We start from the raw sequence: 72,089 nt of genomic DNA on the forward strand, positions 1-72,089 counted from the left end.
CATTCTGCTCTATTGTACAGAGTGACTAATGTGCTAATTATACAGAAGAGCTATTTTATAAAGTTGAGTAAGATGCTTAGTGCTAAACATCATTACAAAAAATCCCTTGGTATTTGAGATTATGTGGTGGGGTAGGGTGTAAAGAGAGGTTGGTAATATTGTTATAAGGCCTTACCTGGATTTTGTAACCATGGTCAGAAGAAGCTAATACAATCCAGACAGAAGATAACATAAATTATGTAAATAAGCTTAACTGGTTAACTGATAATTAAGAATTTTCTCTTGCAACTATAACTATAAAACTATTGGATATTTGAGAATACTTTGATAGTATTATTTCTAGAGATCGTGTTGGCTATACACTTCATAAATGTAGTTTTAGATAAGTTTTGATGAGATACCTCTGTGTTGAAATTTTCCATTATTTTACTGTGATGCCATTATAATTTATTATGTAGAAATGTTCAGTTCACAGCTTTTAGCCCAGAGGTACAACTTAATTGAGCTGAACTTAATAGAAGCAAATATAAAAATGTGTGCTTCATATTTCAGGAAAGTACGTTTGTTTCCTAGCAACATGATTTGCATTTGGGCAAGAGAAGATTGGTAAGGAACTCCTACTGCATGAGAATAAGAAATCTGCCAGCCCTACATACTAGCTTTTAGTAATATACTGAAATTGTTTTTCTACAACCTCATCAGGTCTGCCTTTGTGCGGCAAAAAATAGGGGGGGGGGGTTTGAAGAAAATCCATCTTACCCTTTCCTTAATATTGCATTTTGATATTTTTCAAGGTCCTCATTTTCCTGATAGAATATAGTTCCAAGAATATTACTAAGACATGCTGGAGAATTTACAAGAATAATATCTTCAACCTTTTGAGATACAGAACCTTTCAATTCAGCCAGCAACATAAATTCCCTTTTAATTTGTTTCCCATGTGCTTGTCTATCTTTTTCAAGCATGTACCATAGGTTTCTTGTCTTGTGTCTTCCTCTTCTGTCAACCTGCAAAAACAGAAATTTAAAATGTGGCATTAGGGGACATCATGGAGATCCAACCATGCTTTAAAATCATGAACTGAATGCTTTCCTGTTCTGGGGAGGTTTTTATGAACATTCAGATTAACATATGTAGCAGCTTCTGCTTAACCTTAAGACTCAATGCATTAAGGTGTTTAAAAGCCTCTAAATGCTTGAGGAAATGAGAGGTAAAGGTTATATGAGTATCCACACATTATTTTTAACTTATATTTTTTGCAATTTAAATGGATGCTAAATGATTCTGCAAAATAAACAGAAGAGTTGCAGGGCAAATATTGTGACCCCCCCCTGAGTTTTAATATAATCTACATCCCTTAAAACAGCGGTGTCAAAGTGGTGGCCCACAACTGGATGGATGTGTTACACCCACGCCACACCCACCTCAGCTCTGCGAAGGGGAAAAATGTCATGCTCCATCATGTGACAGCAACATGACACTGCAAGTTTAACACCCAACCCTTAAAAGGATTATGTTCTTTTAAGGCCATGAATATAAGGTACTTAAAGTCATATATATAGCAAATTATTTTGTTCTGTTTTGTTCTAGTTTACACTCGATTTTGTTCAGCTTCCAGAGAAAATATACAGCATGGCAAAGCTTTAAATATCTGTTCAGAATAAAATCCCATTAAGTTACTGTAGCAACGTGTGTACATGGTTGCAATATGAAACAATTTGTTTCTCTTAGGAGATCAAGTTAATTATGTCAAGCAATTACTCTTAAAATTCAAATAATATAAATGGAAATAAAATGAAACTGTAAAGAGGGAGACAAAATAGCTCAGGACAGAGAATCCTTAACACAGAGTTGCATTTGATTTCCAGGATGTTTTCAAACAATAGCTGTTCCTTTTTACCTTGCATTTCATCTTTGGTAATTATTTTCAATGATTGATAGTAATTAATGAGCTAAACATCAATGAATTAAAATAACAGAGAGAGAATCCCCGCTGGCTTTTGTAGCTGAATATCTAGATCATAGAAAGATTAAAAGTGTGACAAAGGACATAATTTGCAGTGCAATACTTTTAATTCTAAAAGCTGCATCATAGTGGTAGGGATGTAAACAGAGCACTTTTCTTCAGCTCGGGGAACATTGCCTTTCTTCTATAGGAATGCACAAGTGCACAAGTACCCAAAGGTGATTTTTTTTCTAGAGGCACTTGGACTTTCTTTGTTTTTCCTTGAATACATTTTGCTTCTCATCCAAGAAGCTTCTTCAGTTCTGACTGAATGGTGGGGAATGGAAGAATTTATATTTCTTTCAGTATATTCCTAGTCGTTAGCCCTCTTTCTGAGAGTCACTGAGGTCATTTGGCAGTTTATCTTTTCTGTCAGGCTCATCTGAATAGTGCAAATGAGAGTGGAAACTTTATGGAACTGCTGAAAAGGACCAAAAGCTTTCACATCCATTTGAACTATCCAGATGACCCTTCCATTCTCCACCATTCAGTCAGAACTGAGGAAGCTTCTGAGGATGATTAGCACAATGTCTTCAAGGAAAAACAAAGGAAGTCTTGTTGCTTCTTGAAAAAGCACCTTTGAGGCAACTTTGACTTGGATACTTGAGAATCTCCACATACAGTTGCAGGAGTACTATGGGGTTTGGTTTTAAACATAAGGCCACTGTGGCAATGTGAAGCTCCAGCTATTTTCCAAGCACATAAACAACTGACAAACTTTGATCACACCGTAACAGCTGCCATTTTGATTTTTTTTAAAAACCTTTGGATACCTCTGACTGAATATTCTAAAAAGGTGCCTATGTCTGCCACACCCTTTTCCTTGAAGGCCTTGGGCATCTGTGTGAAGCATTGCCATGATCTTCCATATTCACTTTAAGAAAAAAACAATCATGTATAGATACAAATATTGTCATACACAGAATGGTCTGTACTTTTGAGTAAACAATGAGAACTGATTACTAGCCCTAGGTACCTCAGTTAATGAAACAAGTATGTAACCAACTTGGAAATATTCAATAATGAGAAATGCATCTGTCTTGCCATATGAGTTTAATTTACTTCTATACAGGGTTTATGAATGTTTATTCTCAGAGACATAGCTATTGTATACTTTACCTGATAGGTCAACAGGTTTTGTAGATAATTGTATGCATGCATACTCAGGACTAAACAATTTTTAATCAAGTGGGATCTAGTCCAGGTTAGTATGTACATATTACAGACATGATCACTTTTAGCTAAACATTTAATGCCTGGAAACTATAATATGTTTCTCATGTTGATTTACACTGCCTACAAATAATACAATAAAATATTTAAAAAAATTTAAAATGCCATGTGTTTCTGAAGGGAATGTATCAGAGTGTTAATGAGCTGCTTTTAAAGTGTGTTCCTAGCTATATATTTCCCTCACAATAACAAAAACAACAGCCCACATTTCCATATTTGCAATTTCTTTTACATTTACCACACACTAAACATCAAATATGAATATGTAACAGATAAAGAAAAAAAAACATAAGTCCTAATATTATTGTATATTGCAATAAACTGTCTTAAGGGTGCTAAATACATGATACAGATAGTCCTCATTTCGTGATCACAATTAGGACAGTCAACTCAGTTATTAAGCAAAATAGTCACTAAATGAAACTACAACTGTTTTAATGATCTCACTGTAATTCAGTTTTCCTTTGCTTTACATACCTGAAAAAGTTGTAAATGCAGAAATTGGTTGCAAACTTAATTTTTCATCACTGTCATAATTGCAAATTATCATAAAAGACAAAATGAGGACTATACCAAATGAGGAGTATCTCCATATTGATTTTAAACTTGTTTTAATTGGATTGATCAGTTGATCTTATTTATCAATTTTATATAGCTGCCTGTTTTGCAAAAGTGACACAGGGTGGCTTACAAAAAAAAAAAAACAGAATAATAAAATTGTTATCTGTTTTGAACTGCCCAGAGTCACTTAGATGAGATCGGTGGCCATATAAATTGAAATAATAATAATAATAATAAATAAATAAAATGAGGTGGATTTGGTAAATGCTTTTTGAGCTCTGCATAGTATCGGGTGTTAGTTCTTAAGTACAGATGAGGGGGAAACAAAAGTGAGGATGGCAAATTGTCCTTATGTCATTGTTTGCATAATCTAGGCTTGATCTTGCATTCTTATTTAATCACTCCAGAAGCTTCCTAATTATTCTGTTTTCTAACTTGGAGAGCAATGTAAATGTGGATAGGGATTCTTAATAATTGGGTACTATGTGGGAGGATCGTGCTAACAAGAGAGTCATGAAAGAAACTGTGCCTGCCTTTTGGTGGCTATAAAAATAATATTAATTGAACGATACAGCAGTTTTGCAGTAGGTTGGTTGATCTTTGGAGGCTTTGTCTATTTTATGTTGTCTCTTCATAATGATCTACAGCTATAACTGTACTTCTATAAAGTGTTGAAAGAAATACAGCCTGCAGACTCATACTGGAAAATTTTATCATTCAAGCAACCAGACGAATAAGAGAAGTACTGTCTTAAGGTAACATGAAATAATTATCTAGGTAAAATAGGAATGATAGTGGGGAAATCTTTACGGTAACTTTATGGAATTATTTGTTTTGTGAAGAAGAGAACTTATTTATATTATTTAATTCATTCACTCAATCATTTCAGAAGTCAAAGTTAAGCAAACATTGTTAAAATGTGCTTTAGAATAATTTACTAAGGGATATTCAATGGCTTTGTTAATTAATTAGATAACATATGACCAATTGGTTCATTTTTTTTAATATTTAGTCACTTAAAAAGAATGACCACAAGTTGGCCAAATAGCACTGGGAGCAGGAGAAACTTTTCATTTGCTGCCAACTTCCATAATGACTTTGTGGGAAGTTGGTAGAGATTGTGATCATGTGCTCATGGCTGACTATGGTGATACTGCAATGGCCATATGTTTGTGAATAAAACTGGTCTGATAAGCCTTGAAATTTCAATACTACAGGAGTAGGATTTTGTACACATTCTTTAAGTGCACATTCTTTGTACACATTCTTTAAGTTAATGTATTTGAGGTACCAATTGAGGTTGGTTTTTGATTCAAAAATTGTTGCCCTATGATGCAGATAATTGAAGGTTACAAGGAACAAACAGAGTGTTAGTAGTATATAGACAAGGTATTTCATTTTTTAATATATTTTCCATGAACAGAACTGACAGTTAAAGTGTTCTTAATAATTAAAACACTGAATTATACAGAAATATATTTAATGTCTTCTTTGAAATAAAACCATTCAAAACATTGTAGTTTCTTTACAATGTAGTCTATTAAGATAGAACAATGCTTGAAGATTCCACATTGCTAAATGCTAAGTCACACAAAATAAAACAAAAACCATTATTTTAAGCCATTAAAATGAAAAAAGCAATACTATTTCCTCATTCCCAGCTCCAAAACTGTGTGTAGTGGAGAGAAAAGCATGGCAGCTGTTTTTGAATGAGAAAGACTCCATAGGAAAAGTTCTGACTTTTTAAAATTAACGCACAAAGAACTATCTTGCCTGTTTAAGCCAGATCTTAGTTCCGACAATGTCTGTTTTTCTCTTCTAAAATATTCAGTACTGGGATACAAGTACAGATTTCTTCACTTACTCTAGATTAGCCCTGAAGTCTCAAAATTGGAATCACTTTAAATAGATCTCGGTTGATAAGGAATTAAAAATGGGAAGATGACTTTGAGTTTCATGAAGTTCCTCTGGATTTATAATTTAGGGGTTTGGAATCTAGAGAATGGAAAAGATTTCTAGGAAAGATTACTTTGAGCAACTCAAATGGAAAATGTAGAACTTGTGGAAATGGCCAAACTGATAGGTTTGTTTAAACAAAATATATTTCTTTAATATACCCTTACAGAGTTTTTGTATATACAGAAAAAAAATGAAATTATGATATATGATTTGATGATTACAAAAAAATCTTTTCTTTCTTTCTTTCTTTCTTTCTTTCTTTCTTTTCTTTCTTTCTTTCTTTCTTTCTTTTTTCTCTCTTCCTCTTTCTCACTCTCTTTTATCTTTCTTTCATCTTTTCTTTTTCTTCTTTGCTTTAGATAATAGTTCATCTTAGTTTTTAATCTATCTTTCTAAAAACTTTTTTTAAAATTATGAAATAAAGGGTTTCTTAGAAGGTTTTACATAAGTTTCTGGAAATGGTGAGGTGGAAAATTTCCCCCCAACAGAGTAGGGAGTTGCACAGAAACTAGAGCATGTTTGCAGACTAGAGGTTGATACAGTGGAATGATACTTCAGGGCACATTGAAAAGAAAGAGATAAGACTATTCTCATCTTGACTGATTCTCACATAACTCTTGGGCTTTGCTATAAATTGTCAAATAAAACTGTGGCCTACATTCACCAATATGTATGTCCATCTTTATTCTGCATTCATAAAAAAGGCAGTATGCTTCATTACTACAGTCACACAACTCATGGGATGCCTCTTAATTGGTCAATTTCTCAACATATCATATCTTACAGAGAGACTGCAAGAACCCTGGATTATCTTGCTTTGGACATAATAGCTTCCCATAAAGCTTTTCCTATCAATTATACCTCTCAAAAGCTATTTTTCCCAGTGATTTTCTTATGAGATCTTCTTGTGATGGAAGTCTTAAATATGTGTAGATTGTCCTGTTTTCTTACAGTTTCTTTTAGTTCTTTCTACTCTGCTTCCCTGTTTCATTTTATGTTCACTGACAATAGGTCCGCTAAGTGTAATTTATCTAAGAAAGGAAGATTTCCATTTTACAGTTTCTGTCATTCTGAATAAGCCAATGATTTCTGAATGGTGTGGCTCTTTTGTGCTCCTCACATTGCCCTCATCTATTCTTTCCTTCTTTTAGTTTCCATTGGCTATGAATTGGATTGCATTTGTAAAAGGAACTTAATGTTTATCGCGTCAAACAGCTAAAATATGTAGGTGGGATATTTTTGAACAACATATATATAGAATCATAAAGTTGAAAGAGGATTATTGAGTTTAGAGAGTCTAATTTCCTACTTCCCATTCCTCATGTAGGATCCACTAGAACGTCTCTAATAGATGACTATTCAGCCTCTGGAGACCTTTAGTGAAGAAGAAATCTTTACTCTTCATGTGACAGTCCATTTCATTGGGTGACAGTTCATACAGTCAGGAAATTTCTCAGAATCCAGCCTGAAGTTGCTTTCTTGAAATTTAGCCTGTTATTTGTGGTTCTGCCTTCTGGGACAATAGAAATTAAGTTCACTGCCTCTTCTATGAGATAACTCTTCAGATGTTTGAAAAATTGCTATTGTATGTCCCATTGGTCATCTTTTCTGTAGGCTAAATGTAGACATATCTTTTCAAACTGTCTGTCAATGGATTGGTTTTCAGACCTTCACCATCTTGGTAGTTCTTCTCTGAACATGATCTAATTTATCACTCTCCTTTTTTAATTGTGAAGCCTGGAACTACAAACAAATATAGGAGAAACCATTGTATAGGCCAGACTATGTTATATGTAATATACTGCCTCTTCTGCATTTTGCTGTTTAAGTTACAAACAAATTATATGTGAATCAGTGAATATTCCCTGTTGTAGTAACAAATCTTTTATTCTTTGCTGTAGTAATGAACCTTTTATTGCTTGCATTTCATATTCAACAAGTAGGGCAATATAATAGATTCTTGAAAGCCTGCCAAAAATTATTCCCATCAACTCATATCTAATGCAATTAGGACAGAATTGCTCTTCTTATATGTCCTCAGTCTGGAGGAGGGTTATGTAGGGCAATGGAAGAGGTCCTTCTACTTCTATGTACAACTCTCTCCATCATCTATTAAACTGAGAAAAGCTGGAGAGAGTGCTGATCCTGCCTATCGAGCCATTCCTAGAAACTTCTACATTTAGGAATTATTAGAGTGATATTAACTGTGGTGGCACAGTGGTTAGAATGCAGAATTGCCGGCTAATTCTGCCCACAGTCAGGAATTTGATCAAGATTCAGATTGACTCAGCCTTTCATCCTTCTGAAGTCAGTACAATGAAAACCCAGATTGTTAGGGCAATATGATGACATTGTAAAGAGAGAGTGCTGTAAAGCACTGTGGAGTGGTATGCAACTTTCAGTGCTATTGCTCTTATGGATGAGTGATGGTTGAAAACAAAGAAAAAATAATTTAACCATCCTTTTCTTTAATATCCCCAGAAAATAATAAATAAAGCAGTCCTAAATTCTGCACATGTTAATAAGGGTGACAAATGTTATATCGATTTAATTTTCATTTTGCTCAGGGTTTATTGTAAAACATTTTCAATGAAGAAGAGGAAAAGCTTAAGAGGACAACCAATGGATGTACAGCAGATAATGCAAAATAGCCATTGGTACAAAGTTCCTTTTCTTCAGTAATGTACTGACTCGTTTTGCTTAAGCTTCTTTCCTTCAGACTAAATGCCAATGAATTCATTGATCAGATAAGGATAGAATTGTAAATTTCTGATTCACCATAAAATTTCTGATATAAATAAGCAAACAACCTGAAACAATGAAAAGACATTTCAGGAACTTCTCTGCGTCTTTTAAGTAATACTGGAGTATTGGCATTTTTTTTTCCAAATTTATCTTACCATTTCTTCCAAAAAGGAACAAACTGAAATAAACTATTCTTAGATAAGTGCAATAGCTTGCAAACCAGTGGTTCTCAACCTTCCCAATGCCTCATGTTGCAGTGATTTTCGTTGCTACTTCATAACTTTGCTACTGTTATGAATCGTAATGTAAATATCTGATATGCAGGATGTATTTTCATTATTACAAATTGAACATAATTAAAGCATAGTGATTAATTGCAAAAACAATACATAATTATATATTGTGAAATGGTTTGCTAATGAAAATTATATATATAATTATATTATATTATATTATATTATATTATATTATATTATATTATATTATATTATATTATATTATATTATATTATATTATATTATATTATATTATATTATATTATATTATATTATTATATTATATTATATTATATTATATTATATTATATTATATTATATTATTATATTATATTATATTATATTATATTATATTATATTATATTATATTATATTATATTATATTATATTATATTATATTATATTATATTATATTATATTATATTATATTATATTATATTATATTATATTATATTATATTATATTATATTATATTATATTAATTATTGTTAAGAATATAATTTAACAGTTGGTTTGGGAATATATAAATCATGTAACAATGCTGTACCTGTTTCTTTAAATCATGCTGAAAATGTGATTGGGTGCTGTTTTCCTCAATCGGCCATAAGAGGGAGCCAGAATCTCTGTTAGATGCTGATCTGATCCGAGTGTTTGGAAGCTGGCTGTTCGAAGTGCCATATAGTGATCAGCGTGAGCTATTGTAAGTTTTGCAACTGCTAGCAAACTTTGAGTACCAGACTGTTTATATGATACTGGACTATGTTATTTGGATTATCCCTTAACTGAAAAACGCTGATGACTGACTGCTTATCTGTGTATGTCATGGACTGTTTGATGGGCTCTGATACCTCTATTTCCACGAAAGTAAAAGCCTATTTAAACTGCAGTGTCTCTGTATGCTGGTTTGTGTGTTCTCCAACACTACTCTCACAACGCTTCTCTGAATGCACTCACTCTCCCAACGAGGAGCTTACCTAACAATAATAAATATAACATAACATAACATAACATAATATAATATAAATATAACTTCTAACCTTGTTACAAAAAGTCCATGAAATATTTCAGTTGGTAACAAAATAAAAATAAAACAGAGAAGAAAGAAAATGGGTCAAAGAGAAATACAGTACTAGGTTGGATATCCCCTCCTATTTTTCATCTTGTCCTACTGGTTCTTTACGATATATCAATTGTTGTTTGTAACTAATGATTGTAACTATTATTAGGACCGATGACCTATTCTTGCTGTTTATATGTACACCGTGATTGTACATCACATTGGTGCATTTGAGACAAATTCATTGTTTGTCTTATCATACTTCACCAATAAACATTTCTATTTCTATTTATTTCTATTTCTATTTCTATTTCTATTTCTATTTCTATTTCTATTTCTATTTCTATTTCTATTTCTATTTCTATTTCTATTTCTATTTCTATTTCTATTTCTATTTCTATTTCTATTTCTATTCTATTCTATTCTATTCTATTCTATTCCATTCCATTCCATTCCATTCCATTCCTATTTCACTCCTATTCCCATTCCCATTCCATTTTCCTATTCCATTCCATTCTATTCTAAGCATGGAAGCTTAAAACTTAAAACTAAAAAGATGTAGTGCTTTATTTTTTTCCAAAGTGGCTGCTGAAGATGTTTACTGACAGCTACCTTTTTTCCCCTCCGTCCCTAAACTCCTGGAATCCTCCCGCTCCCAAGTTTTCCAACTACTCATTCATTCATAGATATCATGGGAAGGAAATGAAGGTGGGTCTCCTTGTGAATGAAAGGAGGTTTTTACAGAAAAGGGAAAATCCGAATGTCTGGAGCCAGCTGAATCAGAGCACCCGCATGAACTTCCGAGTCTCTGAGGAGAAGGCAGCTGTGGACTGAAGGGACATCATCACCATCTTTTCCACCTAGGTTCTCAGCTCCTTCTTCCCAGTGTCCCCTCCCCTCTCCTTGCAGTTGGACACCGAGCCTGGCCTGGCCACCTCTCAGGGTGTTGCCTCACCGGCGGTCATGTGCTCCCATTCTCCCCCTCCCCTCCCCTCGTCAAGCACAGCCATCTGATCCACCTGCCGGTGCCTCTCATGTCACAATTGGCTGGGAGCTGGCTGTCTTCGCACCGCCACTCCTGTCAGATAGCCCCTCCTTTTGCAAGGCAGCGACCGCCGATCCCCTGGCTCCAAACACTGGCATGTAGGTTTCTCGTTTCCTAAGACCATCGAAAATATGTGTTTTCATATGGTCTTTGGCGACCCCTGTGAAAGAGTTATTTGACCCCCAAAGGGGTTGCGACCCACAGGTTGAGAACTGCTGTTCTAAACAATCATTATATTTGAGCTAGTTCTACTAAAACCTCATTTTTAACATCTCCTCAAATGCAGAGAAATTTAATACACAATTAGATCTTCTCACCCCTCTGAAGGCTTTCACTTCTGCCAAGTAAACAGTGCTTTCCTGTTTAGAAAGAGAAAATAGTTAATACATAATAATTTGGCATCTACATAGTAATCAAGTAATTGAGAATATTATCGTCTGAAAAAAAATAATTTTTGTCACATGATCTCATTTATATAGGCCACTATTTTTCTCAAAACTTATTAAGTACAGATTGTAAAAACATATGTTTTAAGAAAGCATTGTCTTTCTTGAATTTCCAAAAAATGCTGCCCTAGAAAATCCTTTTCTCTATAGGTGTAATAGATTCCCATTAAATTCTAACAAATTCTTGACAATTGGACAATGGACATGGACTATAGCCAAAAGACTGATATTGCAACATTGAAATAAAAAATAAATGTCCCGGTTTAGTAAATGGATTGAAGACTTGATTTTTCTTGCTACTTATGAGTGTATTGCCTACAGATATAAAGTTTGTATGGATAAATATAATGAAATATAGGATTCATATATACAAAACAAAATAGGTTAAACAAGCTTGATAATTATATAAGGGTATTAGAAATGAATACACATACACATGCAGACATACAAATAACAATATTAGATAATTGTACAAAGAATTGAAACTATTTATTGTTTATTGTAGTAACATGCCTTATATTGTTCTTATATTGTTCTAATGAAAGAACAAATGTATGGTTAGATAGTGAAGATTTTCTCTTAGGTGTGAATGTAAACGTATGTAAAAAAATAATTAATTTGATGGGAAAATTTTATAAATTCTATTATCACAGAGTGTCTAGAAAGAACATCAGTAGTGCAAAAGACATTACTAACTTTGTTAAACTTATAATGAAAATGTAATTATTAAAACTCCAGACTATCAATATATATATACATAAACTTATATATAAACTATATAAATATATAAACTTATATATAAATATATAAACATATATATATATATATATATATATATATATATATATATATATATATATATATATATATATATATATATATATATTACTTCTAAATGTCCCCAATAAAATAGTTTTTTTTATGTATGACAGTTACATTTTGAGGATTTTATTTTATTTTCAGTCCTTCGTTAGTATCTTGTAAAACATTGTTTTTTAAAAATGTTAAATTCAATATAATTTCATGAAAAAATATTGTATACATGTAGCACTATTGAAATATGTATAAATCGTAATAAAAAGCCCAGTTGTGTGATCCAAATATAACATTAATACTCAAAGTGAGAATATATGCCATAAACGTTTCCCTTATAAGGTGTAGCAGAATAGGTTCTCATCATTAAAGCTTCATCTCCATATTGATCTGTGTAATATAGAGCATTTATTACAAGCATGTTATATTTACAATAGATTGGGTTACTAAGACATAATGAGATTTGTTTCCTTTTGGCTTAGAACAAAATGCAAACCAGTTACTATGCCTTACATTTCACCTTATATGACTTATTCAATAAATATTTCAGTAATTTTTTTTTAAAAAAAAATCTTGGGTTAGCATTATGTGAACTCAGTTTATGTAATTTGATATACTTGGAGCCACAACCAGCCATTTCGGTTGAGTATGAATGTAGTTGGAGTAATTTGAAGGCATTCCAAAGGCTTTTTTATGAGTATGTTTTGCCACTAAACATTGCTGCTTATCAGGTGAGGTTGCTGCATATTAGGGACCTAGAAAATTCTGTATATTCTAAGGGGTATTAATTAATTAAGGGCTGTTTTATTCTGCTGTGGCATAAAGCTGGAAACAAGGCTTTATCAAACGTCTTTGTTTCAAATAGTTAGGATTAGTGGTTTGCTCTGCATTACAGAAATGCCAGTGACCAAATAATTAGATCATGCCTATTAACCCAGAAGCTCATCATCATTGAACTGATGCTCGCTGTGAAAGCCTGCATTGATATATGTTTACAACTATATGAGTACTCATGCAGTCCTTCCAATAACTAGGAGAGATTGGAAGAGCTGGAAAGGCTTCTGTTTTAGCTTCTGAAGCTGCACTACAATACCTCAAAGTGGTATGAGGTGAAGCAACAAAGTTGTTCTGCATTTAAAGGGAGGGGATATTCCACCACTTTGAAGAGACACTTCACGGTGAACCTTCCTTGAAGTGAAGCTCACTTTCAAAGCTTAGCACAGCCCTATTAAATTCTCACTGAGTGAACTGAATCCTAAAATTTCATTGGGACTCATTTAGATGTTCATTATTTTGAGGCACTGTAGTCAGGAACTATGATCCACTCAAGGAACTGGAGGACTTTCCCCCCTCTTCTTATTTACAGATTTCTGCTTTTCTTCAGTGTCTGATTGATTGTTTTTAGAAACTATGTTTAATCACTTTTGCAATGGAAACTTATTGGATTTTGTCAGGAGGCCTTTCATTTTTGATCCACCTTAATCTCTCTGAGCCACGTATTCCACCCAATTTGTATTGGTGCTCCCTCTCCATAGCATTCTATGGAGCATTGATGATCAAGATCTTGTCTGTTTATCAGCATGCCTTCCGTAGTCCATATACTCCTATTTGATCTTGCACATAAGTACCACAAATTAAAAGAAACATTTCCTTTTCCTTTTGGGTATTTTTAATCAAATTAACCACAGATTGTCCATTTGTTTAAATGCCTAAAAAAAGTCCTCCCTTTTGGAAGTGGTGATAGTAGGGTATGATTGGGTTATATGCTTCAAACTGCAAGAGGGGTTGATATTACAGAATACATGTTTTCTTGCTCATCTTCTTCTTCATCCTCAGGACCTAAAAAGTAACTATCTCAGGATCAGAGAGTCCTTGTGTTACACTCCAATGTTAAATGTATCTCAAAGTTTCAAGGGCTAAGAAGTAGTATTACAGAGTTATTATTATTCTCCGTTAGTGGTAACTTTGGTCAACTTTACTCCCTTTCTGAGCTGCTACAATGATTGTCAAATGTTGTTATTCTGCTCTGAATCTTTCCTGAACACCAAAGAAAAAGCCAACAATAAGTTTATATTTTTAAGTGACTGAAGAAGAAAGCCAGTCAGGTTTGACGTTATCTTCTAGAATTCTTTAATTCATCCTCAGTTATGAAAAAGAATGAAAGAGAGAGAAAAAATAAAGAAGAAGGGGGAAAAGATAATGATGCATCCTACCTAGAAGCATTTTGGAAGAGCAATCATATGTCTACCTCACATTAGTTGTGTTATACTTGCTTACTCTTCTTATTGGCTTGGCTTTAATTGTTCTTCAGTGTATGAAGATGGCATATGTCTGCTTGGATTATGAATTTTACAATGCTGTTAGGATTCTGCATAGTGTCATAAGGCACTCTTCACTGATCTTTTATCACCAAAGGCCCCAGCCATTCACTGAAGACTGAAACAGGCAGACTATTTAGCGTGCCCTAAGTATAACTTTGAGACAGCAGGAGCTGGTGCTTGCTGTAATTATGCTTTCCCAATTGTAGAATCTACTCCCTATCGAGACTGGAAGATCAGCATCTGTTGCAACATTTAGGCTAAAATTAAGGAGGTGCACAAATCTGCTGATTCATTTAACTGTAGGGAATTGTTTTTAATTAAAATGTTTGAATGCTTGGATTCTTTCCAAGCAAAATATAAAATTGGGAAATGAAGTCACATAGTGGAAATTTGTAGAGTAAAAATGAATGACAAATGTCATGAGACAGAAAGACTGGTGTATATATGTATTTGAATATTTGAAATAGATTCACTTTTGGTGGACTCAGAATGAAAGCGGAAAAAAAATGTCAAAAGGTTTGCCATTTATTTGCCAGTTAATATAGTCTTTGAAATGATGGAAATTGGTCCAGCATATCAAAAGGGTATTGGATTAGATAGAGAATATCTGTATTTAATGATAAAGAATTTCTCTATGACTCCCCATTAAAAACAGTACAAATCTTAAATGACTTATCAAAAATTTCAATTATTTATGTATATTTTGCCTTTGTATTCAAGTCAGTTATGGCTAACAATATCAATTATATCATCTTATTTCTAATCTGAGTCTACCATTACCAAAAGAATTGTTATTTTGCTGTTCAAATGGGAGCTAAAAATAAAATGAAGCTAAAGCTCATTTATTTTAATCAAAAGGGACACAAGTCTCTAATATCTAATGGAGCCCTGCCAGTAAGTATTGTGTATACAGCAACTACTAATGATGCTTAACATGATAAATTATAATTTTATAAATAATTAAAAAGAAAAAAAATAGAAGCATCTATCTGACAAAAAGTATTCCTGCCAGCAAAAGCACCCACGTTTGTTATTATCTTGAGCGCATTGTACATTGTATGTCATAAATATGTGTGTTGTGAAAGAAAAGAAAATGTGTACATGTGTGGGTATCAGTCTTTGTATGTATACCCCTATGTTTGTGCATATTATTTGCAGCCCTGCAAATACAAATGATTGTGTCTTACTCAGAATAACATCTATCTAACAGAACAGTCTTGTCAAAAACTGTGCCCTTCAATTGGGGTTGCTACTGATTGAGAATTTAGAATATTGTTATTCCCACATTAGGCTGAAAGGCACCTAGTTTAGAAAGACATCTGGTTCAGGAAAATAATTTTCTTGAATTGTCATCAAGACCTGTTTTGCCAACCTTTTGCTATCTTTGGTAAAATAGAAATTCTGGAATTACATGTGAAATATAATACATAATACAGTCAGGTAGTAATAACATCACACAGTAAGCTTTAATGGTGCTGTGGTGAGAATCCATTGCTACATAAAATAAAAAAGAGATCCCCCCCGCCATTAATTCACTCTATTCTTTCTCATTTAATGAATTACTGACTTTGTCAGGAAAGGAGAAAGATCCTTTCCTCAGTTTAAAGCTTTTGCTCATGTTCATTTTAACTCCAGAACAGTAGCTTAAATATATGCAAAGTTATATTTTCCCCCATCTATCTTTAATGCCTCATATTTTCTGGAGCGCTTAAAGCTCTTAGTGAGTATCTGTAAAAAAAAATGCCTAGCCCTATACAGCAGTTCAATCTAACCTTTCAGAAGTTTTTTAGATCGTGGCCCTTATTATCAAATATTCTGACACCTTTAATTGGTTTTTAAAAAAATCCCTTTTAATATTCCTTTTCAAGTTTTTGTCTTTTCCCTTCTCTCTGTTTCCCTTTTCTCTTCTCCTGCTGCTTACATTCTCTCAAATCCCACAGGTGTCCAGCTGTAGATTTCTTTGTTTCTTCTGTTTGACTAGTAGCATTTTTTTTTCTAAATTCCCTCCCGCTAAGACTGCAATTCTTTTTTTAGTGTTTGCTTTCTTTCTAATCAATTCTTTTCTTGTTCAAAAGGAAGATGCTCTGGATTGTTCTGTGGCTTTTTTTCACCCTATTATGATGAAAGAGCTAGTTGTCTTCTGCACATCTCCTGTTGTTCTTTAGTCTTGCTGTCCATCATTTTGGTGATATGACAGAGAATCACAACGTGAATGGACGTGGGGTGGGGAATCCACCAATATTAGCAGTCAGTGTGATACAATTCTTAAAAGACTAAACAATTGGCTACCTGAATACTAGATTCCTAGCTGGCATTTAGACTTCATTCCTAAGGAGTGTCAGAGAAGGGAAGTGAATGTTGACAGAAATATAAAATATCTTTCCCCCCTTTAACATTTTTTAAAGTAACAGGGCAGAACTTAAGCATTGGATAGTTAACCTGGAGTTGACCTGGGGTTGCTGTCCAAGGAGATAAAGGGAGACAAATTCTGTTCAGCTGGATATGTAAAACTTAAAGGATCCAATTGAAGCATCTTTTGCCATCTCCCATCTGGTTGTTTTTGTTGATGCTAGAATTCTTATTCACTGTGGAAATGTACATGAAAGAAATCTCTTTCAGTGATATACACTGGTGGTGAGTTCTGGCTCAGCTCCTCCCTCAGGAAGAGCATGCGTACATGCATGCACACACACTCATACAGACACTCCTCAGCCAACAAGAGTATATGCCATATGGCAGGACTTTTTCAGTGGTGGTGGCCACACGGTGAAACATGTTTATCATCAGAGATACATTTAGCCCATTCAGTTGTAACATTTATCAAGGCATCATTTTCCAGGATGCCTTTGATCTTGAGGTATTATAACCATTATTCTCAGTTAAAATAATTATTGCATAGTACTACATTAGTCTTCGAATTCCAACCACAACTGAGCCCAAAATTTCTGTTATTAAGGGAGACATTTGTTAAGTGAGTTTTTTCCCCCATTTTATAATCTTTCTTGCCTCACTTGTTAAGTGAATCACTTCAGTTGAATAGTTAGTAACCTGGTTGTTAAGTGAATCTGGCTTCCCCATGGACATCTCAGCCAACAGTATTTTGCAGTGTTTGAAGTTTCAAAATAGGAGATTGGGCTAAGAATGTAATATACAGATGAATCAATGGGGAAATACGTGGTTAATAGGGCTGAGCATTGTGTTTGGATCTTAAAGATTTTTTTTAAAAAATAAACTGATGTATTGTTGGCTCCATTAGAAATTATCTATAGCGTGTAAAGAAATTTCAAATGTATGTTAGAATGTGAACATGAGGGACATTTTATCATGCTTGGTGGACATGTAGAAAAGTTTTTAAAATTTGGATTCAGTTATGTACATTAATATCGAGGATTTTAAATATTCCATTCAAACCAGACCTTTTCCTTTTAGTATGCTATATGCACAAAGATGGATATCCAACATGGAGAAATGCTCCGTGAATCTGGCAGATGTTGTGAGGTAGATCAATTGACTTTTTTGATTAGAGAAAAACACATTACATTACATTACATTAATTGGGGACTGGAAACCCATTATGATCATTTTGACTAAAATGGAAGAAAAATGAACTTGTGATTTATGTTGTGATGATTAAACTGGATAAATAGGCAGAAGAGAGTTACATATGATGTAAAATTAGAATTATATTAAAATGTAATTGTATGTATAATTGTATTTATAACTATTAGAGAGATATTAAAAAGTAATTGTATTTATATCAGAAGATATTTCTTTATACTTTTATGTTTTTCATTATATCTTTTTGTACTTATATTTTCTTTTCTTGCACTTTTAGATATTTTTGTTATTTTTTTCTTTTTTTGTTTACTCTGTTCTAAATTAGTTTGTTAGTTCGTATTATTGCTTTTTAACTCTCTCTCTCTCTCTCTCTCTCTCTCTCTCTCTCTCTCTCTATACATACATACATACATACATACATACATACATACATACATACATACATACATACATACATACATACATACATATATATATATATATATATATATATATATATATATATATATATATATTCATATTCAAACTATTTTTATTCCTATCAGGTATTTCCACAACATACGACTTCAATACCATTATCACTCACCTATAACCCTGGAGGTTTTGTCACCTTGAGCAGTCAATTAAAATAACATAATTACAAATGAAAATGAATCCATCATCTTGAACCTGAATATTAAAATTCATTCTCTGCATGTCAAGCCTTCCAAGGTCAAGAAGTAAGAACCACTTGGGTTTCTATAAAGATCTTTATTGTCAGTAGATAATATATCAGAATCTTGAAATCTCACCAATGTAGCTGTTTGTTCAATTTAGTATAATTAAAGATGAGCAAACTTTGAATCTCTGTAACCATGTTTTTTGCTGCTTCCTTTATGCCCTCATTTTGAAGGTCTGTTAAGAATTTCATCACAACATGATCCTGCTTTTGGAGACAAATTGGAAGCTGAAGCTACTACAGGATGGCATATCCAAATTTCTAAAAGCCCAAATCCACTAATGTTGTTGTTGTTAGTTGTGAAGTCATGGACAACATTCCTCCAGGCCTTCCTGTCTTCTACCATCCATACCCCCAATCCATTTAAGCTTTTGTCCACTGCTTTGGTGTCTCCATCCAGCCACCTCATTCTCTGTCATCCTCTTCTTCTACCCTCAATAATTCTCAGCGTTAGATTCTTTTCCAGTGAGTCCTTCCTTCTCATTAGGTGGCCAAAGTACTCGAGTTTCATGTTCAGGATCTTGCCTTCGAAAGAGCAATCAGGGTTGACCTCCTCTAGGACTACCTTTGATTGCCTTGCAGTCCAAGGGACTCCCATGAGTCTTGTCCAGCACCATAGTTCAAAGGCCTCCATTCTTCAGCCTTTCTTATGGTCCAACTTTCACAGCCATACATTGCAACTTGGAAAACCATAGCCTTGACTATACACCCTTTTGTTGGCAGGGTGATATCTCTACTTTTTAGTATGCTGTCTAGATTTGTCATAGCTTTCCTCACTAGGAGCAAGTGATTTTTAAATTCTTGTCTGAAGTCCCCATTTGTGATGATATTAGAGCCCAGGAAAATAAAATCTGTCACTATCTCCATTTCTTCCCCATCTGTTTGCCAGGAATTGAGAGGGCTGGATGCCATGATCTTAGTTTTCTTAATGTTGTGTTTCAAGCCAACTTTTTCACTCTCCTTCTTCACCCGCATCAAGACGCTCTTTAGTTCCTTCTCACTTTCTGCCATTAGACTGGTAATAGTATTAATAGTGTAATTGTAGTAATAATGATAATCCCACTATTGTAGAGTAACACTAATGTGAAAGTTGCTGTGATGCTTTCCAGAAGCCTTCAGAACCCAGTACAAAGTGTGGATTGTTACTGTATTTTCAAAGCTATATAAAGCACAGTAGCAGGATCTATCAAGAGCCATCCTGCCAAATATGACTCTCCCTGTCTGACTTGGACAGCAAGGGAAGGGCTAATGGGGGTTCTGTACCATAGATAGATAGATAGATAGATAGATAGATAGATAGATAGATAGATAGATAGATAGATAGATAGATAGATAGATAGATAGAATATAAGCCATATGACAGGACCTTTTCAGTGGTGGTGGCCACAGGGAGATACGGTTAGCCCATTCACCTTTAACATTTATCAAGGCATCATTTTACAGGATGCCTTTGATCTTGAGGTATTATAACCATCATTCTGAGTTCAAATAATTATTGTATAGTACTGCAGTAATCTTCGACTTACGACAACAACTGAGCCCAAAATTTCTGTTATTAAGGGAAACATTTGTTAAGTGAGTTTTTCCCCATTTTATAATCTTTCTTGCCTCAGTTGTTAAGTGAATCACTGCAGTTGATTAGTTAATAACCTGGTTGTTAAGTGAATCTGGCTTCCCCATGGACTTGCTTGTCAGAAGGTATCAAACGGTGATCACATGACCTTGGGACAGAACAATGGTCATAAATATGAAATAGTTGCCAAGCATCTGAATTTTGATCACATGAACATGGGGATGCCACAAAGGCCATAACTGTGAAAAATTGTCCCAAGTCCCTTTCTTCAGGGCCATTGAACAGTCACTAAATGAACTGTTGTAAGTAGAGGACTACCTGTATTTTGTTATATATTTAGTTTTGTTCTTATTTACTTTTTTTGTTTTATAGTGCCCAGAGTGTACTGTACAGTACTAACTGGGCAGTTTGCAAATGTGATAAATAAATAATAAAGTAAAACACCCTCATTATATCAGAGCCCTGTGTCAATGTATGCAAATCCAACGTATAGCCTTCCATGAAAAATGGAAAATATTCTATTTAGACTTCTTGGCATTACATGGACATTACATGGACAATTGCCCAGAAACAACAGACAATTTTTATAACAGTAATTCCCAAAACTTTGGTGTGTCGGTTAAAGGCATCAGACTAGAAACTAAGAACAATAAGTTTTAGTCCTGCTTTATGTACAAAGCAGGGATGGGTTCATGCCAGTTCTAACCTCTTCTGTAGAAGAGGTTCCACAAATCTACTGTGCCGTTTAGAACCAGTTTCTGCTCCCTCCCTCCGCCCATCCATCCGCACCATGCTTGCCCCACCTGCCGCTCACTGATTGGCTGGCTTACCAATCACCCCACCCGCCTCTAAGAGTCCTATCTAAACCTTAAAGTCTTAAAGCTGTCAAGTTTGAACATCCCTGGGGTTTTTTTTTCTAAAGGGTTAGGGGTCCTAGGGTCTTGTAACTTGACAGCCTTAAGGCGTGCGTGCTTCAATGCCAGATTTCCTGAGCCAACATGACTGGAGGAGGAATTCTGGGAGTTGAAGTCCATAAATCTTAAAACTGTCAAGTTTGAACACCCCTGGGATTTTTTTTCCGATAGGGTTAGGGGTACATGGGTCTTGTAACTTGACAGCTTTAAGACTTGTGTGCTTCAAATGCCAGAATTTCTGAGCCAACATTTTGGTTGCTGAGCAAGAGCATTGTTAAGTGAGTTTCACCACATTTTACAAGTTGGCCATGCCTACCCAGTCACATGACTGCCAAGCCACTCTCACCCGGTCACATGACTGGCAAGCCACTCCCACAAAGCAGGCAACGCCTACAGAAGAAGTTCTAAAAAAAATTGAAACCCACCACTGGTACACAGCCAGCCTGATGACACTGACCTGGTTATTCACTCTCAGTCCTAGGAAGAAGGAAATGGCAAACTGCTTGTGAAAAATAGTGTCAGGATAATTGCAGGTACTGGTCCAGGCAGTCAGCAGGAGATTAAAAAAAATTTGTTGAAAGGTATCCTTAACAAACCACTATGCGTAAAACAATGGCATTTTGTTTCGGTTTCCTTACAGTTTGTACTTTGCTTTTCCGCTTTTCTATTCTATTTAATTAAAGGAAACCTTTTTTTTTTAAATTGGTGATATGGTTCCTGGCATTATGATGCAAATCGTGTGATTATGTAAACATGTCTTGATGTCTGGATGGAAGTATGTAAATTGCATAATTGGCCTGATGATGTGATGATATACAGTATTTGTCAACATTTTTATTCTTTTGCTTCCACACACACACACACACACCCCACTGCCAGATACAAATGATAAATATTATCTATCTACCTTTCAGCCTATCTAGTGGCCAAACATATTTCCAAATATCTCAGATTTGTTAGTATTTCAACCTTATCTTTTGATTCTGACAAATTTTCTAATAATACATAATGCATTCAGTGTAAAATATACTGAACAGATCATCAAGCCTGAAATTGGCTCAACTGTGGCCATTTTATTTTTTGTAGTCTCTAGGGAGGGTTTTTTTCCCCTCACTGCTTCAAGGTTGACACAGCCTGGAGTAAAAGGGGCCAGGGAGGGGGTTGTAGAGATTAGTTGGGGTGTTGTAGTCAAAATAAAATTATTTCCCCTGGGAATTAAGGATGTTTGTGCAGGTGTTTGCAGGGTGGAGACTGTGATCATCTAGAAACTGGGGTGTATGCTGATTGGACCATGTGATTGAGACTCTGGGGGGAAGTGATAAGGTTTTAATTTTAATTGGGGGAAAAACCAATTTAGAGCCGGTTTTCCACCAGGAATATGCCAATTTGATATGTCCTAATAAAAATGTTCTTTGAGGAACTTGCTTGCCTCAAGAGTTCTTATTGAACTGGGATGTATTACTTGGAACCCTGACACAGATAAGGGTAGAATGTGCATTTTTGTGTGCTGATGTTCCCTATTCTGAATCCTTTGAATCAGAATCTCCAGATTCAGTTATTACAGGACGTTCATTTTACAAACTCCTTAGAGCACAGGTGTCAAACTCAATCGCTTCACATCACATATCGTGTTGTATTGTGATATTTTTTGCCTTTGTGGAGTTGGAGATAGCATGGCCTGCATGCGACTCATCTGGCCTGCGGGTTGCCAGTTGTATAGGTCTGCCTTAGAAGAGCTATCAGATTTTTTGGTTTGCATTTGGTTTAATAGATTCAACAGCCTGAGATCACCTACATCAAAAGTATCAAACTCATGGCAGCATCACTTGATGTATCTGGGACTTTTTTCCCCTTCACTAAACCGGGCATAGATGTGGCCAGCATGTGATGCATCTGGCTCGTGGGGCCATGAGTTTGACAGCCCTGATCTATATGATGAAAGAGATAGCGGTAGCCAATGAAAGATAAATGAGTCTCAGTAGATTTTACTCTGCAAGTCATTGCCAACTATAGGGTGTGGTGTTCATCTCTGTTTCAAGGAGCACTGAAACAGCACTGTCTGAATAGATTTCCAGTCATGTGGCCAGCGTAATGTCACACAACACTGTACCTTCCCACCAAAGTGGTACCTTATCTACTCACATTTGCCTCCAAACTGCTACGTTGGCAGGAACTGGGGCAAGGATGGAAACTCACTTCATCACCTGGAGCTTGGGTCTCAAACGTGGGCTGCCAATTTTCCAGCCAACAAGCCCAGGGTCTAAATCTATGAGCCACCATGCTGCCCCACAGCCACCAAGGTGAAAAAAATATCCTTCTTGTATTTTCTCACCATTGTTTATTTTATTCAACTTCTAGACTGTGCACTCTTATACCACATTTATTGATATTGATATATTTGTTTTTATGCTGCAGTTTTAAATAGTTCAGTAGGTATCACATCTGTGCCTGGGTATTTGACAGCTGGTTTACTGCCTGTCATATTTTTCTTTTTGAGTGAAATAGATTCCTGAATATATTCTTTCTCTTCAAACGTTTGTCATTCTATAATTCTATTTGAAAAGGGTTTCAGGATAGTTTTTCAATATTTTTCCTCTATTAGATCTCTTCTATAATTACTCTTGGGTAATTTTTCCTGTGATTCCTCTAGCTTTCTTTAAGAAAATCTCTCCTTTTTCTAATATTTGACAAGTTATTGGCATTTTACTGAGATACTTTTCCTTATCCTTTCTTGCTTGATGTTCAAAGTTGTTCAAAGTCAGTCATATTTTTTTTGTTGCCAAAACCTTTCATCTTCCTTTTTAATTTGATTATATAGCTTGTTCTGAAAACCACCTAGATCTTTCCTTTTAAAATTTTGGGAATGTGATTTTCTGCTCCAGTTTTTGCTATATTTCTTCTCTCTTCTTTTAGTTCCCTGGATTCTGTTTTACATAAGTTAGGTGGACTGAGTCTCTTTCTTGTATTAATCTTATGTTTTGACCTCCAGGGATCTTATTGGTTCATAGTGGATTTTTAACTTTTAATGTTTTACCAGTATGTTTGACCGCACATATTAATTTATTTAAAAATATTTGTATGGTTGCCTGTTTTAAAATAGTTCTGTGCATTTCTCCAAACACATACATAGAGAAATATGTTCCATAGTTTGTATCTAGAAGTGACCTTGCTGACTATATTGCCCTTCTCTATCTTCTGTTTCTATTAGGAAATTTTTGGATTTAGATGAGTTTTATCCAGCAAAGTCCATGGCAAGAATCTATATTAATATTGCTTAAAGCAGGTTTGATGCTAGCAACTCTGTTATCCCATTATGCCTAATCCAAATTTTCAGTCATTATAAATTTCTCAATTTCTTCAACATTTGCATTCCTATCATTCATTAATATTATTTAATAATATTGAATTGAATATCCATGTCATTTTTTTAAAAGTCTTTCACTCTTGCAACTGTAGTAAATGTATGCTGCTGTATACCATTGAAGTTCTCTGGATATCCAATAGCTCTAACAGATATAAACTTGCTGTTTATTGGATTATATCCAAAATATTACTTTGGAATGAGTAATATTGACATTCTATTTCTTCTTATGAACTCATACAATAATCCAAGGCTAAAGTAGCCCAATCCAGTTCATTGAAAATCCATTTATTCTGAAAAACCCCAGTCTGGCACTGTTCATATCTACTTTGTTTTATGCTTCTCTGATTTCATTTCCAATTTTATGTGTTCTTGCAAATTGAGGAATTTATTTTTTAATTTTGGTGTCTTTATTGACACCCTTATAACTTTGATTTGGTCAAGTCATTACCTCCAGATCTGCTGATAGATTTCTATATTTTTCCTCAGAGAAATGAAGTTTCCCTTCTGACTGGGAAGAGTACCTTCTTCAAGCATCAAAACTAACTGAAGTGATTCTGATATGTCCACACAGGCATATATATGTAGTTTGTATTATCTTATTCAGGTTTGGCTACGGACTTCCTTCTTTTAGGGAAGGAACTTTCCCTTCCTCGAACAGAGCTTTCCTGCTATCTCCAACTGTTATTATTGTGTTTATTCCCTTTTCAGCTTTGTCAACAAGCTACCCTGAGTCATTGGATATGAAATGGGCAGTAAATACATTTTATAAATAAATAAATAGGAGGGACTCTAGACCTACCAGTACCATTCTAAGTACCACTGAAGCTATTGACTTTCCCACAACAAAGTGATGGTTTCTTGAGAGGACTCAGAAAATCCCGAGCTTGTGAATTAAAAATAGGGACATTCTGTTTACTGAGGCATTAATTATCTGAAAATCAAATAAAATGCTTGCATATGTGAAGCCATCTCAGGTGATGGGATTTATTTTGAACAGCATGCAAAACCTACATTCTTTGGATATAGAATCCAAAACTGGTTGGCATATCCTAACCTTAATAATTTTGAATTGAGATAGCCATGGCAAACCTGACTATGATGGATAATATTGCTAATTTTCTCTGTAGCCATTTTATATTTGATTTTTAATTAAGTAGCTATCTAACAGCTTGCTATTGATGTTGGTGTTATTTTTATGTGCCGTATTTATACTAACACATTAACAGCATGCTTCATTTAGCATATGTAGAACTAACATGTTCCTGCTGCAGTTAACTAAACTGAGAACATTTTTTTAAAATCACACATTTGCTGAGATTTGCTTAAACTGCTTTCAATTTTCTCAACACACTTGAACTTTGTTTCAAGTATAAACAGTGAATAGAAAGATTGTTCAATAAGTTGGTTCTAAATCTCTTTCTACCAAGTAAGTTAAAAACTCTTCCAGCATAAGAAAAATTACCCATGTTCTATAGATGCTCGAACTACTTCCTGATTCTGGAAATAGGAGAAGACTACCCCACAGTAACATCTCTATAGCAAGAACCTGCAGCAATAGGAAATCATTTATTTCCAGCAACTGAATCTCTAATTGGATTTAATGCACTACTAGATTCTACTGGTAGTCTAAAAGGATACCAGAAGTGGTCTGTTGTAAGAGATAGGGGGGAGGGGGAGGGAGGGGAGGGAGGGAGGGAGAGAGAGAGAGAGAGAATGAATCCAATCTGGGTCGGTCACCGGGATGAGAGGTTTAATCTTCTGAGATTTTGGTCTCATGCTGGAGCCTATCCTCAGGGATCTTCTCTCTAGCAGTGTGTGCTTTGGGCTTTTCTGTATGTGGTATTTATTTGGTGTTTGGTTGTATGTGGCTTCTTGGTTGTTGATTGGGGTGTTAATGACCAGCTATTAAGTCATTAGTTCTTGTTTCTTTGTGCTGCCAAGTTTTTTGTCTCCTAAGTACTTGATAGGCTGGTGGTAAATTAGCACTCCTATTGACTGGCAAGGACCCATTTCAATCACTTTCCTGGCTATTTTTGTGCCTGCTTATCCAACAATCTTAGTAGTTGCAAAATGTAATGTATCTCCTTATTCATTGCAATGTGAGGCTACCAATGAGTTCGGGTCTCCTCATCTGACCACTTGCTTGTGTTGTTGCAGTCTAGTGGCTAGTTTTTTCCCTATCTGCCCTCCATAGTCACAGGGGCAATCAATGCAGGGGATCCAGTAGATTACATTGGAAGTATATTCCACTTTCAAGTGTTCCTTACAATGCATAATTTGTCTTTGTATGGTAGCCTGTCAGAGCATGCACAGGTCTATCAGTCCAGGGGCAAGTACTAGTCTCTGGGTGGTGTGCAATGCCCACTTGAAGATCTCAGGAGCTGCATTCTAATGCTTCTGAAATGTTTTTGGATGTATGGCAGGATGTGCCAGGTAGTGGGTCTTGTACTTTGTTTCTTCCTTTCTGGAAGTATATTGCACTTACATCTTGCAAGAAATACTTGTGGGTACCCATTCTGCCCAAATTGTTCATGTAGGTATCTGCTCCCCAGTTGTTTAGTTTGCTGGCCACTGCAATGGGTTTTCACCCTGGCATATAGTGTTCTGATGTAATTATGTTTGTAGAAAAGTGGATAGTTAGAATGTGTGGAGTGTTTTTGGCCTTGCAATAAATTGTGGTGCTTAGGCTTCCATCCTCTTATCTGTTGAAAAGCACATCTAAAAATGGTAAACCACTGTAGTACCCAGCAAGCTAAACAAATCCCAGTAAGGGTATAGCAATAGCAGTAGACTTATATACCGCTTCATAGGCCTTTCAGGCCTCTCTAAGCGGTTTACAGAGAGTCAGCATGGCTAGCTGATGAGAGCTAAATAGCTTGAAATAGATCTATACTAGTCTCCCTTTGTATGGCTAGCTGATGAGAGCTAAATAGCTTGAAATAGATCTATACTAGTCTCCCTTTGTTTATTTATCAGCACAAATATAACATACACATACACACACACACACACACGTATATGTATATGTATATTCACATTCATTCATAACACCCACAGACACACAGAAAAAACCCAACATGGATATATGGTGAACCCATGAGATTTTAGCCACTGCTAAATGTTTACATATGTGGTGTATACATAAAAGGGTTGAGAATTGCTGACTTGTTTTTAGACTGCAGATAACTCTTTGTTCGACTTCATTGGTGATATAAACTAACATTTCATTCCTTTTCTCTCATTCATTCTCTCATTTCCTATTTTACATTCTTGTAAAGCTGGAGGAAAAGAATGATACGGTTGCTTCTGTAAGTTTCTCTGAGAGTAAAAACTAGAGTTGCAGAAGCATCCTGCTACACATGGCAGCCATTAATGATGGGATAGATGTCATGATAGGACTATTGAATTCAAAATTTGAAATTGAGTTTTTGGAACACTTCTGGGAGGGAATAATGGAAACTCAGATTATAACCAAGTAATAATAAACAGTGATTGTTCTTATCCAATAATGCCTTATATGACATATAATTGGCAGAAAGAATATCCTTGAGGAACTGCTGTGAAAACTATAATGAGATAAAAGTAACTCGAGTCTGTAACCCAAGAAAACATCTCAGCAAGGCCAGTCTTCCAGGAGGAAAAAGGAAGCTCATTCAGACTTGCAAGATTACCATAACCTTATAATAAAAATAATATTGGCCTACATGAGTTTAGTTTTCGCAATATGGCTTCTTTGATGGGCTGACAGCACCTTCTTATCTTCATAATTGTCTATGCTACATGGAATATGTCCTCCTACCCCATCGAGGTTGGAGGAAAGCTCCAGGTGCCAATCTACTGAGAAGTCAGTATAATTACTGTAGAACAGCCTGCCCCATGTCAGACTGGCTTCCAATTATTATTATTTAGAAAAAGAGTGAAAAAAGTCTTTTAACTGAAAACAACATTGGAAGTACAATGTTAAGAATTTTATTTTTATGCATTTTTGTGGTTTTGCTGGTTTTATTTATTGTTTAATGCAAAATAAGCTACCATATTTTTCTGAGTATAAGACACACCTTTTCCTCCCTAAAAGAGAGTAAAAATTTGGGTGTGTCTTATATACCAAATGTAGCCCTGTCCATCCACTGGCCCACCATTTCTCCTCTGCCTCCCAGCAATTTAGCTCCTTGCAGCAAAAGGAGAAAATGGGGCTTGCAGAGGCGGCAATAGGCTATGGCAATCCCTGCATCCTGAAACAGCTGATCATTGGGAGGCCCATGCTTAAACTGAAATTGAAAGTGAAACTTGCTGTTTGTTGCAAGGGGCAAATTGCTGGGAGGAAGAGGCAGATATTTTCCCCTTGTTTTCCTCCCCAAAAGCTAGGTGCGTCTTATATTTCAGAGTATCTTACACTAAGAAAAATACAATAAGCCAACTTTCATTGCATTCAAGCTAGCAGACAATAACTTTTTGTCTCTTTCCCCTTGTAAGTGAGCCAAACCCTTTGCTGCATGTCTTTTTCTTATCGTTCCCATTACCATAAGCAAAATTCTGCAACCCCTCTCCCCATTCTTTCTCTTAAACTTGCTTTTATCGATATGCCTTTCTACTTTCCAATCTAAGGAAGGACCACTGGAACCACCAGTTCTAGATGGTAACCGTTTAAAGAGCCTAGACCTTGAAAACATTAGATGCACAATTATTTTCACATTTCTTATTTGGTGGATGTGCAAGGTGGACGTACATTTACAGCTCATAAATTTCATGTCATGTGTTCGGAGATTGCACCACAAGAGGAAAAAAAAGATAGATGGATGAAGAGGAGTGAAATGCCTGACACTTTGTGTTTGTGTATGTGTTTCTGTGAATGTGTGCACTTGTATATATGTGTGCAAGTCTACTATTACAGATGTAATATTTTCTGACTATACACTCCTGCAAAGTAAACAATGGGAGAAGGCAATGAATGTTGATCCAGGGAGAATAGAAAAGGCAGGCTTTGACTTTGCTGGAAAAGGAGCTTCAGTCTTTTAATCAGCCAAGCTTTCCAAGCTTCATGAATGCTGCTGCTGACATACCTGATAATGCTCTTACAAAACAAGGCAGGAAATGTTCCGTTTTCAAGGCTGACACTCCGCAAGAGGAAGCTGAGAGGGGGAGGGAAATCAATGCCTACAAAATCAGAAAGGACAAAGAGGAAGAAAATAAACACACAGCATCCAGCCACGCAATACAAACTAAAGTGCATTTACTTCGGGGAGGAGGAGGGGAGAGAAAGAATCAGCAAGCACGTTGTCTTTGGCCCTTGGTTGGTAGAATTCTAATAAAGGTATTTATTATATGCACATCTCGGCATGACTAATTTACTGTATACTTTGAATCACACTAGAAAGCAATTGTGATTGGAATGTAAGAAATGGCATAAGAAGAGTTCCCAGTACATGAACATTGTGATTAGATGAGATGCGACAGGTGTAACTTTGCAAGCAGCCAGTATTTCAAATGTAGCTCCCAAGGGTGAATCAGATCTACACCACTGTCAAAAGTGGGACATACAACCATACAGGGTGATCCTATTTTCTAAATTATTAATGAAAATGAACCTTCCTTTTTTTCCTGGGGAAAAAAATGCACTGGTATCTACTACATACAATTTAATGAATATATTATGCAGCTCTAGCTGTGTGCGACAGTTTGTTGTGCCTACACCATCTGGACTAATGAAACCAAATTTCATATCTTGCTGGCTGCATTTGCACAACATGGCTGCCTCTGTCTGCTGCTACCTCCAGGGAATGACTAAGTGGATAAAGGGATGGCAGATGATCCGTGCAATGAGAAGCTGCCCCTGTTACATCAGGAACATTTTTTAGAGAGTTTTAATATATTGTCTTTCCCCTGGCAGAAGCAGGCTAAGCTATCTCTTTAAAAAGAAGGGGGGGTAACCCCACTAGGGTGGGTCAATGAGGGTCAGAATATTGTAATCAGGGATAGATGGGAACTTCTTTAAACCTTTCTGAAGTTTTTTCTCCATACACTTGTGAATAGAATAGAAAATTTATTGATTAAGTCATTTGACCAAACCAAATATATAAAACTGATAGAGAAATAGAATAGAATATAATTCTTTATTGGTCAAGTGTGACCAATAGGAATTTGTCTTTGGTGCAGATGCTCTCAGAGCCCATAAAAATACAAGATACATTTGTCAAGAATCATAAGGTACAACACTTAATGATAGTCATAGGATACAAACAAGCAAACAGGAAATAATATCAATATAAATCATAAGGATACAAGCAACAAAGTTACAGTCCTGCAGTCATAAGTGGGAGGAGATGTGTGATAGGAACGATGAGAAGACTAATAGTAATGCAGCCTTACTGTATGGTTTGACAGCCGTGAGGGAATTATTTGTTTAGCAGAGTGATGGCATTAGGGGGAAAAACTGTTCTTGTGTCTAGTTGTCTTAGTGTGCAGTGCTCTATAGCATTGTTTTGAGGGTAGGAGTTAAAACAATTCATGTCCAGGATGTGAGGGGTCTGTAAATATTTTCACGGCCCTCTTTAAATGGACACAAAGAAAACCCTATGACATGTTTATAGTAAGTCATTATCCCTGCAATTAATCCCAATCGGGTCTAAAAATTCTTCTCCACTTCAAAATGGCCTTTGAAATAATGAGTGCAGTCTTACTAGTGATATGCAGGTTCATTCCCTGTTAAAAAAAAAGTGTCCCAATATTTTTTTAGTTTTTAAATAAGAACCTGAATAAGCATCCCTTTTTGCAGAGTACATTTTGTAGTCAAACAGAATGTCTTCAGTAGTTGCTGCTTCATAAACATATAGTCTTTTTCCAAATGGGATTCCAAGAAACCTCCAAATCCAGTTGTTTGAAATGAGCTCAAGAAGAGATGGATATATTGAGGCATGTAAGTTGTTAGATATTTTTCTAATTGGGAAGAAGATTTCTGCTGAGCCAACCACTTCAAAGACTTAACATACTCTATTTAAGTGCTGCCATATCAACTCGGGCAGCCACATCAATGACCCTTTGTTTGAAAGCTTCATTGGCCTTTAGATCTGATTGGATTGGGAATTGGGTGGAGAACTGAGAGATGACATTTGAAAGTTTGACAGCCCAAGCTTGAGTTGTGCAACTGGTCTTTGAAATTCAGCTTGGGTACATTTGTTGGGAAGGGGATAAAAGGGGGGAAGCAACTAAAATAGTGATGTCTTTGGAAAAGCCTTATTCCTGTGCTACATTCCTATTTCCATATAGGCAATGCTGCCAACATGATCCCTATGCTAACATGTTGACATGGCAGTTGATCAAGAATGCTTCTTTTAACTTGAAATGAATGTGTGTGTGCTTTGAGTTCAAATTGATGCTCTCCAGCCCTAGGCTGGCTGCATTTTCATGTTCCATAATTGTGCCTCTGACCCAGGGTTGCATGAGCCTTAGCCAGTGTGCAGTTAAATCTGTAAATGTTATAAATAAAGTGTAAATAAAATTGGTGAGATTTGGGCACAATAGCCTTTCAAAGGTTTATAAGATGTGCTTTGGAAAGTCACTGGTAGTATGAGCGATGTGCAGTTGATCACAGGAAATTGGTACCTGGGGCAGAGTCCAGTTTTATGACCTACCATTGGCAAAACAATTAACTGATTTTCTAGACTAGTCTTAAAATGCAGCAATATCCCAAGTTGATAGTATGAAGAAATGTGGGCAATGCCCAGAAATAAACTGCAACACTTGCATGTTTATGATAGCATCAGGAATACTGGGAACAATAGGAATTATATTTGCTGAGGTTTCACTCCCAAAAACCACCCACGCTCTTTTCTTTCTTAATAGCCCACATAAGGCATCATAAAATGTATATGGTTTTCCAGGATTTTAAACTATGTTGCAACTAGAGCTGTAATAAACAGTTTATTTTTTATCCATTCAACACATTTATGAAAAGTGAGGGTTGAATTACAGGAAAGAACACAGAACCGGAGATGGAGTAAGGGCTAGTGAAATAGAGTTGTCCTTCCTTCCAGGAGTAGGGTTGTCAGCTTTCTTTCTGTAAGGAATGCTCTTATCACTCACACTATTTTTACAAGAAATACATCCAGGTTTTAAGGGGAAGAGAGAAGAGGTCAAGTTTGGTACTGTGGTTAAGACATCAGGTTAGAAACCATTGGACCATGAGTTCTACTTCCACCTTGGCATGAAGCCAGCTAAGTGACTTTGAACCAGATATTCAGTCTCATCTCCTGGAAGAAGGCAATGGTAAACCACTTCCAAAACCTTGCCAAGAAAACTGCAGGTGTGACGATTCGCACAGTCTGTGTAAGGGCTTCAAAGGTTCACCAAAAGACAAGAAAATTACAGAAAAGCTAATGGAATATGATGGGTAGGCAAATCAAATCAAATCTCATAAAAATAGTGAATTGTGGATAACTTCCAAAGATTTGTATTCATCCTTTCCAAGTACAGTTGACTGAGATATTCCTGCTCACCCATACTCAGTCTCTAAGAGCTTTTCCTTTTCTTTGGATAATGTGCTTATACTGTTTTCCTTATGGGTGAGATAAAGTGACTGGACCAGCATCCTATCACCAAAGAGGGCCAGATTGATACCACCTCTAAAATATTTCTTGACTGCCACTGACAGACTAGTTGATAAAGAGCATCAAATTATATTGATGCCTTCTTCCAAGAGATGAGACTGAATGACTGGTTCAAAGTAATAGAAGCTGGCTTCTGAGGTGCCAAAGATGGGACTAGAACTCATGGTCTGCTTTCTAACCTGCTGTCTTAATAACTACAACACCAAACTTAACTCTCTCTCTCTCTCTCTCTCTCTCTCTCTCTCTCTCTCTCTCTCTCTCTCTCTCTCTCCCTCCCTCCCTCCCTCCCTCCCTCCCTCCCCCCCCCTCTCTCTCCATGCCATGCACGTGTGCATGCACGTGTCCTAATTTACTTTCAGGTACTTCTTAAGAAAAGATCTGGCCTCCAATTGGATGTACTGTTGCAATAATAACAATTTTAGAATGTATTTTTAATATACATTTTTATAGATACAGTATGTTAATAGTTTTTCAGGTGAGGATTTTCCCACACAATTTAAGAAATTCTGAAATCTAAAATATAGTTTTTCTTTTAGTACATATATTGAGAATGGTGGATTTACTTAAAAATAGAAACTGAATGAAGTCATCAAGCATTTTATGTCATTGGTTTATTTAAAAATGTTTCCATAGAATGGTTAGGTTTATACTGATATAGGCAATGCTTGAATAATGAACATAGAAAAAATGTAGTCAGAATGACTGTATAGCTACAGTCTTTTGATTTTACTAGAAACAGGGAGTGAAGCTATTTAGAAGACACATTTTCAAGAAAGTGAAATAGAGGAGTAGCAAGGAGGAGATATAATGAAAGGCACAATTCCCAGTAATCTAAAGTGTGAATAACTATAAATCTATGCTGTCACTGAAATAGACACTTCCATGTTAGATGTCAAGATTCATGCCAGAAAGGTTTTTTTAAAACAATGTTGAGGCAAAACTAACTTGATGCATTGGAACTATAGTACTATATGTCCAATTCAAGGAACAACATATTATTGTGCTTTTCAATGCTATTTCAGATAAATCAGAAAGTTAACTTTTGAGCATCTTTAAAGAACCTATAAAATAAAAACATTTTATCAGAATCTGAACATGAGCATGGAACTACAAATGACACAAATAATACTATTTAGAAAGCAGACTCTTCTGCACAGAAAACAGGAAATTGACTATCCTAATAAGAGAATATTTGCAGCTCAGACTTGAACTGTGGAATCATTGATGCTCCATATGACTGTTAGCTTGCAGACATTTAATTATATCAGTAAACAACATCTTTAATGCCAATGAGCCTAGCGTTTGCTCCTTGGTTTTATATATAGTAGTTTCCCTAACAATATTGGTGAAGTTGTGGTTTCTCTCTGGTAGTTCCTTGATTAGTTTCTGCTTGATTGTTTGTGTGGTGTTAATCCCTGTTTATCTAGTTGTTGGTTACTGCATTCTGGTATTCTTATTTCCTTAGCTTTCTTATTATCTCTTTTGAATGGCACGGAATTTGTCTATTATTTCTATGTCTACATTGTTTTCTCTTGGTGGCTGATTTATGGTGATAGCTTGGTCATAATATTTAAAGTTTCTTAATTGAAACTGTGCTTGAGTCTGTCCATATGTCATGAGATTAAGAAGTTTTCATTGTGTTTTCTGACTGCTGATTAGTGCTCATATACTTTGGCAGTCTTCTGTCTGTCTGTCATATATTGTGGCTGTTATAGTTCTTTGCTATATGTTCTTCATTTTTATTTTTCTTCTGGGACTACTAGGTCTTTTGGCTTATTTAAGATGCTTTGCAGGCTTTAATTGACTTGTGTGTTATGGTGATGTCATTTAGTTGTAAGAGACTGTTGGTTGTTTCCAAGATTTCTTTTATGTATAACATTTTATCCTTTTCATAGCTCATGCTGGTTGTGCTCTGGTGGGATGAATGGTCAGGCATTTAAAACAGAAAAAAAGAAAATTAGGTTCTGATTTCCAAGGAAGATATTCCCACTGCTAAAGATTTCCACACTCATCACAACAGCTGTCCAGACATGGGTGCCAGAAGGTAAACACAATGCTTTTAATGGAATAAGTCAATTACTTTAAAAAAAGATAAATATAGAATGCTGGAAAGTAAAATAATTTCAGTACTATGCATTCTTCATTTGTGAAATGATCATGTAGCATTCTTTAATGAAGTGCACTTCTAAGTTACAGTTTCAGAAATGTTAGTCTAGGTAAAATTATGAAAACAACTCCAATTCACTGTTGGAAAAAGAATAACCAACTCAAAAAATCAATAGAAGGTCATTGATGTCATACACCTGTCATATTTAAGTGAATCTGAAGTTATGGTCTTCTTGGTGATTAAATTAAATCTTCCATTCCTGAGTGCTTGTCAATAACATGTCAAGTCTGTCATTCACAAGTGCTTTTATATGATGTTCACTTAAAAGAATTTCACAAGCAGAGAAGAAAGATAGAATATGCTATCATGTAGTTTTAGGGAAACCTTTTTAGATATTTCCCAGTAAACATTGGTCTGAAAATCCAGAGTTAAATATAATGAAGGACAAATGTAAATTATATAACATAATTCATATAGTTTCCAGCAGCTCTATGTACTGCAGCAAAGATTTCAGCATCGAAGAAGCTTACTTTTTGTTGAAACATTTCCTTGAGCCTTCTTTGCTTTGCTTGTAAACTAACCTTCAAATAATTGCATGATTAGTTATGAGGCAAGTTATTCAAATCATAGTGGCTAGAACACATATGCAAAGGCATAAAATTTGCTGACATGTAATTTGGCATTTCTCCTGGACTTATAGCTCTTGCTCAAAGAACAGATGGCATACATTTAATGTACAGGTAATTCTTGGTTGATAACAGTAATTGGCACTAGGAACTCTACTGCTAAGCAACATGGTCATACAGCACAGTGTCCTTTGCCAATTCATCTTTGATGCCATATCCTTTCCTGAATTTGGTGGTCACTCATTTCTTATTCATGTGTAACAAAGGATGTGTATCTTTTTATTATCCTCTTTACCCCTCCTCTTATCGGTATGATGATGATGATGATGATGATGATGATGATGATGATGATGATGATAATTACTGTTCTGTTGCTTTGCATGTACATGAGAATATCTACATGGGAGACAAATGTGTGTGTCTAATCACACTTGGCCAAATAAAGTATTCTTCTATTCTTCTTTTATTCTTCTATCAATTACTCAGTCTGAGTCATATTTCCCAGTTGGCTTCTAGACTATAAGCCCCTATCATAGAATGGATATTGGCATTGGGTGTGGTTTTCACTTGACAGTGAACAGATTAGTGGAGTTTAGAGAGACTCAACCATAGATAGTATGGGGGGAAAAAACCAATATTTTGTAGCCTCAATGTTATTATGAACAGTGTAAATACATTGGGTACATGTATCATGAAGTGTATGCCCCTTTGTGATTTTGTCTGCATAAGAATTATATGATTGTTTAACTCATGAGTTTCTGGGTTTATTTATGAACCTTTCACAGGAAACACCCATACAAAAGGGAAATAAAAGAAATTCAGTTTATATTTTACGTCACATTCTGCAGGGATTGATTGATTAATTTTTGGAAAGAATACACATTTTTAGAATATGTACAAGCAATTATTTGTCATATATTGCTGGTCTATCACTTGGCCTGTATTCTGTGGTTTAGCTCACTTTCTTCGATAACTGATAATATGTCAGCTGCTTTCCTTGTAAATTTTGAAGCGATCTAATTTTCGATGAGTCTACTCCCAGTCTCAGAATGTTCTAAAAAATACATTTTAAGTATTAGTTCCAGAGCCATAATATGTAACCAAATACTATCTTTTAATCAATTTCTTGAGTTAATTGCTTTTTGTGTGCTTGAGTTTTACTTGTAGTATACAGTATAGTCATACATCTTGGTGTGTTTATGGACCTCAATATATTTTCACCTCAGTATTATCGTGAGAAGAGAAATAAATGTAGAAAAAATAAAAATAAACCTAACTGTATGGTCCAAATTGAAATAGGAAAAGTTAATGCTACCTTGGCAACTAAAAGAGACACAAAGATTATGTCTTAACTAGGAAAAAAAAACTTTAAAAATCCAAGTACTGAAATAATAGCAATTATAAGAGAAGCAATAAACACAGTGGGGATTTATGTAGGTTATCTTAATGCTGAGCTTTAGAGAAAGCAATCCAAAGTCCATGTATAACTCTCATTCTCTTTCTCTCTCTTTTTTTCCTCTCTCTCTCTTTCCATATTCTTTATGAGTTTCAGTTTTATACTTTTCTTTCTGAAGTACATATAGAACATATAGGAATAGTTTAGCAATTAAACCAGCACTGTTTAAGAAACCATGGCTTTCCTTGTGATAACTAGGCCATTAATGATACAAAAATGAAGAATGACTTCAAGATGCCAAGCAAGAGATTCTGATTACAAATGCGCAACAAATCTAATTCCTATCCACACATTTTAAACAGGCAAAATGGCTTTTTGCTTTGCTTGTTTCTTTAGTTTTGACATAAATGTCTGAAATTATGAGTCATAACTTCAATACTAAGGTGATAATTTTAAAAGTTCTCCAATCTTTAGTGCATGCCACCATTTGTTACGCAGAGGAAATCAGATGGGAAACAACAGCTAGTGTATTTTTTTCTCCTTTCTCTTCCTTCTCCAAGAAGAGGGGCAAGAACATATAAGATTTGGAAAATCCACTAACAGATTATACCTGAGACCAACATGCATCAAACTCTTTGCAAAATGTGGAAGCACGACTAAAGTTAGATGGATCTTTGTATATAATGTGCTCATTAATTTCCATGACATCAGAATAGGAAATGCTAATGCCAAATCTGAAATAAGAACTTTACAATCTACACTAAATTTATTTATTTATTTATTAAATTTTGTATGCTGCCCACTCTCAAAAGAGACTCAGGGCGGCTTACAATAAAAGGGAGGGGGGATAGATAAAAAAATAAACAACAGTTTAAAATTACACAACAGTCACAAACCTGAAGTGGAGCTGGACAACTCAACAGCCCATGGCCTGCCGGAACAGCCAGGTCTTAGTCACTTTGCAGAAGGCCGGAAGGGTAGTGTGGGTCCGGATCTCAATGGGCAGCTCGTTCCAGAGGCCCGGAGCTGCCACAGAGAAGGACCTCCCCCGGGGTGTCACCAGCTGACATTGGCTAGCAGATAGAATCCAGAGAAGGCCTAATCTGTGTGATCTAATCGGTCTTTGGGAGGTAATTGGCAGGAGGCGGTCTCTCAGGTAACCAGGTCCAATGCCATGTAGGGCTTTAAAAGTAACGACTAGCATTTTAAAGTGTGTTCGGAGCCCAATGGGAAGCCAGTGCAGCTCGCGGAGGATAGGTGTAACGTGGGTGCACCTAGGTGCACCCACAATCGCTCATGCGGCTGCATTCTGGACTAACTGAAGTCTTTGAACACTCTTCAAGGGCAGCCCCATGTAGAGTGCGTTACAGTAATCCAGTCTTGAGGTGATGAGGGCGTGAGTGACTATCCAAAGGGCCTCCCAGTCCAAATAGGGTCACAATTGGTGCACCAGGCGAACCTGGGCAAAAGCCCCCCTGGTCACAGCCGACAAATGATGTTCTAAGGTCAGCTGTGGATCCAGGAGGACTCCCAAATTGCGGGCCCTCTCTGAGGGGCAAATAATTTCACCCCCAGGCTGAGAGATGGAATAGCTGGACCATCCTTGGGAGGGAGCATCAATAGCCACTCAGTCTTGTCGGGATTGAGTGCAAGCTTGTTCGTTCCCATCCAGACCCTGACAGCCTCCAGGCACTGGCACATCACTTCTACCACTTCACTGAGTTGGCACGGGGAGGACAGATACAATTGTGTATCGTCCGCATATTGATGGTATTTAATCCCGTGCTGACGTATGATCTCACCCAGCAGCTTCATGTAGATGTTAAATAGGAGGGACAGGACTGAACCCTGCGGCACCCCATAAGTGAGGGGCCTAGGGGTCGACCTCTGCCCTCCGACCAACACCAACTGCGACCTGTCCGAGAGGTAGGAGGAGAACCACCGAAGAACGGTGCCTCCCACTCCCACCTCCCGCAACCGTCGCAGAAGGATACCATGGTCGATAGTATCAAAGGCCGCTGAGAGGTCAAGGAGCACTAGGATAGAGGAGTGACCCCTATCCCTGGCTCGCCAGAGATCATCAATCGGTGCGACCAAAGCAGTTTCCGTGCTATAAGCATGCCTGAATCCAGACTGAAAGGAATCCAGATAATCGGTTTCATCCAAGGACCGCCGGAGTTGAAAGGCCACCACTTTCTCAACAACCTTCCCTACAAAGGGGAGGTTGGAGACTGGACGATAGTTACTCAAAATGGCTGGATCCAGAGAAGGCCTCTTCAGGAGGGGTCTCACCACCACATCCTTTAGGAGGAGCGGAAAGGATCCCTCCCGGAGAGAGGTGTTAACTATCATCTGGATCCAGCTGCGTGTCACCTCCCTGCTGGTCGAGACCAGCCAGGAGGGGCACGGGTCCAGTATACAGGTGGAGGCACTCACCGCTCCCATGGCCTTGTCCACTTCCTCAGGAGCGACAAGTTGAAACTTGCTCCATAAACTCCGCTCAAATCCCTCCCCCAGTACCTCGCCTGGCACCGTGCAATTGGAGTCCAGATCTGTCCGAATCCGAGTGACTTTATCCATTAGAAACTGAACAAATTCCTCAGCTCTACCTTGTAAAGGGTCATCCGCGTCCCTCTCTTTCAAGAGGGAGTGGGTTATTCTAAACAAGGCGGCTGGCGCGATTCAGCGGATGCAATAAGAATGGCAAAATGCGAACATTTCACTGCCCATATTGCCACGAGATAGGCTCTGATATAGGCTCTCATCATTGCTCGGTTTGACTCAGAGTTGCTGGCTCTCCAGCGGTGCTCTAGGCGTCTCTTTTGGTGCGTCATATCCCGGAGTTCCTTGGTGAACCAAGGAGCCCTCCTGGATCCGCCACCTCGGAGAGGATGCAAAGGCACAATCTGGTTTAGAGCCCCCGCCACCGCTGTATTCCAAGCAGCGACTAAGGACTCCACCAGATGGTGGACGAGAGTGTCAGGTATTTCTCCCTATGGGAAATCCCATAGGGTCCATCAGGACAAAGATACATTTTGGTAACTTTTTTTTAAGCAACTGAAAAATATGTATTTCTAAAATTTCTCCTGCTTCATGCTTCCCCATTCCCATATACACACATAGGTATATTGTTGGCAGTTGAAGGAATCTGTATGAGTGCTTGTGAGCATTACTGAGAGCAGGAATCTTATCTGAGTAAAAATTAGTGAAACAAATTGAATAAAGATCTTTATTTAACATATCATAGCATAGATGCAAAGCATAGCATAGCACCTATTTAATAACATCCTACCGCAAGAAAGGTCTCAGTTTGTGTCTTGTGCATATGCGCCTGGGAACCAAGGCAGAAGGAAATGACTTGCGATGAACAAGGCTTAGACACCCTTACACAAAGACTGACAAAAAAGGGGACATAAAGTAAATCTTTCTCTTTTATCTCCCCCTCCCTCAGCCACTGCCCCCTTGGGATCAGATGCTGAAGTGCGAATGCCACTGAATTTATGTTCATTTCCAGTTTGAACAGTATTTACTCTTTCATAAATTTCGTCACCAATTCACTCCAAAACAAATACAGGTAGTTTTGAGTTATGACCACAACTGGTCCCAAAACTTCTAAGTTGCTAAGCAAGGCAGTTGTTAAGTGAATTTTGCCCCATTTTATGACCTTTCTTGCCATAGTTGTTGAGTTAGTAGCATGGTTGTTAAATGAATCTGGCTTCCCCATTGACTTTGCTTGTCAAAGATCTCAAAAGCTAATCACATGACTCCAGGACACTCCAGGACACAGGCAGCCATCATAAATATGAATCAGTGGCCAAGTGTTCAAATGTTTATCATGTGACCACAGGGATGCTGCAATGGTTGTGAGCATGAAAAATGGTCATGTCCCTTTTCCCCACGCCGTTGTAACTGCGAACGGTCACTAACGGAACTGTTGTAAGTTGAAGACTACCTGCAATTTTGGTATACAGATATTTTGACAATTTTCTTCGCATGAAACTTTTGGAAAGGAATGCAACATTTGCTTGACATTTGAAAACTTCTAGAAGATGTTATTTTTCCCATCTCCTTTTTATTTGCTGATAGAAAGTTTAAACGACGTGACATTGCCAGCTGAATAATTTATATAACAAAACAATAACAGCAAGGTTAAAATGAGTATATGAGTTTTACAATAAGGAACACTTGTGACACAATGCCAAGCAAGATGCCACTCTGAATGTAAAATGTTTCTGTTTCGCCATATGTTTCATTATCACTAAATGAGCACTGAGTATCCACATGTATTAGGGATTCCAAAAATAAAAAAGCCTTTTGATTATTTGCTTAAAGGGCCAAGATAGGCAAGGTTGTTCTTAGGGAGATTTTCTACCATGTACAGGTTTTGGAAGGAGATATGAAGAAGGCTTTTGTTTGTAAGCATTCCTCAGTGAAGGTCTCCAGTTGAGAAACAATTGACAAATATGTGCATTTTGATCTTGCTCTATTCTCACATTATTCTGTTGAATAATTTATTATGCTTGCAAGGTCGTATAAGCTTTTAACATTATAAGCAAGCTTAGCTAGCAAAACAGAATGGAGCTAAAGATCTAGGATAGGCAAATCCCAAAGGACCTATTGGGGAATTTAAAAAATGTTTTGAAATTGGGTTACTTTGCCTAGTGTTAGTTCCACAATGTTTTATTATTAAAGTTTTGAAGACTTTCAAAAGAAAACGAAAGGGAAGAGCACAGTTATTATGAAAAGTTTAGGTAGAAGATTTTTCCAGCGTGTCATTTCTGTGACAGTATTAATACATATTAGATTTTACTACTCACTAACTGAATTTTGCCTTGACCAAGAAGATTTCAGAAATCACTCTTCACCATCATTTTTCCCCTCCCAAACTTTCTCCAAATTCATCACCCACTACAAATGGAATGAGCAATTGTTTTTTTTTTTAGATGTTGATTAAATCCAACTCTCGATCATCCATTTTTGAAGGATAATGGAGGTTATACACCAACACAATTTGAAGGGCAAATATATCTTTGGAATTTGGAATGACCACACGGTGTTAAAAGTCAACCATGAGAGAGATAAGATGTTATTTTTTGTCTAATCCCTTCTAAAACAGTGTTTTTCAACCTTTTTTGTGCAAAGGCACACTTTTTTCATGAAAAAAATCATGAGGCACACCACCATTAGAAAATGTTTAAAAAAATTAACTCTCTGCCTATATTGACTATATATAAAGTGTTTTTCCCACGGCACACCTTACACTATGTCACGGCACACTAGTGTGACGCGGCACAGTGGTTGAAAAACACTGTTCTAAAACATACAAATATCTTAAGGGACCTGGATTATTCTGCTAAACAGAATATTCCAGGATTGCAAAGAACCTTCATTTTGACTGCTATCCCCACCCCATACTATATCATACCATCTCTTTCATTGGTGGATTTCACATTTTGTTACCACTGGTTCACTGTGCGCCCACCCGCTTCCACGCATGCCTTCTGTACATGCACTTTGCTCATGCACATGCCTTCCGCTCATGCTTCCAGCCTAAAAAATGTGCCTAAATAGGGTGGCCCCTGGGATGGGCCCACCCACAATTTCCTCTACTGATTCATGTGAACCAGTCCAAATTGGTTGAATACCACCTCTGATCTCTTTGTTTTAAGTGTTGGACCACCATTAATGGAAGTAATGGAAATGTATTGAAGACAGTAATTTATAAATGTATCTACATTTATATTCTGCAAACTAACCATAAGAACAACCTCCCCCTATGCCTGAAGAGAAAAGTTTTCTATCAGTTTCTACCTACTATAACATATACCAGCGAAACATGGACCTCACAATCAATGCAAAAGCTATGAGTGAAGTAAAAAGCCATGGAAAGATACATGTTTGGCATTACAAGACAAGAGAGAAAGGACCTGCACAAATGAAAGCATATGATACGAAGAGAGTAAAATAATTGAAATGGAAATGAGCTGGTCATATAGCAAGAAGAACTGATGGCAGGTGGACCAAGGCAGTCATAGAATGGATCCCACTTGTTAAAAAACATCCATGAGAAAGAGAGACCTAAAATAAGATGGATCAACAATAATAGCAAACATTATGGGCCCAATTGGCAAAAGAAAGCTCAGGGCCATACAGGTTGCAAACATGAGAAAGATGCCTTCATCCTGCAGTGGATGCACAATCACTAAAATGATGATGATGATGATGATGATGATGATGATGATGATGACGACGACGACGACGACGACGACGACGACGATCTAAATATGCTTGGTAGCCGCTGTATTGCTCTCAATCTGTCTTTGTTCTGTGAAAATTTCCTTCTCAGAGGTGATTTTTTCAGAACAACCATAGGACCTGGCTTGCCAGTTGGCATAAGGACCAAGAGGGTCAGTTCCACACTGGAGGTGACTGCTAGATTGATGGTTCTTTCCACTTCCTCCTTCCTTGTGCTCTGCTCTCCACCCATCCATCTTTTTTGCTTGTCATATTGATGTATTCTTGTTGTATTCCTTTTCCATTGTTTATTTTATGGTCTATTATTTTACTTCTGTTCTGTTTGCACTTTTTTCATTTTCTTCCCATTTATTATTGCAAGCCACCTGGAGTAGTCCCATGGCAAGATAGGCAACAAATAAATTTAACAAACAAACAAATAATGGGATGCTGCTTGTATATCATTCTTCAAGTTTTTGCTGACATTGGCTAAGATTGCTGATGCCAACCATCAAATTCAAAATGAAATATAGTGTTCAGAGAATGATGCGATGGCCAAGGTGGCTACTAGATGAATATTTCTGACACATTTCTATGTTATATTAAAACAGAATATTTTGTGAATATGTATCTCTTTTTTCCACCCTGTGTTCTGAAAACAGGTAAAACTGTGACATAGAAAGGAGCATCACTTCAGGCTCCCTTCATATGACCTACAGCTTTTCCCGCTACCTAAATCACATACTCTAGCTTTAATCTTACTACAAAAGTCTTCTAAGAACCCTTCATCTTCCATTATGGTTATCACTTCCTATTTAGTCTGGTATGCAACATAAAATAAAATTACAAAGAATTTTAATGCAGAAGCAATAATGATGACATAAGGAAGTATATTTTTTTTCAAAAAAGGATTGGGCGGACAAGTGAGTTGAAATGAAAAATTTTCCCAAGCAATTTTTATCAAGACATTAAACTTCTCCCATGATGAACAATGTGGACAATGTTGTTATATTATGCAAGATCTAGACACTTGTTCAGAGAGATCTGACTGATTGAAGCAACTTGATGCTTTGCCTGGGTTACTCTGCTATTCATATCCCATGCTGTACTCTATTCCAAACTATTCCGTATCATGGGCAGAGCAGAATGTAATAATTTTCTTCAGTGCTGTACTTTATTTTGAAATACTATTGTTTAACTCCCTACATTCACATATATATGCTGAGATTTTCTGCTATGTTGTCACTGTTGTAAAATCCATCTTCAATTCTCTAACTTTTCAGCCATTTTTCTTAGTTTTTCCCAAATACTTTGCTACACTTTCTGAATTTATTGCAATGACTTATTCATTCACATCTGTTTGCAACTAATGTCTTGCTTGCCCTATCCTTTTGCTGAGACAATTTCTGAGCCAATTTTCCTGGTCTAATAAAGGCATGGATCTTAAACCTTTTGTGTGATCAGTTCATGTCCATCACATGGACATCAAATAGTACATATTAGTAAAAAAAAATAGTAATATTGGTGGTGGTTGGACCACTTACAATATTTAAAATAAAAAATTGTTCCATTAAAATATTAACATTTCTTATGATAAAATTGCATTGTGGAGAAAAATATCCACTTTGACTGTGATTATGCAGACAAATACTATTCTTATTTTAGTACAGGAATTAGTTATTCTAAGCACATAGAAAGGTAGAAAACAGTTATTGGAAGAATCCACTATATAATCCCTCCAATTTTCTAATTTGGTGAACACTTTCTTGAATGTGGAAACAGGTTAGATATTAGCAACAAGTCTTATACAAGTCTAGCAAGACCAAAATCACAGATATTACACAGGGCTGAAAAGGAAAAACAGTTTAGTTTCAAGCAGCTGTCCCAGAGATTTTTTTTAAGCCTCTGAATTCAGTAAGCATGGAACAAGGGACAAACATCTCATAGGAAGCAAAGATGTCCAAGTGTACTGAAATACAATACACATTCATGTAGTATATTTCAGAACAGCTGTTTGAGTTGCAGTCTTGTGGTTTTTACTTGGAGAAAAGGGTGGTCAAATAGATGAAGGAAGCAACATGAGTTAGTACTGAAGGTAAACTGGCTAGCATAGTGGATATTTGCTTCTGACAAAAATCATGCAGAGAATTACGTTTTACCAGGACATGCTGATGAGAATACTGTTAATATTTTAATATTTATATTCAAATATTAAAATATTTATGTGCAGTTCACACCAATTGCCTAGCTAGCCAAGCATTATCTGCCAGCAACATTAATGATTAGTGTTATTCTCGTGATACTAATTATCCAGAATGAGTAGATGAACCAGCAACTTCAATAAATAGCAGGAAGAACCCATAAATTTGTGAATCATCATAAACTGAACGTTCACAGTGGCAGATGCCTAATATAGCTGATTCCTGATGTTAGGTATATATACATCAGTATTGCTGTCTGTCTGTCTGTCTGTCTGTCTGTCCGTCCGTCATGTCTGTCCATCCGTCCATCCATCCATCCATCCATCCATCCATCCATCCATCCATCCATCCATCCATCCATCCATCTATCTATCTATCTATCTATCTATCTATCTATCTATCTATCTATCTATCTATCTATCTTCTACCTTTATTTTATGAATAGGGATACCTAAAAATTTTATTAGGTCCTTATTTAGAACTACACCCACAATTCACACCTATCAAACACATGTTTAGATCGTGTATTTTTTCTTTTGTTTTTATTGTCATCTTTCTTTAAATTTTGCTAATATATAATTTATGTATTTTCTAAAGAAATTGAGACAAAATGTATTTTATGTGAATGCATTCAGAATCTCTCTCTCTCTCTCTCTTCCTCCCTCCCTCCCTTCCTCCCTCCATCTAGTCTTCCTGCATAGCATTTTAATTGGGAATTTCCTGAATGCATACAGAAGCCAGAGCCCAAGTTTTGAGTCATAAGCACTACCTTCGGGACTCTGATATCATTTCTCTCATAAAAATACAAAGCACACAAAGGATTTGTTCAATTAAGTTGAAGGGGAAAAAAAGACATCCTACCCATTTGTATTGCAACCTAGAACTAAGCAGAAATTTCCTAATGGTGAGAGCAATCAATGAATGGAATAGTTTGCCTTCAGAAGTTGTGGATGCTCTAACATTGGGATCTTTCAAAAAGAGACTGGACAACCATTTGTTTGCAATGGTATGGGGCAGTGCTGTCAAACTCCTGTCCCGTAGGTCAGATGCATCACATGCTGGCCACACCCATTTAGCGAAGGGGGAAAAGTCCCAATACATCACCTGACGTCTGTTGTGGCCTGCCAGTGGAGTTGGTGGCAGACTCAGACAGTGAGGAGGTTAGGGAGGAACATGGGCCAGTCTTGGAATCTGAGGAAGGCTCTGCATCGGAGGCAGAGATGGGGCCAGGGCTCTCTGATAGTTATCAGCTGCTTTCAGAGTCAGACAGAAGTGGGGCAGAAAAACAGTTGGAACCTGTTCCCAGTCTGTGCATGCACAGAGCTGCCAGGACAAGGTAACAGCTAAGGAACAAGGGTCCACTCAGGAGTAAAGTCACAGGTGGACGGTGAATGGCCCCTCCCATAGGGAATAAAGAAGAGCGAAAGGGGAGTGGTGTTTGCAGGAGACAATGAGTTCAATTCATTAGGGTGAAGATCTGTTCCTGACTTCTTGCCAAATATTGTCTGCTACAGAGTGGCATTTGGAAGATATCAACCTGGCAGTTCTCCAAGCCTGATAAAGGTCTGTAGTTGTGAAATCTTTTGAAAGACTGATGGCCAGGACTTTGCTACAGAGGAATTCACTTTAAACTCAATAAAAGGGGTTTTTATTGGGACAAGGAGTTGGCTTCATGCTTTTGGGAAGCCTAGGTCAGAACAACTATACCGTGACGACATGAGTTTGACACCCCTGGTATAGGGTTTCCTGTTGAATCCCTTCCAACTCTATAATTCTTTGTTGTACTACTCTGAACCCTTTGCTTGAAAGCCTTACACTTTTCTAACACTATTTTATGTGTATCATTTTAAAAGGAAAATGTATTTTTCTTTCACCAAAGCTTTCCCTCTTTCACCCATTCAAATAAAGATATGGATAATATATCACAAATTCAAAATTCTTCTGAAAATGTGCTCCTACTCCCAATGTCCTTCTGGCTATTGTGTAAGCATTCTGATGAGATTTCTGTATAAATCTCTAACTATTCTTTGCATTAGTTTGAAGGTGCAGTAGTGGGGTTAGGTCTTTAAAATGAATTTATTGAACCAAGCCAAGAGCTTTATAAATGTATGCTCACAAAGATATGATTATAAGAAAATATGGATAATAATTCTGTGTCTGCGTTTTTTAACACCTGTCCTAAAAGCAAAAAGCAGTGACAGCTAATAAGGAAAATGGGGCAATGCACTTTCCCAGAGCTATTTTTCTGTAAATGTTACTTTCCATGGCATTAATTTTGATTATCGGGCTCTGGCAATATAAATCAGTTTTGAGTTGCATAGTTTCAATTTCATTATCAAGCCTTTCACAACAATTTAGAGTGGCAATTTATACTGCGTAGTCACCTTGGAAGAAAAGGCAGAAGATGCCGGATTTCTTGCAAACTAGCTTGAAATATTCAGGTTTTATCTTATTTTGCTTCTCCCTGCCTTCCTCCCCCTCAAGCATCAATACAGGTACTATATAAGCTACTTAATTACAAATTAATCCAGTTCTTGGCATCTAAACTGAGTCCCTGTAGCCTGAAGATTCCCAAGCTTATATCCGTGCCCAAGATAATTTATTTTATTTTGCCTTCACAACATTTATGCAATCTCTCCTCACCCTGTCCTTGCCCTGCACTGCTCAACAGAACCTTATAGTGAAGGCAGACTTGTATGCTGCTTTCTGCATCAGCTGGAAAATTAGGAGCAAACTATAATGACATGCAAATGTGTGAAATGATGCTCTGGATTAGGTTTCTTTTTTCTTTTCTTTTAATTAAAATGAGAAACAAGAGGTAGCGTTTCTGAAAGTCCCATTAATTCTTTTCATGCAAAGTCTTTTGTCCATGTGGGGTTCCAGATTCGTATTTAGATAGTAAAGGAAGTGGCTGCATTTTGAACAGAACTCAAAAGAATGGAGAAAGGATTAATATATTTCCCTGTTCCTGCCACTTCTCCATTCAAATAGACCCACATACAAACAGGCTTTAAAACATCACAATAAGGCTTTTCTATGAATCTTTTACTATATTAATAAAGTTCTATGATTCTGCTATCCACATTTCCTGGTTGCAAAAACAGCTGCTTCTAGTCAGGGCTGAGCCAAATAGATTTTCTTCTTCTTTTTTTTTATAAGCATCCAAATTAGTTTAAGTGGTAGATTTTTTTTTCTGTCCTCAGTTATGCTCTTTCAATTATGATTTGCTAACAGCAAATGCTAAGTTTCCTTCATTGAGCAGTTAGATCACAACTGAGCAGAGCAGGAAAGTCTAACACTAACAGAGTTGGAAGGGACCTTTGAGGTCATCTAGTGCACCCCCCTGCTCACATAGGAGATCTATACTATTTCTGACAAATGGTTGTCCAGTCTCTTCTTAAAAGCTCCACTGATGGAGCACCCACAACTTCTGAAGGCAATTCATTCTACTGGTTGATTGTTCTCACTATTAGAAATTGTCTCCTTAGTTCTAGGTTGCTTCTGTCTTTGATAATTTTCCATCCATTGTTTCTTGTCTTGCCTTCAAATGCTTTGGTAAATAAGTTGCCTTCCCCTCTTCTTTGTGGCAGCCCTTTAAATAATGGAAGACTGCTGTCATGTCACCCTAGTCCTTCTTTTCACTAGACTAGGTATATCCAGTTCCTGCAATAGTTTGTTGTATATTATAGCTTCTATGCTCCTATCATTTTTGTTGCTCTTCTCTGAACTCTTTCCAGAACTCTTTCCAAAATCTCAATATCTTTTTTGTATTGGGGTGACAAAAAGTGATTGGGGTGATCAATCACATATAATGACCTTCCAGATGTGTCAAAAATGGAAGAGCGAATTCTCTTGACTCCAGAGAGGGAAATGAGATGTTTGCATCCATTCATACATACCCATCACACTATGTCTTTTAAGATTAAGCATCACCCAGAAAAGCCCAGAAAGGAAATAAGAAATAGTAAACAAACAAACAAACACACACACACACAAACACATAATTAAGGCATGAACTAAGAGCACAGGGAAATATTCAATGCAGATGTCAATATACTGTATGTTCTTCCACACCGTTCAGATGTGAGTTCTCTAATCTGGTGAACTGAAAAGTAGCTTTTAGATTGAAGATCCTAGTTTACAGAGAAAAACATGAATATGACTGATAAAATATGCCCACTACTGACCACTATTGTCCCAACAATGAAAAGAGAATGTTGCATGTAGCATGGCAATGACCAAGGCTAATAAAATTATAGCTTCAGATGTTCATGGCATGGGTTCAGCATATCTAAGAAACCACCTTACTTCATTGGTATTATCCCACGCCCAGATCCCAGATCCTAAAATATGGCTCTGTCACTTGACCTGAGACCATGATCCTGGCCCACTACACTGGAGGACAATGACGTAATGGAATAAGCTCCTGTTATTTGTCCCAGCTTCTGCCAACCTAGCAGTTCAAAAGCATGTAAAAATGCAAGTAGAAAAATAGGAATCACCTTTGGTGGGAAGGTAACAACATTCCTTGTGCCTTTGGCATTTAGTCATGCCAGCCATATGACCACAGAGACGTCTTAAGACAGCTCTGGCTCTTCGGCTTTGAAATGGAGATGCACACCGCCTCCTAGAGTCAGGAACAACTAGCACATATGTGCGAGGGGAGCCTTTATCTTTACCTTTAAACTGCCAAGAATCACTGTAGGAGTGAGATGGAGGGGGAGGCATAGAAATCAATCAAGCAAACAAATAAATAAATTCAATTTTTAAATTCATTTCTTAGACTTGTAGCACAGTTTTAGACTTTAGAAATGACCCCACTTATACCTGTAGATTAGATAAATGCATATAGTACAGATGAACACTCAATATGGAACATTAATTATCTTGAGTACATCTGCAGTAGTAAACATAGCTGGGGGAACGGGGGTTGCCTCATAATTTTTGGAAAGGCAAAAACCCTATAGTGTAATTTCAGTAATAACTTGACAGCTATAGCAAGTCTAACTATGCACCTGAATTACTCCATATATTAAGAATATATTACAGTCTGGCTGATGAAATCTAGATGGTAGCATTTTATTAAAAGCAGAAATCTGTTAAGTGCCAAGAATGTCCATTTTCATGCCTGCATGGGAAATAATTAAAAACATAAGCAGATACATGGGAGTTAAATCATCCAACCCATTGGCATGTGCAGAAACTCATTTCTAAAGTAATTTAGGTTGTAAATTAATTATATCTATATAAATGTCCCTTGGTGTCCAGACTGATAGAGCATTTCTTTTTAGAGGTTCTAATATTCTCCATATAATAAAATTTCTTGGCCTTTTCTCAGTAGATGTCTCTTCGTAGGTATTATTAGATACTTACTTAGTGGCTGATGTAATCAGCATTGAAGGGTTCAGCATTTGGGGAGTTAGTTCAGTTATTAAGGTTGCTGTGGCACAGTTATATTTTCTGTGTTGGGGAAAGACACAAGATAGTCAGCAGAACCTATTGATTGGTGCAAGGTCAGCTGTCAACCAGGTAATGCAAGGTGAATCATCTTCACCATCACAGCAACTTGGGCAAGATGCTTGACATTTCCCGTCCCAGACAGACCAAAGCATCTCATTGTTCCTTGCAAGTTCTTTGATCTTTGAAGCAGAATGAAGGGAATGAAATAAAGGCAGATTGCAAAATCATGTTTCAGAAACAGCCTCTGGAATTTATTATGAAGACTCACCTACAATGTCAAAGTAACACTAACCCTCACTGACTCCAGTGAAAATATATTGGAGCAACACAGAGGGCTGCCTAATAGAAGCTGGCTGTGGATAAAGCATTATTATAAGTCAAGATGGGGCAAACTATTTTATTGCTTGAGACAGAATATTCCAAAAAGTTATCTGGTCCAGTGGGGGGGGGGAAAACACCCTATCAAACTATTCAACCAATAATGGATTTGGGCTGAAGTTCTCCAACTGGACAGACATGTGGGATGTGAGCTCTGAAGAGTCTCATATGAATCCTGGCTGACAAACTGTCTTAGAGATCCATTTTTGGATCAGAACCTCCCTGTGGGGGTGGGGGTGAAGAAGGGGTCTCATCAGACCCAGAGGGAGTGTTACAGCTCCCTCATAGGTCAGAGATTTGCCCCCTGAATCAGAGCCGGGGCGGCAGCATGGCAACATGGCTGCACAAGAGCTGGGCCCAGGCCAAAGCAGCTGAACAGGAGCATGCAGAGGTGAGATGAAAGTCTGGTCTATTAACCCACAGTTATAAATCAGAATTTGGAAAAGGCAAAGAATCTTGAGAGCATAAATAATATTGATGGACAGATCAAGATTTTTGTGAAAAGAAAGAAGGGGAAAAATGGAGGGTTGAATTACTAGCACCAAAGAGAGCCATTTGCTTGAAATAATTTGGACAGAAAGGAGAAAGAAGAGAAGTGACAAACCCACTTAAACACAACTCACTTAAACAAAAAATCTAAATTTGGTTTTGGACTTGAAAAGATTGTGTTTTTAAAGGAATTTAGGAACGTGAAGATTTGCTTCGTCCGAGTGTCTTTTAACTAACATATCTTGAGTAACTCCAATTAATGAGAACTGGAATGCAACAAGGGAAACTGATCAAGAAAAAAAGCACCATCTCCTTATTGACAACTGATACCTAATCTTGCCTGTATGGGAAATTTTAATTAACCAACTGCCATAATTCAGAACTTGGAAAAGGAGGAGGGAAGAGAAACATACCCAAATTTGGCTTTATGCAAGTTTGTTCCAATTAATATATTTTGAGTAATTATAACCAACAATAAGCAGAAAATACCAAGGAAAATATGATTTTTATTTCTTTTTTGTCTGCAAAAGATCAAGATGGCTCCCGATTCTCTTCTGTTTTCACAGTAGTTGAATTAACTAAATTTAAGGTGGACCAGAATTTCAAAATAAGATTGGTATAACTAACTGCAATTTTGGAACTGGACATTAAGGAAAACAAAAGACCAAGATGGTTCCCGTCACCCTTCCCTCAGCAGCTGAAGTAGATAAATTTAAGGTGGACCAGAACTCTGAAATAAGAATTGTATAACTAACTGTAACTTTGGGACTGGATATTATGGAAAGGTGGGAATTTGAAGAACTACATGAAATTATAAAAAAATATGCATAAATAATTAAAATCAAGCCTAAATAGAATTCTTAATTCAGAGAAGCAGGAAGAAGGGAAGGAACTAGGGTGGGAGGGGGGAGAGACAATGAAGGGGTAGAAACAGTGGGAAATAAAAAGCAGACAAAAAACTCCATAGGGCTTGGCAATGGTATAGGAAAATTGTAAAGGAGGATCTGTCCCAACAAAAGGGAATAAAAAGCAGACAAAAGATGTTTTGGAGGTTGACAGTGGCATAAGGAAAATTGAAATAGGCGTTATACCCCAACAAAGGCAAACATAAAAGATACTTTTGACAGATGCTTAGGGAAAATTGAAGAGGGTGGACATGTCAAAACAAGGAAAAGGGACAAGGCAGGAATAGAGAAGTGGGAAAAAGACTTATTAGAAAAAAAATCAGACTAGAAATTGTTATATGGGAAAATATAAAGCTAAGATAAGGGGTTCATTTCTAAATATGACAATAAAATGGAGTTGCTAACTGACTAAATATGATAATGGAAAGATAATTAAATAAAGGTTAAAACCAGGGGTGGGTTCCTGCCAGTTCTAACCTCTTCTATAGAAGAAGTTCCACAAATCTACAGTGCTGTTTAGAACCAGTTCCAGCTCCCTCCTCCCACCCGTCCGCATATCATCAAGATGAAGAGCGAAAGGAGGTATTCTGGGAGTTGAAGTCCACAAGTCTTAAAGCTGTCAAGTTTGAACACCCCTGGGGGTTTTTTCTAAAGGGTTAGGGGTGCAAGGGTCTTGTAACATGACAGCCTTAAGACTTGCACACTTCAATGCCAGAGTTCCTGAGCCATTATTTTGGTTGCTAAGCAAGAGTGTTATTAAGTGAGTTTCACCACATTTTATAAGTTGGCCACTCCCACCCGGTCACATGGCTGTCAAGCCACTCCCACAAAGCAGGCCACACCTACAGAAGAGGTTCTAAAAAATTTGAAACTCACCACTGGTTAAAACATATGGAATATGGACAAATATGAAACTGATATGGGGAGATTGTAAAGCTGAGATTTGTGATTCACTTTTATACATGATAATTAAACTGAGTTGCTAATTGATTGAATATGACAATGGAAGGACAATTAAGCATGGCTAAAAAAATATATGAAACATGGATACATAGAGAACTTTTAAAATGATGAACAAAGTGAGATGTGTACTACTTGTTATTCTATATAGTAGATTAAGGGAATAGTAATGAACATTGAATAGTAAGGATTGCCATTTATAGACAATTAAGGGTAACCTAAACCAAGATAGGAAAAAATGGAGAGGGAACATGAAATATACTTACAATGGGAAACTATTGAGATTTAAAGACAGAATTACAAAGTGGGCGTGTGTAAGGATATATAATTATATAAACATAATGATGAAAATAGCTGAGAATTATAACCAGGTCTACATCCCAGCCAAAATTAGGCAGGGGGGTGGGTTTAAAGTATAATGACTATATATTTATACTTTTTTGTTCTCTCTTTTTTTAAAAAGGAGGAAGATATATGTTAAAATTAAATATGTATACTGAAAAGGAATTATAAATACCATCAACATAAAATGGAGCTTGCTCAGAAGCTGAAATACATCAAGTAAATGAGATGAAGAGTGCGAAGTAGAGGAGAGTGGTAAGGGAAGAAGAGAGGGACAGGAAAGAGGGCAGGGGAGGGGAAGAGGAGATAAAGAAGGAGTGGAAAGGGGACAGAGGAGAAGGAGAGAGGAAGGGGAAGTAGAGAAGAGAAGGGTGACAGAAGGAAGAAAGAAGGTAGGGAGGAGGAGGAGAGAGGGACAAGAAAGTGATGGGTAAGGTACAAATATGGTGTATGGAGAGCAGAAGAGCCAATAATTGTTTTGGGGAGTTGATGGTAAGATGAATTGATGTAAACATTTAATAATACAATACATTGTTGGGTATGTAATAGTATACATGTGGTTATATGCTATGAAAATGAAAAAAAATAAAAAACTTACACACACACACACACACACACACACACACACACACACACACACACACACACACACAACCTATTCAACCAATAACTTGCTATTCTTCAATGATGGTCCCTTAAATTCATGATCTGCCATGAGAAGTGAACTCACTCATGCAAAGCCAGGCTCTGTGTATCTCTACAGGAAGATGGGGCCATAGATCAATCAAACACATTGCTGTGATTGGTTAATGATTTCCTGTTTGAGCATATATTCACTGTGCACCTTGTACAAGGCAGTAGTAGGAACCATAAAAAGAAAATGAAGTTTAAGCTATTCCTAATATTTTCACAGAGTATACTTCTCACTCATTTATGTTATACTAAACAACCCATGATCATTGGCTCATCCTGTTAGAGCTGAAGCGACTTCTAACTCCTTGCCAGCTTCTCGTTGACTTTGTGAGAAGCTGGCAAAAAGTGTCAGAAATCACAACCATATCACTGTGGCTGACTGTATTAGCATAGTAGTAGCCACAACTTTGTGAAGACATCTGGTCTAAAGATCCTTGAAATGTCAATTTCATGGAAACACTAAGTCCCATGTTTTGTACATATTATTTAAGTTTGCAGGTTTTGAGATAACTAACTCCATTAAAAAATTGTTGTTCTATTATGCATCATTTGGGCTAAATGAAAATTACAAATGGGAAACAGCAAATATTTTAGTAATATATGGTAAAAAAATAAATAAAACAACCTCAACTTGTCATTTGCACTGTTTCTTTCTGAGCCCCTTAGTAGCAATGACAGGGGGTTGTAAGTTTTGGTTCTCGGAATGGTAAAGTGACTGTTATGTAAACAACCAGTTGAAGACTATTTAACTATTGGGAAAAAGAACTGCCTGCTCTGTGGTGTACTATACAGTCCCCTGTGGATTTTACTCCACTAGTTGTTGCCAACTATAAGGGGCAGTGCTTCTCTCCATTTCAACAAGGCCATTGAGCCAGAACTGCCTGAAGACATTTACTATGGTCATGTAGCCACCATGATGTCACGGTGCACTGTAACTTTCCCACTATAGTGGTACCTATTTATCTACTTTCATTTGCATACTTTTGGAAAAGAGTGTACCCTTACACTGTAAGAAAATCTTTCACAGAGTCACCTACTGTACTCCGAGATACAGGAAATTGGTTCTAAATTAAAAATCGGTTCACTTGCTGGAATTTTTGCAGGCCTATTCTTTCACTCTAATCACTCATGATACAAGAAAATTCTGTAAAATTGTGCTTTGGGAAAAGAAACTGCCAAAGACCTATCAGTTGCTGACAACTGTATTTGTGCAAAATCTGGTGACTTCCTTTTATCATAACTTTAGCATATTGAAGAATATATTCAACACTGTAGGTTGCAAGTTAAATATTACATTGCAATATAGCCTTCTCAGCCCTGGTACCCCAGTCATAGAATGTCCTATTTTTCTTGGTCAAGCCATCATCAATTAAAATGAATTTTTATTGCTTATATCTCATTATGAGACTCTTTTGATATAAAATTAAATATATTATTGAAACCTGGTTCAGATTATTTTAAAGAACTATTTAAATTCATTGGGTGGCAAGAAAACTCTACTGTTTAACTTTTAAATCCATTTTCCATAGTATTAAATGAATGAATGAAGAAATTAATGAAGACATGGGAAATGTCTTGTCTTGTCATAGAGAATGTAATTATTTAGTGAGGATAAAGAGCACTCTTTCTGCCCTCTCACCATGTCAAAGATAGAAAATCTGCTAGAAATTGAGGAATGCTATAGATCCTAGCTAGGGGTTGATTATATGCTCTGTGGTAAATCAATATCCTCATACATCATACAGATTTCATGCATATCAATTTTTAGAAAATTTTCTATCTTTAAAAGGATGGGGAGGAGATAAAAATGTTCTGTATGTATATATTCATTTATGAAATGTATATGGACACCAAACTTGAAGAAGTTTTGTTTATGTACAGTAAAAAAATGCAAAAAAGCAAATCCCTATGCCTGACATACTTAATTTTAAATCTTTTTGTTACTCTAAAACAGGGCTGTGAAACTCATGGCCTGTAGGCTGGATGTGTCTCGCACTGGCCTCGCCCACACCCAGTTTAGTGAAAGGGGGGAAAGTCCCAATAGGTCATGTGACACCGCCGCAAGTTTGACACAGCTGGTTTTCTTTGGTTTTGGTGTCTGATTTTTTCCTCCTTTACAATTCCTTTCAAATGTAACAAGAAGGAAACTTGAAATACTGTATATAGATAGAAATCCGTTGGTTTTATAAATGGGGTACTTTATATTACAGCAAATTAATTTTAGTCTGTAGTGGTTAATTCAGTTTTTCCTTGTCTGAAACTTGCTCTTACAGTGTGGTTTGGCAGACATATAAGCACCATACATGCAAAAATGTGCAACACTTAGACACACTGGGGAAGGCAGAAGCTCCAGAATTGATTTCAAGTTAAGTAAAGTACCTTAGATTGACCAAGGAAGACATTGAGCATGATTTTTGTCTGCAATTATTTTTACATACATAAGCATATGAAGTCAAAGCTACCATTTTTTAAAGCTGGTGTTGGCTTTCATATGCATCAAGTTCTTCCCAAGGACATAACATTTGTAATGTATCAGTGTAATATATAACTGGATCCAAGGCTTTTTATATTATTATCTAATTCTCTTTTGGGTAGAAGTTGATATTCTCCCAAACTTTGTTTCAGGGAAATAATAAGATAGAAATTAAATTTTACAATTAATTCTGAACTAATAATTTTGGAAAACATTTCAAAGGCATTCTAATGTACAGGGATCTTCCACAGGGATTCCAACATGAGTTTGGGGAACAACAGCATGTCATCCATCTAATAAACATAACCAAAGATTTAAATACTGCTTTCATCCATATTTGTTTCTTCCTTGCAACTGTCTTATTAACTAGTGTGGGACAAACAACTATTCTACCAGCAGAGGCTGCTGCTGTTACATTTGTAGCTTTTTAACTTGGTAGAAGATATGCGACTGTCCAGCTGATGGAGAGGAGGGATAAGGAGGAAAATGGCAAAAAAAGAGAGTCTAAGTTGGTAGGTTTTGTAGAAATGGTGTAGGAAGTTTGAAAGGATTTGAGAGTGGAAAGGCCCTCTTGCCCAACTCCTAAGAGGAATTTGGTTGAGACTTCAAAAGTGAACTTGAGATTTATGCCTTATGAATAGTGACAGTACCAATGACTGAAAATATATGGCGAATCACATGGGGCATATCAAAAGATGGCATCTCTAAATATTGACAGAGCCTCAGTGAAACAAGCTGTGTCTTAATTTTTCAAATAAAAAAATCATCTTTCTTGTCACAGCTGCTACATATGCGTAGGGCCGACATAAAGAAAATGAAACATTGCCATTCAATTTATCCAGAAGGATGGATATTACCTTTTCTTCATGGGGTGTTTAGACACAACAGCAGTTGTTGTTCTGTTCTGTTGCTGCCAGTCATGCATGGGACTAATATTTAGCAAAGTTTGAGTAACAAGAATTGGCTGAATTTATCAACCAAGCACGCATTTAATCAGCCTCCTTCATGTTTCATCACACAGAGTGAGTTACTATGTGATTATATCTAGAGGAAGAGTAAGCAATCTGTTGCTCTCCTGGTATTCTGGACTTCATTTTTATCAGACCCGTTCAACAATAACAACGGCAAGAAATTGTGGGTATCATAATTGAAAATACTTGGAGCGCACCAAGGCAACCTTGATTTATTCAACTCAACTTAAGAAAAGCAAACAAGAAAAACATCTAAATTTATTTTAAATATTATAAATGGGCAACTTTTACAAAACTATTGGAGATTCTGAGGATTCCTGACAGCTGTTGGATAATACAAAACATCAGCTGACACATTTATCATCAGTCTTGCAATGTTAGTATGCATTATGAGAGAATGAAACACATATGCTTTTCTTTTCTTGGATGAATGTTATTATATGTGTGATATGATAAAGGAGTTGGTATATTTTTCTATGTGAATATGTCCAGTTCTTCAATCAATCAGTTTTAGTATTCACATATAGAATACACACTTCATTGTTACATAATAAATGGGAAAGAAATGTGGCCATAATGAATATTGCATTGGTTATCTGCACCAAAACCCTATATATGTTTCTTCAAAGGGAAATATGTACAATGGGCTTGCTCCCTAGTGAATATATATATAGAATCATAACTCCATTTGATTAGACTTATATCTCATGTTTCTTGAACATGGAAACAAGAAAATAGAAATGTCAGCTATAAACCATAGATCATGGTTTGTTTTCTTTTTCTTTTCTTTGTTTGGTACTTTATCTTTGGAGATAAAGAATAATATTAATTATAAAAAGGAAATAGATCATGATTAATGGTTTCAAAGCTCTTCTTTAATGTGAGAAACATGTATAAATTTTGTGTATAATCTTGCTACAAAAGATAAATTTTGTATTATTGGAAATCTGAATATAAACTCATCTAAAGTATATTTATTGAACCCATGAACAAACCAGAATGCACTGGCATGCCTAAATCCATTTTTTTTAAAAAAATCAAGTCAGCTCACAACTTAAAAAAACAGACATAAGCATTTGAAGACTACACTATAACTGATGAAAAGGTATACATACTAAACATAAATATCTGAATAAAGAAAAATATTTGAGAAAGGAAAAAAAGCACACAATTCTTTCTGCATACTTCAATAAGTTTATTTTAAAATGTGTATATTGAGGTGTGAATTACATTAGATCATATCTCAAATCATATGTCTCAATGGACTCTTCTAAACATGTAAAACAAGGCAAAGATGGTGAAACTTGCTGCTAGCAGATGTGAAAATGGCAACCAATAATAGATGTTTTTAAAAGGAGGTGAGTTTATGGAGGTTCAGTCTACCAATGGATACTTATTGATGGTTGTGTATTATGTCCTGAATTATAAGTGGTAAGTTGGAATCTGATAGCAGATAGCAGCATTGAATTTGAAAGTTCAAAGTCATGGGTTTTCCAAGTGTATCTATCCAGCCACTGTGTGATTCAGAATGCTGGACTATGTGAGTCAATAGAATAATTTAACCTGGCTTTTCTTATGATTTTATCTTCTTTACATTAGAAGCCAAAGAAAAGGCTCCTTAGATGAGGAAGGGGAAATTCAAATCAGAAGACTATGTGTCCAGTGTCAGTATTCCTCAATATTTAAAGCAGGCATGTTAAAAACAATACTGCTTCAAATTAATCTTTTTGGGCTCATGGTGGGTGACTTGAAGAATATCATGAAAAGGAATAAAACTAAGTGTGGGTGAGGATATCTCATTCCCTCCTATTTCTCTATTGCTATTTTCAATTTTCAATTCTTATCTTGTTTGCAGAAAACGATAAAGAAGAAAGAGATGAAGAACAAAGTTCATAGTTTGGAACATACAACAATAACAGTACAATAGGTATAATGGAATCAATAACCAAATAATGTCAATTAGACTTCATTGACAACCATTTAATATGACAACAGTACAAGTTTATGCTCCAACTCTGATATAGAAGAGGAGGTTGATACGTTTTATGATAAATTTGAAACTGACAAAATATGCAAGTAAATTATGTTACATGTGGTTTGGGGCTTAGAGTACCAAACTGGATATAGTAATGATGAAAATAAAGTTGAAATGTAAGGCCTAGGAAAACAAACTCATACAAGATTATGACATCAATTTCTTCATTGTTTGACTTCAAACAAACAAAATGACTACTATATATTTCCAGGTGTACACAGTATGCAGAGTACACAGGAATAAAAGTGATTGCATTATTGGTACAAGGAGGTAGAAGACTCAGTTATTATAGAAATAATTTAACCAGTATCTGAATATGAATGAGGTCATAAATTAGTCATATGTGTGTTAAAGGAACTATGGGATGAAATAAAATGCTTGTTAAGGATGACAATAGAAGAAATACCCAATGTTTTTTTAAAAAAAAGAGGAGGAGGAGGAGGAGGAGGAGGAGGAGGAGGAGGAGGAGGAGGAGGAGGAAGAAGAGGAAGGATCTTGAAATGGACAGTCGTATAACCCTTATATTGTTGTATAAATTGTACATATACATACATGCATACACACATACTTACATGAATGTGTGCATGTATATATGTGTATGTGTGCGTGTGTGTGTGTATTCAATTACAAGATACTACAGCATTTGCAAGCTTTGTAATATAAAATAATTGCTACCATGTTATAATTTATATCGCACAGTACATTGCATAATTGTTTCACTGTGAAATTGTCTCAGTATTCCAGCCATTGTGCCCAAGATTTCAATTTTGGTAAATATATGCTATGTAAGCAGTTTGCAGAGTGCAATTATAACCTCCAATTCATACTGATATAATGATTTGTGGTAAGTGAACATTTGCATACCTCAAATGATAATCAATAATATTATCCAAAGATGGAAACTTTAATGCCTATTTTGCACAAGATTCATAATACCAAGCATGCTAATCTGAATTTTTCTGATATTATAAAGGAAATGTCCTTTAATCATCTATTAAACCCATGTTTAAAGCACCAACGTTAATGACTTCATTTGACGAATATGTGTCCGAAGATGGTTACATCTACTTCAATTCCTTACTTTTTCCCCACTCACTTTGTCTTTTTCTCCAAATCAAACGTGTACAAATTTTGAAATACTGCTTAAGCAGTTTCATTTGTTCACATTCCTTTTTCATGTTTCCCTGTTATGTTTTTTTTAAGAAAACTGCAAAGTGGAAGGCAGCATCTGCAGAGTGATTCACCTGTATTTTGAAATTAATTTCAAATCAAAATGCTAATCTTTGGGGGAAAAGTATAGCTTGAAGGTAGTTTTTCTGGCTTCACTAAGCAATTCTGGTATCTTTTATTTAATTCTTACCAAGCATGATCTGGAATTTAACCAAGGTTGGGTATGGTATTTATTTAAGCACACAATTTCTGTTAAAACAACCTATTTTCTTTTTCCAAATGCTAAATAGCAGTAACAATAGTTGGATACACTGAAATTTAACAGGTACAGGCTTTCCTACCTTGGGGCTTCATGAATAATATCTTTCTAGATCTTGTGAAATAGCATGTCAATCCTGGTATATCTGACATCCATTTTTCCTTTTGCTACAGTTTGAAATGGTCACTAAGAAAAACATCCTAAGTGACAGAAACCATCATGTCTAAGATAAACAATAGTGTTCTGCTTTAAATATGATATATTTAAATAAAGTCTCATAAGGTTTTCTTGAAGTCAAACTCAAATAGTTAAAAAAAGCATCAATCTGCTATTCTATTTTGTTTAGGAATAAATTTCCTTAAAACTCATGGCACAGTTCTTTGAGAAATATGCAGATGATTCCATCATGAGACTACTGGCGTATGAACATGGGACCAAAGGCTGATTCTTTCCTAATAATGTGTCAAGAATGAACAGCTGATTCCACATGAGTTTTTAGCATTTGATTTTTTTATGCTAAAATACTATATTTGAGAACTGTAAACAATGGCCATGACCATGTGATACATTAAGCCAAAAACTACCTAATCCAAAACCAGCTCATAGGAATAGACTGTGTTTATGTTATCCTTGATGAGTGTTTCTGAAAAGCAAACCATTAAGTAGACTCTCCTAATTTTGATCATATAAAAATAATGTTAATATTCTGATTTTGCAGTCAGATGGTAGTTAGCTGATCATTTACCTAATACTCAATTGGAAATGGATTTGCTTCAGACTGAGTTCTTCATACTCAAAGAATAACTCTTTCATTTATCAAAATATATAAAATGACAGTTGTTCTGAGCCACCCAAATAGCAGTTAGCAGTTAGACTTATATACCGCTTCATAGGGCTTTCAGCCCTCTCTAAGCGGTTTACAGAGTCAGCATATTGCCCCCAACAATCTGTCTCTCACTCAAGGTGCCGCTTGTTAATAACAATAATCCTCATATAGCAGTTGTCTTGTTTAGTGGCAAAGATGAAAAAAGCAACTTTGGGACAACCATGACCTGGATGACTGAGAATCTCCATAGACATTTATGACTAATCTTTGCATTTACAATCTTTACAGATCTATATAGCAAAGGAGAGCTGAAGTCAAAGCATAAGCATAGTCACAGTTTCACTTAGCAATCATTTCACTTAACAGCAAAGTTGCTGGTCATTAAACAAGAACTAGCTGCAATGTCAATTTATTTTTTGTCCTTGCTTTCTCTGTGAACACCTTTGATCGCATGTAGGTGAATTTTTGAATGTAAATTTTAAAAAAGCACATAGTACCTGGGGGCAATGCCAAAGAATTATCTTGTCTCAATTAGGAATGGAAGAAGGTGCAGCTTTGCACATAGCTTTTATTGAAAATGTCAATGACATTTAAGTTATCTTAAATATCTCAAGGTAATCTTCAGCAAAGATTATCAGTATGTGACACGAGCGAGCCAAAGCTAAAGCTTTTAAAAATGTATTTATTTCAGGAAAATTCCTGTAAGGCCATATCTCCATTCTTTCACGGAATGCAATAGATCTTAGAAATGATAAGTTCTGATGGGATCACACTTCTGCTTGTCTACATCTCCCAAATTAATATATTTAAAAGCTGTAAATGGAAACTGACCTTCTAATTTCTATCCAAGGGGCCTTAATATGTCCAGTTTACGCTTCAACCGAGTCAATGACCACTAACAGGCATTATAATGAAGCTAATAGTTAAAAATACAGAATCAGTTATAATCCATCACAACCCAATTACTTCCAGAAAACCCAGCTTTTGATTGCAATTGTGATAGGAATATTTCAGCATAAATAACCTAAAAACTGCATTTAAAGGTTTCTGGATTTGCAGATTAAGTAAGAATTCATCTTGCCTGGGGAGGTAAGTAGGATTTGATAAAAGTAAATAATTTTATGGTAGGCTATGTAATTTATGCTTATCAAATGCAGACACACATCACATGCAGAGAACATCAGTCAGATACATTTCTTACTTTGGGTTCTATTATAAGAAGAAGAATTAGTGCTCAATTAGACCAAAATTAGTCCTGCAGCCAATTTTCCCTGAGAATGCCAAAATTTTCAATTCACAGATTACTTACTGAATCATTTATCTCCTTTATCAGTTAAAAATCATGGAGTTCATTAAAGTAAAATGCAAGCAATGTGCCCATTCTCAATGTATGGATCTACATAGTATGGTTGCTACAGCTTCTATAACTCTATAGTCTTTTCTCCATTAGCTTCAAAGAGCTCAAAATCTAAGAGTCTAGTTATATGATTGTTTATGCAAGAATCCTACTATTTGTAATTGGGCTTCCTTGTAGGCAAATATGCATAGATTTCATTATTATAAATAAGCCAGCATTGTTCATCAAGACAGAGAGAACTGAAAGATGAGAGAATTGTGGCTTGTCAAAACTTGCCTAATGAGTTTCAAGATGATGTGAGACTTCCTGCCTTAATAGCTTGTTCACATCTGCTGGGTGATAAAAATGTGTTGCATGTGTATATATAAAAAAGCAAAAGTAACTTCATTTGATGATTGTTCGAAGTACATGGATTATTTTCAGATTATGTGGGCGGTAAATCACTGTTCTCCTTCCTCTATTGTTAACTAAGTTACTTATGTAGAAGAAAAAAAGCTGTTGTTAGGCCTGCATTTATATTCCTTTTAGAATTTTGGCCTGCCACACTTTCTCTTATTTCATTATGCTGCTTCTTTAAGTATAGTCAATGGGAAGGGGGATTAGAAGGAGTAGGATTTTGGAATGCATTGTTTTTCATTCTTTGCTAGAAGCCAAGGTCATCCTTTGTCTCCACACTTTCACACCTGACTGGAAGAAGCTGGGCATGGACGCCAGCGTGGAAGAAGGAGATTGGACCATGTGATGGACTGTGGGTGTGGGGACAAGATCATGAACTTTTAACTGGGTGGGATTCTGATGTAACTTCCAGAGTTGGAATCCACACATCTATGTGCCAACATACCTGCTTTATTAAATTGGAACTTTAATCATAGTTTTGCCTTCGACTCTGATTTAATTCTACATGGTATTTGGAACGCTGACAGGTGTCTTCCTCCCCTTTCTTACACAGGTAAAATGGTGCATAAGCCTTAGTATCCCATATTGAAGAGGTAGCACATGGATGGGGCTGCTACAGAAACACAAACATGCTTGAAATTAAGAAAAAATAGCAATGTAGTGTAAAATATAACTTGGTATTGCAAATCAAACAGCGTGCCTGTTAAGCCAGGAATCTGCAGTTGGCATTCTTAGGGTGAGAAGTTGCTGTTGAGTTCTTTTAACACAGCCCAGGCTTGGAATTACTTTATAACAGGAAGAATGGAGAAATATGGACATTTCACCAAGACCATATATCAGTTCTGTTTAGGATAACACAATCCCTACTAGGGCAGGGAATGCCCCCTGGATAATCTACAAGACCATTATGAAAAATATCAGGCTATCTGGTATATGAGCTTGCTTAGATCCACTGCTGAAGAAGTGGATAGGATTCTCTGTGTTGTTCAGCAGTGTGTTATTGGACCCAGCCCCTCCTTGATCACGAAAACAGTCTGAGAGATGATCTGAAGTTAAGTCTATACTGTGGTGTCATACAGATTAGGAGAGAGTGGAATGAAAGACCAAATGTACTCCCGCCTCAAGAAGTGATCTTTGGACTCAATGTTTTTTTTGTAAATGATTGTCTTACCTCAAACCTTTCCTTTTTTAGAAGAAGGTTGGCTGGTAGATGATGAGGACAGTGGAGAAAATGGGTTTCAAGTCGGGATTTAATATCCATACAGCCTTGGCCACACTTGTAAGTGACTTGTGGAATTGTTATATGGGGATAGTGCATCCATCCTCAGTCTCCTTGATCTCTCAGTGACTCAGGGGAAAGATCATGGTATCTTTCCAATTTGGTTCCAGGGGTTATGCACAGAGGGCACATTCACAAAATGAATGTTTTGGTTCAGGTCCCACCAAAGTTTGTTTTAATCCCATTCACCTTAATGCCAAAGATAATTCTCCATCTCTATAGTAAGAAATGGAATTACATTTATAATGGCTTTCTCAGTGTGAACCTCTTGAGTAATATCATACAGACTTCTTACTTACTTACCAGCTCATAGATACAGTTCTGTAAAAGTGAAAGGTGAAAAAAAACCCACTAACACACAGTAATAGCAGTGGGCACTGAGGTTTTCTGTCCCCATAAAGGAAAAACAAACTGGAAAATTATGCCGTGAACAGATAAGGTGTTTTCTGTACAACAGAAGAGTGAACACATTGCATCAAAAATCATCACCTAATGTTGTAAAATGGCAGTGTAATTATAGGGGAATTGACTTCATGTTCAGTGGTTACATCAAGTATAAAGTATAGTGGAAAGAATCAGTAAGCTAGAAGAAAAAAAGTGATATAATTATATATCCCCATAAATAGTCACAGGAGCCTGGCTGTTGTTTGGCTTCTTACTCCTCTGTTTCTAACCTTCAGTGGAGATTTATAAATGTCAGCTTTAACAGCATCTGTCCAGCATTCCTTGGTAGTAATTGTATTCACCATGGATGACAATATCTCTGCATCAGTGCAGAATATACGAGGCTGCAAGTTCTTTGTACCCTCTTCCCTTTGATCATTGCTTCCTTAAATAATATAAGAGATTGCCAAGGCTTAGCTTTAGTGTCTATTTATCACAAAGAAAGCTCCATTGCCTGCTACAGGCTTAAGCCAATGAATTCTGGTAGAGACCTATTTTTACTCTAAAATTATAGCAGTGTTAAAATACAGAATTAGTGGATGGCTATACTGTATATTGGTGAAATGATATCTCCATTTTTGTAAAACAATCCTAATTATTAAATATAATTTAATCTAAGGATTAAATATAATCCTAATATTTAATTAAAATATTTTGATGTTTTTAACTAAGTTTGCATTTCCTTCGAATGGTGGTGTTTTAAGGATTAAGAATAGAATCTGTTATTTAATCATGATGTTTTCTGAATGACATTATTCTGAGTGTATCATAGCTTAGCTTGACTCTGGATCCACTTCCCCTATTTTAAGAAACAGCTGTTTACTTCAAGGACTTTGACAGAACAATCGTCTGTGCGAAGGTGTCCTCTATTTGAAGGCCCACCCATTGCAAGTCTAGATTAAAGAACCATGAGAAAGAAAGAAAAATAGGGCCTTTGAAGTATTGTGCTTGAAATCTGAACCCAGGAAACAAAAATAGTCTTCCCCAAGTGACAAAATGTATTCCGTATACTGTATATATCTACAATAACTACTTCTGAAATGCACAAATGCATTTATATTAGTATATTTTAAACTTTTTTTTTACTTCTTTAAGAATATTGATTGTCACAATCAGCTATCACATCAAAGAAGCAGAACATCTGACAATCTTCAATGCCTTTGGGGTTGCAGTAGTTTACATGCATATATAGATCTGTATGTGCTAGATCCCATTGAGAGTTTCAAAGAAAGTTCCTTGCAGAGAAACAGAATGACCAAGGGTGGGCAGAAAAAGCAATAGAAGAATGACTTCCAATTTCTTGCCAATTTCCCCATTGAGTTTCATTGTGGGAATCTGGCAAAGAATATTGGAAATATCCCTCTCCTTCCCTTCCCTTCTTTTCTTTTCTTTCTTTTCTTTTCTTTCTTTTCCTTTCCTTTCCCTTCCCTTCCTTTCCCATCCCATCCCTTCCCTTCGCTTCCCTTCCTTTCCTTTCCTTTCCGTCCAAATTACTTTTTTCCTCAAAAAAAAAGGTTGTAGGATTGTAGGATTTTAATTAATGTAGCATAAGTGGGAGTTAAGTTTTGCAAAGCAAAGTGATTCTAGAAAAAAGCCTCTTCCAATTGCATGATCTTGAGTACCTTTTTGACATTCCCATTTGTTTTTTTTTAATTTTTTTATTTATTTATTTTCAAAACAAACATATATTGTAGAAAGTATATCAGCTGGTTACAAAAAGATTTTGTGCATCTCTTCCACCGTCATCAAATATAATTCCCATTTGTTATCCTTCTGACAAACATGAATTTTACGATCTGGATCAAAGTCTTATATTGAGTTCCTCTTGACTTATCATAGGCATCTTGTATATAGTGTTTACAAGATTCCTAATAATCCACGATTACTTAGATCTAGTATTGCTCTATCTTATAATTCCTGGAAATTTGCTACTTTACGAAAAAAAATGATTTTCTTCTTCCATCCCCTGGAGTACATTTCCCTATCCAAAAATGTTAAGGCTGATGGCGATCTGATAGTTTGATTTATTCTTGTTTCGAGGGGCTAATGGTGATTGGTAGTTGGACATAAATCCAACCCTTCTTCCCACTCCCTGGATATTTTGTGCAAACACTCGAAACTGGGGGAGGGAAGGTTGCTTTTGTTTGTGGCATAACTTCTACAGCACTTATTTTATGTAAATTACAATGTTTCCCAATTTATTTTGATCTGACTTTGATTTATGGCCTGATTTAGAGGGCATTGATACTATAAAGCATATAGACACATGTTTGTTCCTTTGGTTGAATGCTACATTCTATACTTTTCAAGGGAGAAAGAGAAAGAGAGAGACACAAAAAGAATATTGGTGCATCTTTCCTCTAACTTCTTAAGAGCTCTTTCACTAAACATAATATATCCAGTTATATAGCGGATGCATTCATTCAAGAGGTACAGTAGTTGGTTCCGGATCCCGTCATAACTGGTATGCTGCATCAAGGCCAGGGGTGCTTGTTGGGCATGCGCACACCACCACCCAGCGACATTCAGCTGCTCAGCAGAGGTCACACAGGTGCCGCACGCTGTGCACGAGTAGGTAATTGGCTCATTTCCCTCAAAAAGTGGTAAGGAACACGGGTAAGTGGGTAGGCCCAATGAGCCACCATTCTGGTATGGTGGCTGCTGCTGCCAGCTACCACCGGTACCCCTGTACTGGGGCATACCACCCAAAACCCACCACTGCAGAGGTATATATATGGTGAACCCACCGGTATGCCTGTACCAGGGCATACCACCCAGAACCCCATATTTTAGGAAAACTAGACTGGTTCCCTTAAACGAGGACCATTATTCCTATATTTCTGAATTTCCACTGTAGTGAGAATGGTTCACACAAATGAACAATGGCAGACTCTTTAATATGTTCATATGGTTGTTCTATTTGTACAATGTACAGTCAATAAATAGCAATGAATGAAATAGTGAGACTCTGTGAATCTTCAAAGGGGATTTGACATCAATCAAAGCATTCCATTAAACACAAAGCAACACAAAGCAAAGAAATGTGTGGTCCCCACTGAAGGCTGGTAGAAGGGATGTTCATACCTGTGCAAGAGACATGTTGCATCTACTGAAGTGATGTAATCAGCCAAACAACTGCAACAGTTGTTTTACAATTAAATTGACAACAAATGAGCTGAGGTGGCGCAGTGGTTAGAGTGCAGTACTGCAGGCCACTTCAGCTGACTGCTATCTGCAGTTCGGTGGCTCAAATCTCACCGGCTCAAGGTTGACTCAGCCTTCCATCCTTCCGAGGTGGGTGAAATGAGGACCCAGACTGTGGGGGCAATATGTTGACTCTGTAAACCACTTAGAGAGGGCTGAAAGCCCTATGAAGCAGTATATAAGTCTAACTGCTATTGCTATTGCTATTGCTATTGCTAATGGGATATCTGCAAGGAGGCAAGAGGAACAAATCAGATACCAGGGTGCAATTCGTAAAGATGGGGTTTGCATCAAAATGATGATGATATGCATGCATGTCAGTTCTTTCTATATAGCTGGCTAACCTTCAATCAAATAATTCCTTTGATCTGACACAAGATAGTTCTACAAAGGGAAAATTAACACAGACCTATGAAACTATTTGTTGTTGTTGTTAGTTACAAAGTCATCTCTGACCCATCACAACTCCATGGACAACATTCCTCCAGGCTTTCCTGTCCTCTACCATCCTCTACCATTTAGGCTCATGCCAACTGCTTCAGTGACTCCATCCAGCCACCTCATTCTCTGTCATCCCCTTCTTCTTTTCCCCTAATTTTTTTCCAGCATTAGGCCCTTCTCCAGTGAGTCTGTCCTTCTCATTAGGTGGCCAAAGTATTTGAGTTTCATCTTCAGGATCTGGCCTTCTAAAGAACAGTTAAAGTTGATCTCTTCTAGGACTGACTGGTCCTTGCAGTCCAAGGGACTCGCAGGAGTCTTCTCCAGCACCATAGTTCAAAGGCCTCAATTCTTTGTCAGTCAGCCTTACTTACAGTTCAACTTTCACAGTCATATGTTGCAACTGGGAAAACCATAGCCTTGACTGTACACACTTTTGTTGGCAGGGTGATGTTTCTGCTTTTTTTTTTTTTTTGAAACTATACTGAAGCAACAGGGGAAATAAGCACTCTGATATCAAACAATGGAAAATAGTTTTAAAAATAAACATATGGCAGCTAAGTACCTATATTTATTCATCACAGTTCTGTTCCTGCATTTTTTTATACCAGAGATCAAATCTGTGACATTCTCTTCATCTGACTCATCATGCTGAGATCTTAACTTAGTAGAATCTCATCCCCAAGCCTCCTAAATCTAATTAGATTCCTAGTGACTTTCCACCAGGAAGGGTCAGAAAGATCCATTGTATATATAGTTTAAAGACCCAAGCACTGAAAAACATTAATCACCTTTCTAAACAGGTATTCAACACAACATATGAAACATGATTGAGGTTAATCATGTTACTCCTAACTGTTCCAAAACTGTACTTAAAATGACATATTTTTGTTGAAAAGTCTTTGTGGAAGTGCCACCTGGTTTGCTATTTCTGCTACCATTATTATGGCTAACCTGATGACATTTAGAGGTATCCTGATGACATTTAATTTGTATTGAAACAGTAGGACATTACTTTAAAAAAGAGTCAAGATTAATTTCATGCCTTTTATTTGCCCCAAAACAAAGAAGAAATGTTTTGATTGATGGGCAAACAGAAATGAGAAATGGTAAGTTTATCATGGTTCATTAACTTTTAAGATATTGTTCTCTAAGGCATTTTAAAAAAAATTCTGTTATAACTTCCTTTTTTCAGTTTTGTTTGTTTAGGTAAGTATATAATGTGCCAAGACGTGCTGTTTTGAGACATTTTAAAATCTGGTACATAGGAGATTATCAGTAGGACACCATATTTTTTGGATCAGTAGGTCATCTGGGAGAGGCATGGGTACTGTAGTCCCTGGTTAACAATTGTAACTGGGACTGGAATTTCCATTACTAAGCAATGCAGTTGTAAAGTATAATGTCACGTAACTACATTGATTAGTAGCAGCAATCCCGGAAGTTCCCGGTGCATTAAGGAAGATCTCATGTCATTAAGCAAGAACCTCATCATAATTTTCTGCCAACTTCCAACAACCCAAGTCAGTGAGAAAGCTGGCAAGGAGTTACAAATCCCAAGTCACTTGCAAGGAGGCCAGTGAGTAGGTAACTGATTGCTGCCAGGTTGTGCAGGTGATAAATGTGGCTGAAGCATAGTAGGAATAACTGGTGCCAGGTGGATAACAGTGCACAAGGATACATAGGTGGTCAGCACAGTGCTGCATAGTCATTTTGACATTCATACAATATCATGTTTTATGTTTTCAAGTGATAAACTTAAAGCTAGGTTCAGAATGGCATACATTGACAGCGTGAATTACAGATGGTGATTGTTGCTAAGTTTCTGGAAATGGACACCCCAGTGGGCTGAGGAGTGAGAAATTATATGGGTATATGACATTATTCGTGGTGAGGAGAATTTTTTCCCCCAAAACATTAGAATTTGAGAATTTTTCTACTTGTATGTAAAAATGCAAGTAGAAAAATAGGGACCACCTTTGGTGGGAAGGTAACGGCATTCCATGCACCTTTGGTGTTTAATCATGCCGGGCACACATGACCATGGCAATGTCTTCAGACAACACTGGCTCTTTGGCTTTGAAACAGTGATGACCTGGAGTCAGGAATGACTAGGAAAACCTTTACCTTTACTTTCAGAATTTGAGATCAGATAATGAGGCCCATTGATGAGCAAGCCAGAGCAGATGAAAGAAAATACTGCTGCACACTGTGAACTGCAATATGAAGTGTTAATCAGAACATACAGCAGCTTTA

The sequence above is a fragment of the Thamnophis sirtalis genome, unplaced genomic scaffold, assembly GCF_051295495.1.
Source record: "Thamnophis sirtalis isolate CommonGarterSnake01/CBP01778 unplaced genomic scaffold, rThaSir2_p1.2 scaffold_1, whole genome shotgun sequence".
In the NCBI taxonomy this organism is placed as follows: Eukaryota; Metazoa; Chordata; class Lepidosauria; order Squamata; family Natricidae; genus Thamnophis; species Thamnophis sirtalis.